We start from the raw sequence: 69,241 nt of genomic DNA on the forward strand, positions 1-69,241 counted from the left end.
TCTGCCACCCTCTGCTGCCTGGGCTGACGGGGAGCAATTTGCTCCTGATCAGCTGTCTACACATGCACTACTGTGTAGTAGCAACAGTGCAGTAGATCTACTACCTGTATTTACAGGCAGTAGCCAATTGCTCAGTAGACTAATTTACTGTGCAGTAAGTGCTGTGCCTGTGTAGATGGTGACACTTTACTGTGCAGTCAATGAGTCTACTGTGCAGTAAAGCACCTTGTGTAAATGCCTCCATTATAACTTAGACTAACTCTTGAGGGAACAAACTCTGGCTGGAAGGCAGGAACCGAGGGCCCCATGGGGGAGCTCAGTGTGGAAGGGCTGACCTACAAAATGAGTCTTGATGAAAGATTTGAAGGAGAGTGGAGATGAAGAAGCATAAAATGCCCCCTTTGGAAGGCATTAAGAAGGTTAATTAATGCCGATAAAGCGCTCTTAGAGTCCCATGTGGAAAGACTTTATAAAAGTCTTATTAGAGTTTTCCCTTGGAAGCCCTGGTGTGTAGCTACAGATATAGCAATATCAAGCCTGCCTGAGGGCTGTTGTGTTTTGTCCCTATCATTCCCAAATCGTATAACTTATCAGCCCAGTGATCAACTGCTGAGGTTTTTATGCCATGTTCTCTCCTTCTTCAGAATCCCGACATTTTCCCACTCTCCCCATCAACATGGAGGAAAACTCCCTTCAGGCAAGACCCTAGCCAGCTGTCGATAGTGGAGAAGCGGGGTTTGGTTATCCCCAAGCAGCACTCTTCATACCTGATAAAGGCTGATCAGATGAAGTTAATGATGCAGAGCAAGAAGTAAGGAAAATGACGGCAGGTTTTTGTGCCCTAGGAGGGCTCGGTTTGTGTCTGCTTTTGGCCCTTTGCTCTAGCCCAGTGGTACGCAACCTTTTTTGTACCAGGACTCGTTTGTAAACACCGATGGCCCCTCACCCCCGACCCACTGCCCCTTGCCCCCAGCCTCCCCAATGTGTGGGGCAAGGGGTGGGTGTGTGGGGCGGGGGAGCCCCAAGCAGCCCGTTGCAGGCTGAAACTCTGCCAGCCTGCAATGGAAAAGCCACGGTTTTCCACATTTTTCTCCTTTAAAGGAGAATCCATTTTTAAAGGTTGTTCATGACCCTGTCAGATATTTTTGTGACCCACTTTTGGGTCATGACCTATGGGTTGAGACCCCTTTTAGTCTGGGTGCAGTGTGCTCCCCTTGCAGCCAGACTGCATAAGTGCATAATTTGCTTGGCTGCCTAATACTTCTGCACTTCCAGTGTGAACCAGCCTGAGACCACAAGGTCTCAGAAGCTGAGGAGGGTCCAGCTGGGTTCAGACTTAGAGGACAGACATCAGGAACTGGTAGGAACCACAGGAGAGGGTGTAAATCACTCACTCTTAATGACATTGCTGAGGAGCATTCTTCCTTCAGCAACGCTGAGCCCAAGCTCCAGCTTGCTGTTGGAGGAACTGAAGTGCTGACCACAGCTTCTGAATCTGATGCTGCAGTCCTTAAAGTCCCATGGGATTTCCTGCAGTGGAGGGGGAGTTAAACCCCTGGTTTCAAATGGACCCCAAATGTATTTTTGTAAGATCAGTTGAAATGCTTCTATGACTGGAATAAAACCAAAGAAGAGAGGGAAAGTCTTTCTGTAAACAAAGCAACAGCCCCTTGCAGCATATACAGCCCAAGTGTCAAGGCACTGGGCAAGCGCATGAGGCACAGAGATGGCTGGGAATGGCAGATTAATGGTTAAAGCACTAGACTAAGGTTCAAGAGATCAGGGGTTATAGTTTAGCTCTGCCACATGTTACCTGTGTGACCTTGGGCAAGTCACTTAACCATTCTCTGCCTTAGTTCCTTACTGGTGAAATGGTGATAATAAGCTTTAATTTTTTGGCTTGCCTATTTAGGCTGTACTCTCTTTGAGGCATGTCTCTACAGTGCACATGGGTACAGTACCTGGCACAGCAGGGCCATATATCAATTCGGGCCTCCAGTCACTGGTGTAATACAAGTGGTTAATCATAATAACCACCTGCCATGCTCAGGTGTGTGTCAAATGAGAGAGAGCTCAGCACTGAAGAGCAGTCTGTATTTCAGGGACATGGATTCTCCAGCTCCCACGGCTCCGGCACCCAGCTATGAAATGCAGGGTCTGCTAGGTGCGTTGTATACTTAGCCCAGAACGTAACCTGTGATTTCTGCTCTTACCTAGGGCTAGCTCACGCATGCTTATCTCAAACTTCCTGAAAGCCTCTCGCTGTCTGTACCCACTAAAGATAAAATATGTGGACAACGATCCTGAGATCAACATGTGGAAGAGGAAAAGGCTGCAGGTCAGAAGCCAAAACTTACTGGGTATAACAAAGGGTGCCAGCCAAAAACAAATCCAGGTCTCCATCTTATAGTCCTGGTTCACCAGACCATCCTTACTCCACTCAGTCAGTTGCCACCAGTGCAACGTGGTGCTAGTGACCATGTTGCCCATGGGGTACATCCACAATTAGACTCTTCTCAAAGAAAGGGGAGAATATTTGCATGCGGGTTGTGACTGTCTCTTGCTTCATGCATTGGGGCTTATTTTCCTTATGTACCTGCAGGATCTCATCAGGAGCTTGGCTTCTTCTGTGGAGCAAGAGCAAGTCTATGCTGCTCAGGTGCAGTCAGGAATTCTGTTCTTCCTTGGCAGGGGTGTCACTAATCCCAGGCACGCTCCATGAAGAACTCCAGCTGAGTGCCCCAGGAGCTCTGGCTGGGGCATATGCCAACTGCCCTGTCTCTCCAGTGGGGTAGCCCGCCAGGGATGGGCACTGGGACCTTTATGGCTCTCTCAGTGACTGCATTGCCTGTGATCTCTGAGCTGAGTGTCACTGGGGACTGGGTCAGAGGCCTCTACTGATTGTCGTAACCTGGCACATATCGTTTTAGGCCCTAGGCTGCCTGGGAGAAACGAATGAGCTGGTCCTCTCTGCACTGCAGAATGCTGTAGGTATAATCCAAATATATGGTTGTTCCTCTATAATGGCTTTTGCATTTGGATTTTGGCTTTTATTACATGTCCCATTTAGGGACATGGGAGGCTAATTTAGAAGGGGAGGTGAAAAAGCCTCTCTGGGGAGCAGGGGACTGGGAGTGTCAGCGAAAGGGAGAAACAGTAGTAGGGCTGGGAGATTGGGCTTGTTAGAAAGGGGAGAGATCTGCAGATGGACACCAAGGGAGAATTTCAGATAATGCTATACTCTGTGTTCTTCCTCTGGCCTGAGGAGGATCTGCTTTTCCTAGCTACAGGTATGCAGGAGTCTGCCCGTGCGGTATGAAGTAACCAGGAGCCTTGTTTTACTGGGTGAGTGATTCCTTCTTCCTAGTAACTTTTCAGTGTCAGGGCAGTGGCTCACAGCGCTCTGACTCCCGGAACAAGCCAGGAGAGAAGGCACTGAGGGCCAGATCCTACTCCACCTATTAGGTGCCTAAGTGGATTTAGGTACCTAGACATGATCCTGTTCCACCTTGTTGGTGCCCCCGACAGTCTATAAATGTTCCTGTTTTCATAACATGCTGTCATCTTTGCCATGAAACTAAGTCACGAAACAGGAGTGAAAAGGAGGAGGACCCACTTGCTTTTTGTATTAGCACATTTTCAAGGACTGGAGCAGGGCGGATTAGGATCACATGGGGCGTGTCCACACATGGAAGCATGTGTGCTTACAGAAGCTCAAATAGAAGCGGTGCAAATTTGAGCCAGGGCTTTTTGCCTCCGCACATGTGCCCGGACATGCACTTTGGTGTGGGGAAAATTGTGCCACTTGGGGCAAAATAACCCTGCCTGGCTCCTCCTGGATCTGCAGTCAGGGGGAATTAGAGCCTGAGGCCAGCACCTGTGCTGTCCCCAGCAGTATAAAAACTGCCCTGGCAAGTAGCTCAGGGCTACTCACTCTCAGGAGCTCCTGGGGCCAGGCCAATTGGTACCTGGAGACACTACCCCTTGTGCCAGCTACACTGCTGAAGCAGCCCTGCACCCTTTACCCACTGCAGCAGGCTGGCAGTGGGGGCTGCTGCCTGGCTGTGACCTGCTGCGCACCTGCCAGACCCGGATGGGGACTGCACATCCAGTAGAGGCATCTGCCCCTCTGGGCCAGCTGCCAGTGGGCTGTGGCTGCAGAGTTGGCCTTTGTGCAGCACTACTGGCGTGTGTGCCCCCTGCCTGGCCATAGGGGCAGCTATCGCCCAGATGTTCCAGGTGTGGTGGCCTGCTTTGAACTGTCAAAGCACGTCCTCCTGGCTCCAAACGGCCAGGAAGTCAGCCACCTCCAGCTGGGTCCAAGGTGCCAGCTCTGAGCAGGCAGGGTCCTGCCACTGGGCTCCCTAGCAGCAATTCTGCTGTTCCCTATTGGGAAACTGAATAATCCCTGAGCAAAAAATCCCAGAGTCACTCTGTAAAATACCCCAAAATCCATGTTCCTCCACAATTAAAACAAAAGATCACTATATAGAGAAAGGGAGAGACAGAGAGGGAGAGACAGAGAGACAGCGATCAGTTGGGCAATGATATATTTATATATCTACAGTGTTAAAGCAATTTGGAAAACTACCAGTGTCTCTGTCATCATAATAAATAGCTATATGTTTTGCTGCCCTCTACAGAGGCTACAGCCCCCCCACAGGGGCCAAATGACCACCCCCCCTGCAGGGCCCACATGCTCCACCCCTGCTTGCTCCCCAGTCCCTGAATAGCTGCCCTACCTGGCCCCATGCCCCACTGGCTCCTGCAGCCCCCCTGATGGCTGCCCCTCTGCTCCCCCAGACCTCCCAATGGCTGCTCTGCCCAGGTCCATCCCCCACCTGCACCCTCAGCCCCCCAGTGGCTGCCCCCCAATACTAGCCTCCAGCAATTAAAAAAAAAAAAGCCTCTACTCACGGCAGGAGCAGGGGCTGGGGGGGGGGGGGGTCTGGGGCCTCCTGGCAGAGCCCCCCTGGGCAGCACAGGGCAGCGGGGCCTGGGCTGGGGCTGCTGGGGCTGTCACCCAGCCCCACTGTGCGGGGGGGGCCCAGTGACCCTGACAGCAGCTGCTGCTGCCATTGAGTGCAGGGTTTGTTTTTTTGGGGAGGGGGGGTTACTTTCTGGGATGCTGTGGGGGCAGGGCTTAGAGGCGCGTTACTTGCTGGGATGCTGGGGGGGCTCAAGTGGGCTCCGGGGCCAGGTGGGGGGTGGGGCTGGGCAGGGCAGGAATTAGGGGGCTTCAGCACCAGGGTAAGGGCCAGCCATACAGATACTCTGGCTGCTACTAGAGCATCTCTGTGGAGGACCCGGCCTCAGTTGCCTCAGGTGCCCTGCCCTGTTTTTTTTCTCTGTGGTGTTTTTTTTGACCCCTGGCTATTCAGGGGTCTAATTTTGTCCCCGTGCTGCAAATTTGCAGTGCGGGGAATATTTTCTTGTTTCTGCATGTGCCTCTTGCAGTGTGTCAAAGGGCTTTGAGATGCTGCAAGACGCACGTGTGCGCTCGTCTGGACGCTCCCATGAAGGCAACTAATAGTGCGCAGTCAGATCTGGCCTTGCGGCATTGTGGCTTTTGGCACCTGCTGGGAGCCAACCTCTCTGCAGTGAGAGGAAGGTCTGTCGGCACTTTCAGATCCTCTGACAGCACCAGACTTAACCGTCAGGATTCCCAGTGCAGTACTCAACGGCTGAAATGTCTGAATAGATCCATTTAACCGTATGAAAGAATGCAGGCCTGTTCCCTTGTACTGCATGGGACTGAAGTGATGATGTGTGTGACCTCTGTTAGAATCTCAAAACTAGCAATTTTGAAATATAAATATAGTAGCGCAGTTTAGCTTCAGTTCAAAAAAAGGCTTGATTCAACATATACCGCACAATATCCCTATAGTAACTATAGTTACCTGGCACCAGGCTACAGAACAATCCCCTTCCAGGTCTATTGAATGCACACACGTATCTTCTAAATGCAGAATGCTAATATTATAATTCTTGGATTATGTTGACATTAGATAAAGAGCAAGCTTGTACTTAATGTAGCTGTGTGACTAATTTATCACCCTAACACTGTGCTAGGAATATAGGGGCAGATCCTCTGTGGGTTTAAACTATCTTAGCTCCACAGGACACAATTCAATACTTGTATTATCCAGTCTTTCCTTTATCACAGTGCTGTTTAAGACAATTTTTTGCCCAGCCCTATTGTACGAGTGGAAAACAAGAGCCTGAATTGGTGTAGGAGCAGGATGTAAGTGTGTAAACCTTTCCATTATGAAGCTAAGGGCTAAAAAAATGAAATGATTTTTCAATGGTACAAAGAGAGCAGCTTTCAACTGGTTGTGACGTGAACAGCACCCGACAAAGCATTATTCAGGGAAAACGTTTTTCTCCCTCTTGTCACTCCTCACCTACATTTTTCAGCCAAGTGCTTTCCCCCTTTTCCTTTTGAGGTGTGCATGTGAATACTGGGCTTACGGGTGAACCTTGATTGCATCCTAAGTGTAGAGATTATTACAGTCTCTTTATAATGCATTAGGCAGAATAGTATTATTGTCCAGATACAAGATTAGAAGCCAGGGACTCCAGGAAATTCCTTCATTAACTCCTTGTATGATTCTGTGCAAACCTACTCCTAGACTTATTTTTCTCACCTCCCAGGGATGGTGTGACTGTTAACTACTACAGGGCAGGGAAGAGATATACCTTATCAACTAACTAAAGCAGATTCACCAGATGAAGTGAGCCCAGGCTCAGGAAAGCTTATGCAGCTCTTTAGTTAGTCTATAAGGTGCATGTCTACCCTGCCTTCTGTCTGACTTGAGACTAACATGGCTAACTACCTCTCTCTGACTGCATCTACATGAGACTCTGTGCAGCAGGTCATTATTACTGCGCAGTAGCTCGTTACTACTGTGCTGTAGTGTCGCGGGACACAAACTATGATGCGATGCTACTGCGCGGTAGTAATGAGCTACTGCGCAGTCGATGTCACTATGAAAGGTCTCTTCCAGCCCCTAACAACGCTGAAACTATGAAGCCGTGGGGGACTCTACTGCGCAGTATTGCTGGTTACTGCGCCATCGTTTAGTACTTGGGTAGGCAAATACTAAATGACTGCACAGGAACAACTGCACAGTCAGCGTTTCATGTAGACGTGACCTCTGTTAACTACTAATAATTGAAACAATACCAAGGGCTGTGCAAGTAGTATCATATATGCAGATAGCCTGGTATGTAGTATGTACAATTATCACTTACTACGGTACGTACATAAAACTGTGAGATAAGAATGTGGTGTGGTGCACTCTCTCTTTTTCTGAGTCAGGCATTCACCACATAGGATTTAAGAGTCAAAGAGAAGCCACACGTGGGCTGCGACTAGTCATCTCCAAAGGATATAATATCTGTATTATATTCTCTCACTGCATATTCTCTGTCCTAGGGCAGACAGAGAAGAGGAGGGTCAGGCCCATCCTGAATGATTATTCTGCCCAGAATATAAGGCATTACGGTACATGGATGTAAAACCCTTGGGATAGACAGTGTCGACCTTGCAGCTGTTTGTCTTGGAGAGCTGTATTAACGGATATCGTGTTTTCGTGGCTTGGTGCCAGGATTGAGAGATCCGGGAGATTTGTGATATGGCAGGTCATGGGGTAGATAACCCAGACTCAGGTAGCAGTCAGGGGAAGCCGGGAGCGAGGGCCGAGTCGTGTGCGAGGGAAAGGCCTGTAAGGAGATTGCCTCTCTGAGCGGGCTGGAGCGGATGCTGCACATGTGCGCACTCGCTCAGGAATGTGCCCCAGAACATTTTGTCCTGTCTGCATCTGCTGCGGCCCCTGGCGCTGCGGCACAGGGTGCGGTTCTCACACCCACGCCCTCCCAGCACTGAGACGTTGTCAGCAGGAAGGGGCTGGAAATGCTGATTCTCCCACAACTGTCAGAGGGAGAGACGATCCTGGCTGCCGAGAGGAACAGCAGCGCGGGGCCGGGCCAGGGCAACGCTATCAGCGCTCACCACAGGGTGGCTCTGTGGCATCAGATGTGGCTCTGACATGTGGCAAAACGGGGTCGCTCCCTTCCTGATGCCCAGCCAGGGGAGCTGGGCAATAGGAACCGACTGCTTGCCACGAGCAAAAGGGAAATGGGCCTGTGCAGAGCTGGGGTGACTAATACTGGCCAGCTGCTGCCAGGCCAAAGGAGATGCCTTTGCCTTTGCACTTGGCCACTGGCCCCTGGGTCTGTGCTGTGCTTGGAGCAGGGTGCCTGGAAGCTGCTGTTGTGCGGGAGCTGATCGGACAGCTGAAGCGGGGAAGCCCGATGCGGAGAATGGACATGCTGGCTGCTCTGAGGGTGGCTCTGCATACATGGGCTGCAGCCCCCGAGTTCCAGGTAATGCCCAAACCGGACTGAGCGGCTCTGCGGATGCTGCTTCCACCTGCCCCAGGGTGATGGGACATGCCGCCCACACCGCTGCTCTTCCCTCCCGTTCCCAGAGGATGCTGGTGGCTGCCCGGTCCAGACTCATCCAGATCCTCGAGCAACTGGCATCCTCACAGGGTCCCACAGATGATTCCAGCTTCTCTGCAGCCGCCTGCTTGGCGTACCTGGACTCTTCCAACCCCACTGCCCGCGAGACCCTGCAGAGGTGCCTGGTGCTGGAGGACAGGAAGATGAAGATGCAGGTGGGGATCCTGTCTGACCACGCTGGGACTACTCATCTGTCTGTTTGTCTGTTGAGTCTCACTCAGAGCCAGACAGGAGCCTTCCCCTGACACTCTGCTCACTGACTTCCACTACCAGGGGGGATGGACACACAGATAGGATTGTCCCAGACCCATCCCTCCAGCCTTGACGTAGCTCAGGCTGGCCTGGTTGCCACTGAAGGTTCATAGTGTTTGGAAAGGGCCATCTATTCAGCAGTATCCCCCCTCAAGTGACCTCTCTGGCTTTGCATAGGGGAATCTGGTAGAGCGGATGTATTACTGATACACGTTTGGATTTGGGACTCACGTTCTTCCTCAGTCTGTAATTGTTTTATCCTTCTCTCCCTCTTTCAGGCTTTGATTCTGCTGGTCAGGTACATGAAGATAGCCAGTGCCACTATCATCCAGGCCCTTCTAGATCAGCTTTGCCATTCTCCAGTTTACAAGGTAAGGAGACAGAGGCAGGGTCATTGCTGTCCTGTGGGAATCAGGACAGGTAAGCTGTCCTGCTGCTAATGTCCCTTCCTCTCCTGCTCTGCCTAGTTTCCATGGGCCCACACTCAGAAGCCAGTCCCCAGATGTACACATGTAGGGGACTGGTCATTTGGCTAGGGCCCAGGTAGTGGACCTAGGTAGTTGCAGGTAGGTCTGAATCTTTTATCCACATTCCTGAAGCCTTCTGCCTCGAGGTCCAGTTGCAGATGTCTCTAGCCACATCTTGACCACTCATCTAGCATGGTTTGAGAGCCTCTTGGAGTCTTGCTGAAAGAGTTACTTGGAGTGGGTCTACACTCTTCCCAGGAGGATGGATGTCAGTTTTTTCTGGACTAGAGAGAAAGTAGTAGCCTGTCCAGCTGGTAATATCACCAGCAGGAAGACCGGGCCTCAGAAAGACGGGTCTTGGCACCACTGGCTACACCAAAGCCACGTTGGCTTCTCCCCTCCACCACACAGCTGTGGAGGCACTGGTTGCAGGTGCAGCCCAGAGGACCTAGAAGCCATCTACCAGCTCAGCGTTCTCTCTTCATGCCTCCTCCCCACAGTATCGTGCCGATTCTGCCAGTTTGCTGAGCTGCATTGGGTTATGGCGGATCCAGCAGGAAGATCTGGAAGATGAGGTGTTTATGGTACTGCTAGAAAAGCTGCACTGCGAGCCATTTCTGGTGAGTGTTGGGCCATGGAGAATGCAATCACAATGACATTCAAGAGCTGACTTCCCTTCCACAGGGCCATTCAGGTCAGGAATCCACCCCTTTCTCGCCCACTCTAAGTAGACACCATGCAATGAGGTCTTCCCCCTCCTTTTCTGAGCCATCAATACTGATGATTTGCAGGTGAGTTCGCTTACATTTAAATAGGGGCCCAAGCCACAAAGTCAGGAGCCCAAATCCAGTGCTCTGTGATTTAGCTGATTACAGCCAGAGAGACTGGCCTTGAAGTATGGATCCGGGTCCCTAGACTTGAGCTCGCACACACCATCCTCACTCTCCTGCCTGCTGTGACATGTACCTGCTACAGCACTTGCTGCACTTCTTCCTCTGCCTGGCACAGCATCTCCTTCCTGACCCACCCCCCTCTCTCCTGTTCACAGGTAGTCAGGCAGACGGTGGCAATGACTGTGGAAGTTTTGCACATGAAGGAACAGGTGTGGGATATTGTGGAGAAGTAAGTTACAAACTAAAGAGTAAGAGATCCAGGTGCTGACTACAACCTGCCTCCATCCTACCCCATGACAAAGCCCCTGCTGTGGTCTAGGCTTGTTTCCATCACACTTTCCTGATCTTTAGGAACCTTCCTGCTGGCCTGATTGTCACCAGATCACTGTCTGCACTCCTGGCCAGAAGGGATTTGGTGCAGACTGGATTTCAAAGCAGAGGGACACAGACGGTGGGTGGGACAGTGTGGCTATCCTGAAAGGTTCTTCTTATCTCCTAATAGGCATGGGATGCTATTTAAGAGCAGGCAAAGTTATACATTGAGCCATCATGTTATGGGGCTGGGGTATCATCGTCAGCAATCCCTTGCTTCAAGCGTGATTTCTACTGAGGCTCATTGATGGGTCCTGAGGTGACTTCAGAGTCCAGTCCTTGAGCCACAGCTCTGTTTGCAGAAGTTGGAGAGTAGACTGTAGGTTGGGATCCCTCTCCTCTCCTCTCCTCTCCTCTCCATCAGAGAGAGGAGACTGAATTAAAAGTAGTTTTAAAACACAAGAGTTTACACAGTTTTAGTGGGAGTGAACTGAAACCAGATTGGAAGGTGGGGGAGACTCAAGGAGGCACCAATGATGGCAGCAAGAAGTGAACATAGTGAGACTGCTCCCCTTCCCTTCATACCCTGGAAAGGCAAGGCAGAACAAACCTAATTTCCCTTCCACTTGCATTGCTCTCTTGCTTCCTGCAGCCGGCTGAAAGAGAAGTGCAAGGTGACCAGAAGACAGGCCGTTGCTTCATTGGTAAGGCACACTATTCAGCCGCATTAGGCCCTTCAGACCTGTTGGTAGTGTGTGGGTGATGGCGTGTAGAGCTGTCCTAGCTCTCTCTGGCTGCAGCTCCACTTGCCTTTTCCTTGCTCTTTCTTTTTCCCACACAGCCCATTCCTAACCTCCCTCCATTTGCTGTGCTCTGTCTGTCCTCTCCAGTCCTTCAGCCATGCTTTTGGGTTTCCCAAATGTGGCCTCCATCCTCCTCCTGTGCATCCCATTAAAAAGGGAGCCCTATTTTAACCCCTAGTGATACAATCTCTTCCTTCTGTTGGCCTGATGCATGTCCTGCTTTCTGATCTGCTTGGGCAGTGGGACTGAGTGGCTCAGGAAACCGATATGGGAGTCTTCTCATTTCTAGACAAGGGGTATAAACGCAGCCCGGGTTACTGGGGTGTGAAAACTATTATCCTGTGTCGGTCAAGCTGTCTGGTCATTTCAGGGTGGGTTGCGTCCTCATCTCAAATGTCTCCAGAACTGGCCTCTATATTAGTAAATCTCAAACAGAGATAGAGGTGGAAAGACCTCTTCTCCTTAGAGGTGATCCCTGAAGGTCAGGGCTGAGATAGATTGATGGGGCAGCATGAGGGACCTTATTGTACCTGCAGTATCTCTCATTACTAGGGTGCCCTTGGTCTTCCCAATAAGCAGGTGTTCTTTACCCTGCTGGAGATGCTGGAGACAGACAGCAGTGAGGCGGTCCGCATACAAGTGAGTGATGTGTTTCAGTTATGTTCACGGTTTTTAGCGTTCAGCTGGTCAAGACGGGCAGGGACCCTATCGGTGTGTGTTTACAATTTTGCCTTGCAGGTTATCAAGACATTTTCCATTCTGGGGATGAACAAAAGACATGTGTTGAAGAGCTTGCTGATGAAAGTAGACCCAAAAGGGCCTCTAGGCAGGTATGGTGCAGAGCTGGGGATCAGAGAGTGACCAGGCTGGGGTGAGATGTCAGGGTGCTCTGGAGATGATATGCTGGGGTTTCTGAGATGTCTCCATCTCACCTCAGCCTGTCTTCAAGGGGCTAAGGCAGTGGTTTACAACCTTTATAGACTCGACACACATCTCTGTAACTTTTGTGAATTAAGCAGCACCCAATTTCCAAAACTAATTTATTTATTACTTGCAGAGAGGGGCTGGGCTCACAGTGGCCAGGCAGGGTTAAGCCTGAGCCTGCACTTATATCTCCTCATACCTGCTTATTGCCTCACACCTTAGGGCACCCTTCAAAAGATCTTGTGGCCCCCCAGGGTGCCCTGGCACCCTGGTTGAGGATCACTGGGTTAAGTTCTCTGATGCATCAAGATAAATGTGAAGGCATTCAGCTGGGTTGTAGCTTGGAAATAAATGATAACAGCCTCTGGGAGGTCTCATGTGAACATCAGTATCCTAAGCCTGTAGAGTAACAAATGAATCAGGTGAATATTGGCTTCCAAAGGCACAGCTCTCATCTCTGCTGTGGTAGCAAAGGGCTAATAATATTGCAGTGATAAAATAATTTCCTCCCGTCCTGCTCTCTGATCATTCTTCATCCTCTCTCCACTTTTAGAGAATGTGTGAAAGCCTTGAGAGGCCTCCAGAAATCTCCCAGCACCCAAAGAGACCCAACGCTCAGAGACTATGAGATCTCCCAAGAGGTGGTGACTGGAGTGTCGCCTCTAGCATCCTGTGTGCTCAGAGCCGGCAGATGATGTGGAGACAACGCACAGGGATTAAAACAGCCTTTGCCATTTGGGGATTTTCACACATGTGCTTGCTTTTTTGTCTCCAGAGCGCTGTGGATCTGGGGCCCAGCACACAGGAATGGGGTGCACGTGTGTGTCTAGAAGGTGCCTGGCTCCCCTGCTGTGCAAGATTCAGCTGTTGTGAGCTTGCACGGGGATAGGAGATGCAGGCAGGGGAGATGGGGAGAGCTCAGAGGTGCCTCTCTCTCTCCGACAGGATGTAAGCACATGCACGCTGTGCCAAGCACTGCTGCCCAGCCCCTCATTTGGCCCTCCAAACAGCTCTACAGCTTCAGTGACTCATCCTACCCCTGCAAGGACAAAGGCATCCTTGCAGCAGTCCACACCCGGGCAGTGCCCAGGTCACACACTCATCCCGTTCTGCCTGGGCAGGCCCAGGTCCCAGTGAACCAAATGGTACTGGTCCTGCTGAGTAGGTCTTGCTCCTGCCGGTGGCACTGGCTTTGCTGGGCAGGCCCTAGTCCTGGCATTGCCTGTAGGGCTTTGTATGTGGCAGCACCTCTCCTTGGGAGCCCTATGGCACAGGAGCAGGGTATGTTAGCATCTCCCTGCTGGGCTAAAGAACTGAGGGCAGCTGATGTGCTTAAAGCCCTCTGGTTCCCCTTGTGCAGACCACAGTTTCTGGGCCACAGTTGAAAAATGGGATTTGCTTCAGAAAACCAAGCCCCTGGGGGCGTTAAAATGGACTTGTGGCATCAAAGTATGGCCCAAATGAGTGGCCTGGGGAGATACTGTCAGCAGGGCATGGTCCTCAAGGTGCAGAGGATGCTCTAGGAGAGAATTCCCATTAAGATACAATAGCCAGGGCCAGGCGCTCTCTGGGGTTGTAAGGGGATGATAGCATCCCCCACTGGAAGGGAGTGCTCCACCTGAACACTATGAGCTTAAACTTACCAGGAGTCATATGAGCCCAGTATTCATTCCTGCCCAGGGCAGGGGGTCGGACTTGCTCAGGTCCCTTCCAACCCTACATCTGTGAGCTATGAACCTTCATAGGCCCAGCTCAGTGAAAGCAGGTCGCTTCCTGATAGCTTCAGTTAAGGCCTGATTCTGCAGACTACTAAGTGCCAGGGGCTCTCACAGCTCTAAAACTGAAGGATATGCAACAGGTAACTGCAGAGACCCTGTGCGCTGCATGGCTGGTCCCTAAAGCAGTGTGAAAGGTCCTGGATCTCCTGGGTACCTAGTGTGATCCATAGTGATGGGCCAGGTAGGGACTTGAGCAGGCTCTGGGCTCTGCAGGGCTGCTCTGCTTATCAGATCAGTTAGTCACATGAATTAGCTGTGAGGCAGCCTCCGGGCAATTCCCATGCTGACACTTCCACATTTCTCAGGCATGTTTAGCAAGATAACTCTGGACCGCAACCTCAGTGCAAGCCAGGTGGGTAATGAATGCAGTTTTGCAAATGCTGGAGATTTCCATGTGAATAAATGGACTTGGCTGTGGTAGTGGGAAGATCCAGACCCTTTGGGAAGCTCAGGCCTGCCAGGGGAAAGGCCCTGGACCGGTGCCTGACTCTTTTGTGTGTGGGGAAGGGAATCCAGAGCTGTGGCCGGAAGCAGGCGGAGTGGGGACCCAGAGATTCACAGTAGGGGAGGAGTAAAGAGCAGCCCATCCTATTTCCATAGGAGGGGAGCAGGGAGTCAAGCCATACTCCAGCCCCCATTGTGTGCCCTATGGGTCAGTCTGATCCTCTCCACACCTCCTCCCTGCACCACCACACCTGGGGACAGTGCAGGTGGAAGGGCAGGAGGAGATGCACCCCTGGCTGCTCCCCCTGACCTGGAGGAAGGAGAAAGAGGGACTCCACACCTTGCCCCCACACCTGCAAGAGGGGGAGTGAAGAGCCCCAGACCCACAGGAACACAGGTGAGGCTGGGGTGGGGCAGGGCTGCAGGAATAACTGGCAGGGGAGCAGGCAGGTGCTGGGGGTCCATTAGCTGGGACACAGGTGCAGTGAATTATTCTTCAGGGGGCTGGGAAGAAGCTGGAAGCTCCTTCCCATCCCCTAGCCAGTGCCAGGGCCAAGAAACACTAAGTGCAGAAGTGGCAATGCTGATTTTCTTACACACACACACACACACACACCCCTCTTATATACACCGCTTCCACACAGATTTTTCTCTTACACACACGTGGACACTTTTTTCTTATATACATCTTGTCCACACACAGATTTTTCTCTTACACACACATGTGCATGCGTGCACACTTTTTTCCTTATATATACCCTGTCCACACAGATTTTTCTCTTACACACATGCACACATACACACATATGTGCATGTGTGCATGTGTGCACACTTTTTTCCTTATACACACCCTGTCCACACACAGATTTTTCTCTTATACATGCACTGATTTTTTCTCTTCTATACATCCCCACACACTGATTTTTTTCTTATATGCACCCTGTCCACATGCCAGTTTTTATTTTACACACGCACACATACACACCCTGATTTTTCTCTTATATACACCCACACATATGGAGTTGGGGGAGATGAGGTTGTTCAAAAACCCAAAGCTAGACCAGAACCCCAATGCACATTTCTTTTAAAAATAATGTGACTTTTGAGTCACTTTCATGATATTTTATGGATGTGACTGGTGATAGTTATAATTTTGGGGGCTGGCAACATGTGCTGTTCTCAGTGACAACAGCTGAGAACCTAGCTGAATCCCAAGCTAATCGTGCGTTATCAGTGACATCTCTGGAGTCCCTGGTCCTAGTGACTGAGCTTCTCGGAGGTGCAACCAGTCCTGAGAAAAATGTTGGTTTCTTGCAGGAAAATTTGCAACCAAAAATGTTCATGTGAAATATTGTTGTTTCATTTTGTTCAGTTCATTTGCAATCAGCATTTGAAAAGAAATGGAAAACTATAGCGTGACACCTACTGGAAATTTTGTTTCACTGGATTTTTCAAAACTGTAAATGAAACAAGCTGTTAGGTCCAAACAAACCCTTAGGTCAAAATGGAAACATTTCACTTTGCTGGGGCAGAATTATTAAAAATAACGGGTTGAAAATTTTCAAATACTTTTTCATTTGAAAAGTCACATGGGGAAAAACATCTCCTTATCCAACACCATCTCTTCCCCCTAGACTATTAGCACCCCAGGGCACAGCCTTTGGGGCACTAGGGAGGTGTTACTGTGCAATAAAGGTATCCAGGTGGTAGCCGTATTGGTCTAGAGGCAACAGCAATCAGGACAGGTGGTAGAGGTGATATCTTTTATAAGATCAACTAGATTTTTGCAAAAAAAATTCTTTAATTGCAAGCTTTTGAGCACAAACACTCTTCTTCAGGCATAGGAGAAAAGATTGTAAAAGTTCTCCTGGGTAGAAATAAAAGTGGGTGATATTTCATAGGAGAGTTGAAGGTGTGGTAAGTTCATATTGAGTTGAAGGCATGATAAGTTCATATTTCATAGGAAAGTTGAAGGTGTGGTAAGTTCATATTGAGTTGAAGGTGTGATAAGTTCATATTTCATAGGAAAGTTGAAGGTGTGGTAAGATTACCATTGGTAAGATTATCATACCTTCAACAATCTTTTCTCCTATGGCTGAAGAAGGGTGTTTGAGCCTGAAAGCTTGCAATTTAAGAATTTTTTCTGCAAAAATCTAGTTGGTCTAATAAAAGATCACCTCTACCATGAGCACTGTGCCGTGAAGCTGGGAGCAGGATACATCCCATCCTTTAAAACCTTCAAGCAGGGTTTTAAGTGATTCAAATGAAAAGCTAGGGTATTTCTTTCTGCCTTCATCCTGTGTATACACTATGGCACAGTCAACAGCGTACTCTAAGGCTTTCGCTTTCATCTCTGGCAATACACACATGCAACGCTTACTCCGGTTTCATCACGCTTGTACCATAAGACAACACAGTAACCTCATATGCATCGATATTACTGCAGTCTAGAGACTAGCCCATCTGATTGACCAGCCTGTGTTTTAGGGAAGGTATTTTTTTCAACCAGACGTCTAATGTGTACAATATTTGTCTTGTGCTGAGCTGGTGCAGCTAGCTTGCCTCTGATTTGAAGCCTGTGGGATTCAAACACAGGCACCATATTTCTCTCTGGTTCTTCTGAATAGCGGCTATGTAGTCTTCTTGCCTGTGATCCCAATAGTTGGCTGTTTAAAATCCCTTCTGGATAAACAATAGCAGCTATTTCATTCCCAACCTGTTGCTGGTCCTGCTTACAAACCAAGAGATTTCAGTCTGAGGGTGTCCGTAGGGTCTCTGCCCATGGTGGCGGCTGGAGTTGGTTTGCTTGACATCTGCAAGGTGGGGATGGAGCAGTGTGAATAATATGGCAAATCTGCATGTGCAGGTTTACTGTTTAGGCTCCTTCACAACACTGGAGACTACCTGCTGTGATTTGTTTGGGGCCTTATATTGGACAGCAGCTTCTCCTTAGGGAAATCTCTTCTTTCTTTTTATACTTGGAGATAAAAATATGACTGATCAGAAAAGATGCCAGAAGCAAACCCTATGTATCTGCAGCTGAGCAGCTTTTGGTTCACAAACCATAGAGCATCCCTTCTGTCAAGTCACTGGCACAGTCCTGTGAATAATAGCTGGAGCAGCAAGCCCTTGATGTTTGTGCTCCAGTTTATGATTCAGGGGGCTGGGACGTCTCTCCTTTGTCCAGAGTTTAGCTGCTCCAGCCCTAAGTGGGTGATCCTGAACTAGCTGCAGTCTTGAGCTCTTTGCTTCATTTTCTCCCTACCTAACTTTGGGGCAGGACCTTCTTGCAGCGGTTTTCTGGGTTCCCCGAGTTAGGAGGGATGTTGACATCACTGTAAAATCCTGTTGGGCCAGTGTGTCTATAACTGCATACTCTGTGCTGGTGTATAGGGGGTTTTCCCCAGCTGCTTAGCACTAGGGTGAGAAGACACTAGCACCAGTAAAGCACAGAGCCCATCCCAGTCATACTGAAAGGAGTGATATTGGGACGGAAACAAGTGACTGTCCTTTTGAAACCCAACTACCCGAGGAGGCTGGTTCAAAGCTGCTGATGACTCAGAGCGAGAGATTTTGAGGCGAGACATATGCTTATATCTAAATCGACTAAGGATGCTTGCTGATACATGATGAAAAACCAGCAAGGTAGCAGCAGGTCCAGTGACTAAAGAGACTCATTGCAAACATGTACTTAGGTCTCTATTCAATGAGCTCAAACAAATATGGATCATCATGCAGGAATTGGGTATTTCTATCTATTTGCCTGTTACCACCTCCTAATTGGACTGTTGAGTCTCCTTAACCATGTTGCAGCCATTCACTGGCTCTGCTCTTGTGCTTGCAGCCTTGGGATCCTTGGTTTTGGAAAACCCAGCTCATTATATGAATATGAATATGTAGTTTAAAATATCAGTGAGCGGGGAATGGATACTCAAGGACCAGAACAGCATGGCATCTCTTAACACCCTGAGGATGACCTTCTCATGAGATGGATAAGTTAACTTTGGTGCAGTTTTGTTCTCTGAGTGCAAAGGTGTCCTATTTCAGGCAGGATCTGGCTTATTGACCTAACTGGAGTCATTCTGGATTTATACTGGGGTGAGTGAAGAATTGAACCCAGATGTGTTTGTGATCTGTTGTAGCAGAAAGGCACGTAGAACCAAGCCCTGGCTGCTGTGTCACATCCACCACACCTTTGTGAGCGTGACAATGCTTTCTTTACCAGTAGCTATGAAAGGTCAAGTTAGATTCTTGTGTGAAATCACAGCCCATTCAATTTATACAGACTTATCTTCTTGGAAATGAGACAGCAAGTCATTCTGATGCAATTCAGTGAAGTCTGAGTCAATCTGTTGAAACTGTTTTCTCCTACATGTCTATTTTCAGGCATTCATCACATGCCATGGTGATAGCGGGTGCCATATTCACACCCTTGAGGCCATGTTCTGTTTATTGACGTGGCTGATACCCTTGGTTACTGAAGAGCTGACACAGACATCCTAGTCCAGTGGTTTGGTGGTGATCCGGTTCCATATATTGCTAAAGATTCAGTTGAGTGTCCTCATGACTTAAAGGAGCTACCATAGCTTCAAGATTACAGGGGCACATCCAGATGAGTGCATGCATGTGTTTCCCTGGGGACAAATAGCAGCAGCACATAGTTGTGTGTGGCAAGTTGCCCTGAGTGGGGTATGGGAATATGGGGCCAACACCTGGGCTGGCCCCAGCAGCCTTATTGGGGTTCTGGGGGCTCCTGGAGCTCCAGCGGCAGTGATCTGGGCTTGCAGAGCCTGGCTGGCAGCTGGAGCACGGCTGGATTACGCTGCCGCCACATGTGCCATCCTGCTTTTTTCTGCCGCAGGTGTTTTTTGGCACCTGGATCTTCTGGTGTCAAAAAAACCCTCCACACTGCAAATTGGCAGCACGGCAAATCCCTGCACGTGCGGCGTGTGCAGTTACAGCACCGCAGACAGGACGGCAGAGCCACAAACTGCATGTGCACGCTCATCTGGATGCACCCCAAGAGACAAATGAAGCTGCAACTCGAACTATTTGAATGATTCCAACTGAGTCACTCATGTGGTTGCTTTTGCCCATTTTCCATGAATAGCGCTGGTTTTTACATCAGAAAATATGTGATGAACCATTTCTGTGAGTCAGCATTGCCCTATAGCAAATGCATGAGTAGTTTGGTGCAGGTACTGACATTTTAAGTTGTTTTGATTGGACTGCCAGGTCACGTGGGCCATTTGCACTCCTTCATTGGGGGAGCAGAACCTTTGCAACTGGTTGAATATTGAGCAAATCCAAAACGTTGCTTCCTGTGAATATCCTGCAATGTTCACTGCTTCAAACCTCCTTGCTGCCTAGACAAGGCTATTGTAGATGCCACGTGCACAGATGCAAGCCTGCAAGAGCAGACCCTTAGAAGTGATGCAATGTGGAGAAACCTCAAAGGCGGGAGGGGCAGAATGAGGAAGGATGAAGATTATGGTGCCTTGGTCATATGATTACATGGCTGGGGCTACAGTTTTAGCTACCGGATGGGTGGTGTGGTAATAACAGACCAGATTGAGCTAAGCCTGTGCCTAACTTTACACAGATAAGCAGTTCCACTGTGTTTCTCAGAAGGAAAATGAGTCACCGCTGTGAGCCAGGAAGAAATTTGCTTGCAGGCTAATGGAGTGACGGCTCTGCGGGTTTTGGCCTAGGCAGCAACACATCCCCGAGTTAGCTCATGGGGCTTATAGGATTTTCAGTGGTAGAGTCTGAGAGCTAGCTGGCTTCGGTGGTGAGGTCTCACAGATGAGAGCTGCAGAGAGGCACAAGCAAATGTGATTTTTCCACCTTGGACGTGATGGATGAGGGAGCACTGACCTCTGAAGATAGGGGAAGGATGGAGAGAAACTGCACTCATTCTCTCACTTACGTGGAGCTCACCTTGCTGGGCTCTTGGGTTGGTTCGAAGATGAGCGTAACTGCTTTGATGGTATCCTTGTCCCTCCTGCTCTCTGGCTCACTCTCCGTTTTTCTTTTGGGTGCTTTGTGACTGTCCTGAGTGAGAGAGACCGGAGGGGACGTTTTTGTAGACCCTTTTGAACAAATCCACTGGCACTGTACCCTCAGTCTAGGGACAGACATTACACATAAAACAGTTTAAGTAATCAGAAACTGGTTTAAACCTGTAACAAAACAGATGTTCAGTGCACATAAACCAGTTTCAAAATGCCTGAAACCGGTTTGAGAGAAACCTGGTTGAACGTAGTTAGTATCGGACTTAACTGATTTGAGTCAAACTGGTTTTTGTCAGGTCTGTCCCAGACCCCTCTGTGTGGAGCACTTCAAAGACACTTAGGGCATTTTGAACAGCATGTCTGTCCATAGCCCCAGTTGGTTTTGATACACAGTAAGGATCTGATAGAAAAATTGGTTGTAAAAAAATAAACTTTGGACCGAGCGATTACACATTGAATCAATTTACGCTTCAGAGAATGAAAAAACACCTGGAACTAAAGTGGGTTTTTTTTATTTCAGAAGAACAAACCATAACAAGCTAAGGAAGTTACTTGTGAAGTCAGTTGGATCGGACAGTTGTGAGACTTGAATGTGGAGGAGACTTGGAATCCCCTTGTTAGAGAGGGGACAGCTTACCTAAGCTAAAGCACAATGTTGGCAGTTAATGAGTATAGTAGGCAATTAATACATTCAGACAGCAAATTCAAATCCATCCGAGTAGTGAAATTGTACAACTCCACTCCAGAAAGGGTTTTGGAGCCAAGGAATCTCCCTTGCTTTATAAGGGAACTTATCATCTTATGGAAAGGTATTCCATGCTGTATTGTCTGAAAAAGCAAAGGACAGTAGTCAGCAACCCAGGCACCTCCTTCTAATTTCCTTTTCCAAACTAAAAGCATCTGGACAATTTATATTCCCTCAGCCTTGTTCTCAGCAGCTGTTGAACTGTTTTGACCAAAACATTCAGAAGTAATTCAGTCTAAGGTAGATGCTAGACATGGAAAACTTAAGCTTGAGTGGTTAAACTTTGGCAGCCGTAAGCAATTGAAAACATGGTCCTAGGACAGGAAGCTTTAACAGGCATGTTAATGCCCGGCCTGCCAACCAAACAGGCATGCAGCCCACCCCAAGGTCTCATGGCTTCCCGGCACCTCTCCTTCTCTCTGCAGGTGCCAGTGAAACACCATGCATTCAACCAGGGTAAATTAAGCTCTGTGGGTTTTGAGGTTTTCTTATGAGCTCGGACTTGATTTGATTCTAGATCCTGGTAGTTTTAATTACCTCGAACCCTGTGAGAAAGTAAGCAGCCTTCCCCTTCCCTGTCCCTGGTGCCTTATCTGTTTCCCATTCCCTTTATTGTGGGAGTAGCGATGGGCACAACTGCGCTCTTTCTCCTGCAGTTTTCGTCCATCACCCACATAGCATCTACCATCAAGCCACTAAAGATCTAGATGTGCTGCTCTTTGGCCGCATTCACAACAATCTGTATTGAGTGGCTTAGTGCCTGAGGAGAGAACAGTGTTAGGGGTCTTTCCCTGTCTGCAAACCTCCGAGGACCAGAAGAAACATTGTTTGGACTCCAAAATTACATTTACTCAGAAATTTTACTTACTCTGGGTTGAGTACATTACTCAGCCCAGAGTAATCTCCTGTCTACAATGTCCAGTGTCCATGTTTCATGAGCTGAGCAAACCTGTTTTTTCCAATACGATGCTAAATGCAAACACTCAGTGCCTTCTTGTGCAAGTTCCCTTCTTGCACAAGGTGCGTGCAGTTCAACAGAGGCACAAACTTTCTTCGTTGTTCTCCTGAATGACACTTGTGTGGTTTCAGTGTCTGTAATCTCAGTAGCTGCCTGCCAGAAATCTCTTCTTGGCGCATGATTACAGCTGCTTTGTTCCAGCCTGCTGCCTGTCCAGATTATAAACCAAGCGATTACACGTTGAGATTCAAGAGCCACTGTGAGCAAGTCTGTCTGTTCTGCACCCACAGCAGTTGTTGGAGTTTGTCTAGGTCAGAATTGCTTCTACAATCTGTTCCTGTGAAGTTTTCCAGGTAGAAACAGAGGAGCCGAGTGCAAAACTGTCCTTTTCCTGTCCGCACTTATGTCTTGCTTTTCACCGTCGTGTACAGGGTTTCCTCTGGGAGACTGGCTGAGCCCGTCGCCTTGGAGAGCTGCTCTACATTGCTGTAGATGGCATGCTGGTTTGGGGTGGATATTGTCACGGTGGCATAAGCAATCTCGTCTTTCTTTTCTGAATCCTAGGGGGAAAAGCATCATAGGTCAGGGAGGATAAGCAAGGAGAGCATCCTAAGTATCTGCCAGTAAGTAGTTTGGGCTTTATAAACTGCAGATGTTCCTTTAGTGAAAGGACTGTCCCATGAGGATTTACCTCTTAGATGCCTAAGGTACCTTGTAAATTGGCCTTCCTTATGCTGCTGTGCCCTGCAGCCCTTGCCCGTTGCACTGAAGTGTATGGGACTGTGTGTGTAGGCAAGGACTGAAGAGTTCTGGGTTAAATAAATCAAAAGGTTGATCTCGCATCGTGGGGCAGGTGGGGTGGGGTAAGTGTGATTCCCAGGCCTGACTGGATGATTTGGAGCTCTTCACTGTGTTTCTCTCCTACCTGATGGTGGGGCTTATAGCTGCTTTTTGAGTTCACTGAATTGTAAGGCAGCTGTACTTTACTGTAGATCCCTTCCTGGTCAGTGGTGGCAGGATTATTAACAAGAGCATACTCTGGACTGGCATCTGCTGTGCCTCCTTCTGCCTGAGACAAGAATGAGTGGAGTTCAACACCGTGAGATGCACTAGAAATCTTGACTTCATCAGTCAGAAAGCAGTGATGTAGGGAGGATGCCAGTCTGGAAATAAAGGATTCTTTTTACAAGACCCAGTCGCCACCACGCTTGCACTTAATTTCTGCTTGCAGCTTCCTGCTTGGCCACATAAATCATCTGACTGACCATGGCCTGTGCATTTGCTTGCTTGTGCATAGTTTCATAGTTTCTAGGGTCAGAAGGGACCTGAATAGATCATCAAGTCTGACCCCCTGCCCCAGGCAGGAACGAGTGCTGGTATCATAATATCCCAGCCAGATAGCTATGCATGTAGTTGTATGTATCTATGATATCTATCTATGCATGATATCTATGTATACATCTATGCATGTAGTTGCTCTATGGACTCATGCAAACTAAACATGAAGATGCACATAGTATTGGATTCCTGGGTATGGAAAATTCAGCACACTACAGTCAATCTATGGAGATATATTAATGGTGGATGGTAAATATAGCAGAGAGGGAAGTTGCAGAGAGGGTAAAACTAACATGAGACACTTGAGATCTCTCTATCATGGGGTGACCTTTGGTCAGACACATTGACTCTGGGGTAGGTTTGTGCTGTTATCTTTGTGCTGGGACTGTCGCCTGCCAATGCCAGGAAGAATTTGGCATGCTTGTTTGAGTGCAGTCCCTCTGGATTGACACTGGTGTCCCTGGAGTATTGAGCTCTGATGTTGCACCCTCTTTCCTATTACCTGTTATTCTAGAAAGATAAATTGTCCCAACTTTGCATTCCAATACAGATTTCCCTTGCTTTATGCTGTCCGTGCGTTTCAGAAAATGGCACATAAAGGGACTCCACTTTACAATGTAACAAATAGGGATACGTTCCAAGACATCCACTGTACTGACCCCCCCAGACCTATTTCTACCACTTTTACAAGACAATTTGATTACTCACCAACAGCAAAGAGGGGTAGGAGATAAGCTAGCGGGATGCATAGAAGCCATAATGGGGATGGCAACTAAAGAAACACGTGTCACAGACAACGAACAAGGAGCACAGATCCACATGGGAGACTATATTTTGGTGTGCATCGCTCCCACAGTGCACTGCACAAAGCAGCTGACTGCAGGCTTCCACCACACTGATCACATAAGAGTGCATTTACCTTGCACATATGGAACCCACATAAAGTGAGGGAGACCTGGAATAGTAAGTCCCAGGGAGGAACAAATCATCAAGTTTGTGGTAGGCAGCTGAAAGCATTAGACCAGTTTTATATCGACTGCATGGAGCAGTAGCTGCATCATCATTTTTTTGGTATGACTCACTGCATTATTTTACTATTAGGGTAAGTCTACAACACACCCCAGTACTAACAGAACTAGCTTGGGTACCAGAAGCATTAGATGTTAACTAGACACCATCCAGTTCCCTAGCTATTATTCAGAACTAACTTGGGGGTCACTGTGTTTCATGACAGTGGGCCAGGAGAACCACCACCATATCTGAATAGCTAGTTCTTTTTCTGTATGACCTTCCTCATTTCTGCAACTTCTTTTCTTGGCAATGAGACGGCAAGTCACTCTGGTGCAATTAGTAGACTCTGAATGTGAGCAACTCTATTGAGAATGTTCCCTTCTGAGGGGAGCTTCAGTGTCTTGCACTGGATATGAGATCCCAGGAGCTGCTCCTTGGGGATCCTTCAGCATGCTTTGCTTACAAAAACACCTTGGCCACTGGAGTGCCGACATAGGCACCACAAGAGTGAGACCGGGCTCTGTACTGCCATGTCCTGGTGAATGTAAAGTAGAATCTGTATGTGCTCATAGCCAGAAGTCACGGGGACCTGAGCCATCTGCAATCTGCACAGAGCAGAGGCATTTCCTGGCTCACTTTCACATCCCTACCCCTCTATCACCCACTGTCACACTTTAGGTGACAATTATGGCTGCAGGTCTCTGGGATGGAAATGAACCAGTTACTAGAGCTGGGTGAGCAATTCTGAGTCATTGATTACTTAGCTTCTTTTCCTTGCACGGGTCTGTTCTTATTTAAAAAAAATCATTAGCATTTATTTGCTGAAGAATTTCAGTGATTAACTCTTGGCCTCTAGTTTATTCAGGAACTATTTGTTGCAAATACTCAACATTTTGGTTGCTGGATTGGCCATGCTGGTGCTGTGATACATCTGAATGATCACAGCTCTTGGCAGGAGTGCCTCAGAGAACTCCAACCTTGCTTCCTGTGAATACTGTGCAGCATTCACCTAACATCCATGGTTTATAGGACTGTGCGAAACGGCAGCGTTGCATTTCGACTTGAGTTTCGAGGGTTCCATGGAACAACATTTCATTTCGATTCGAAACAACTGTTCCATTTTGCTTCATTGAAACAGTGATACCCAGCTGGGTTGACTTCCCATCCCCAGCCTGATCATAGGGCTGGAAGGGGAACTGAGCGATTGGGTTCAGTTCCTTTCCCTGGCCCGATCGCAGTGCTTGGGAGGGGAACTGAGCAATTGGACTCAGTTCCTTTCCCCGGCCTGATCGCAGTGCTTGGGAGGGGAACTGAGCCCAGGCTCAATTCCCTTCCCTTGTGCTGTGATCGACTTCCTCCAGCCTGGCAGCAGGAGATGGGGGAAGCCAGGGGTGCGCTGCTGGCTGCTGCTGGGAGGGCAACCCTGGATCTCCCCCGTCTCCCACCACCTGCTGCTGGCTGCTTCAAAACTTGAAACTTTTTGACTACTCTCATTCTGTTTCAAGACTGTTTCGAAGCCCTTCATTTCGATTTGATTTCACTGTTTCAAGCTCGAAATGAGTCAAAACAGTGTTGAATCGAATCAGGCGGCAAAATTTGGCACAGCCCTAATGGTTTATTCCAGTATCGTGCCAGCAGCCTTTCTCCTTAGAATATCGGCAGAAAGCAAACCCCGATGGGACACTAGCATATTTGAAGCAACACTAGTGACATGATTTGCGCAGTGGCACCTGTGACATTGCACCCTTTCCCGACCGTTGAAGATGAAATGATACCAAGGCACATTCTGATCTCCCTTACCAAATCTGAGTGGTTGGTTTTCCTGGCCATCTGCACAGATGATCCTGCAAAGGAAGGAGACAGAAAACAGATCCAGTTAACGAAAAGTTACAGCAACAGGTGAAGAGGGAAGTGCTGCTTCAGCAGCTAGGTAGAAGCAATCTTCACATGCCCAGCTCATGGAAATGCCAACCCAGATCCAGGCTCTTCATTAAAACCAAGGTCTCGCTGCCTATCCCTAATGTAAAATGAGCTGCATCAGTCCAGATCCAACCACACCAGGCACAGCCTACTGAATCCATTTGTTTTCTCGTGTTTGGGACACAGCACTTTGACTTAACCTCGTTAGAATTAGGACAGTTCTGGCCTCCTGAAATGAGCCACACTTGGGTGTAGTTGCCAAGTTAACATGAATCCAACTGGATGATATAAGCAAACTAAAACCTCCTTCGTCCTTCACCTGAGCAAAATCTCTCATATAAGGTTTTACTGACCCATAGTGTTGGCACAGATCACGCCACCACATCTCACAGCAGTCACACTGGTGCATAGAACAATTACTGCAGGCTACGTTAATGGGCTTAGCAGTGGCTGGTCTTGTGGAAATGAGTGACACCAAAAATACCACTAGCTGCCCAAACCTGGCCAGATCCTAGACTGACCAAAGCTGTATGGGCTCAACAGAGCTCTCAAGCCAGACGCCTGTTCACTACAATGGTGGGTGAGAAGGAAGGAAGGACCAGACTCTGGTGTCCTAACTGGCTATGGGTGGCAGCAGACTTCACAAGGAGCCACATTTGATTCCAGTGATAGGCTACTAGTAGAGTAGGATGTAGGGGCATGTGAAGAAGATTATCTGAATGTCACAGCTCGCAGACCTGCTTTTTCAGCCTAGTTCGGAGACATTACTGGAAAGCTGGGCAGTAAGGCTGGAGAGGAATGGGGACACAGAGGGAAAGAGATGCAGCAGGGTCTTTTCTGACTACACAGTATTCTCTCACCTTTTCTTTTCCTTCTGGAGATAAAGATCAACACTGCAATTGCGACTAAAAGCAAGATGAGAACCAGCAGGGTGCACAGTACCAGGATGTAGATTGGGATATCTGCAGACCTGTGGGAAGAAATGAGAATGTCTTTCTGTTTGCATATTTTCTTCCTTAGAAGCAAATTCAGAAGGAGCAACTATTGTACACAGGGGACAGCAGCTGAATGCACCAGCTTAATCTGCTGGAGATCAATGAACTTGGCATTCGTGTCAAATGCAAATCTGAGTGGCCAGCCCCAGCAGGAAATCTGTTGTGAAAGCATTTTATGTAGGAGTCAAGGTCCTGGGTATCAAGTGTACATGCACAGTGCATGTGGCATCGCAGGGGAGATCCTGGTGCGGTTGAGGAGAGAAGCATCGCTTGGAAATGAATGTCCATGTTTAGTTTTACTTGCTCAGTCTCAGCCAGTGCCTTCACCCCCTGATAAACTGATCTTCCGTTTCTGTGATAGTCACACCACCCACCTCCCTTCATGCCAGGAGCCTCTGCAGTCAAGTGGAGCAGGGCTGGGGCAACAGTTAAAGGTCTCTGTCATGGGGAACTGATGCTTCACAGTTCAGTCAGATTCAATTTGTTTCACTTTTCATTTGCAAGCTTTTAGCTGGAAACTAAATCACACGGAGGTACGGGAGCTGGACAAAGCCTGCTGTTTAACTAACTCTTCTATCCCTTTGTTTTACCTTGTCTTTGAGATCAGCAGAGATGTGCAGCAGCCTGAATGGCTAGGCTGCTTAGAGCCAGGCCCTATATTTACTAGCACCAGTTCAACTTAATCATTTGCTATGTCAGGTCCTGGTCCTGCAAATGTGAGCATGTCCTTTCCTCTGTGGGCATGAATCCTCCCATCAAAGTCAACTGGACTGTTCACAAAGCTAAAAAGTGTTTGTGCAGCTTGAGCCTGGCAGTACATAGTGCCTGGGGGAAATTACCCGGCTGCAAATGCCAGACTGGCTGGTCTGCCTTCATTCAGGAAGCTGAGCCAAGCTCTCAGACACACCCTGCAATTTAAGGCAATGGATACTTAAGTCATGCACGTATCAAGCTCAATGCACCTGACTTAGGCCTCCAAGTTGTCCCACCAACTTCAGAAAAGGGTGAGGGCTCCCTGTTACAGCCAGAAACAGCTTTGCTTCTTCCTGGCAGTGCCAGATCCCAGAGGCAGCTTGTGGTTTAGGGTACATGGTGGAAATAATGGAGACTTGACATAAGGAATAGTAGGCTTCAGTGGTTCAGATCAGAGACCACAGGTGGAGAGACAGAAAGAGATCAATCTCCATCTGAGACATTATACACTCTAAGATACAAGACTGTTGTCTGAAGGAGGAAGAAGCTGGAGAAAGAAACCCCGGCACTGTGTGAATTCCCACGAGACAGAAGACCATAGTGGCCAGGAGTGTGACAGCTCTCACTCACCCTGTCGGAGTGGTGTGGTGGCTAGCGAAGTCATGTTCTTTCTCAGCAGTTGTCCATGGTGAGGCCGGCGTTGTGGAGGAAGAAGGAGATGAGCACTCTGGGGGCATCTGTGTCCATTCTGCTGAATGAGAGGGTGGAAGCTATCAAGGGGTGAAAAAATCAAATCTTATGGACCCCCACAGCAGCGCTGTAGCTGGGAATGGAAACATGGGTGGGACCTAACTTACAATGGACTTCATCCCAAATCGTATTGCAAACGTTTAAAACAATTAACACCCTCCCACCCCCGAGCCTCAAATAGCTTCTCTGTTAAGCTGCAGGCTTAAAATATTCGAAGTTCAGCTCCGGGGGTAGGAGGTGCAGGGGGTGCAGCTCTCCCCTCTGCTGCTACCCCTGCCCCACCTGCAGGTAGGGGCCATGACATCCCTGCAATCACCGGGGGAAATCGCCCCAGCAAGGACACGGCATAGGGCTACTGTGTCTCGTCTTAGGTTTCCCTCCAGCTTTATCAGCCCATCATGGGGGCACATCAGGGAGAGCTGGGGGTAGGGAGGAGAGAGTCTGCATCTGTATTAGTTCTGGGGAAGCTCCGGTCTGCAGCAGCACACAGGAAACCTGGGAGGAAGTGAGTCTGAGGTAGATCAGAGAAGCCTAATTCTAATCCATCTGCCCTTCCTCCTCGGCCCATGCCTTCCTGAGACGGGGCACGCAGCCCTTCCCTCGGTGGCTGGGCTCAGCTCCATCCCTCTACAGCATGTTACCCTTGCAGGGTACCCTGTGATCGCATCCACCCCCATGACCAGATGATGGAGGGGAAGCAGGGACGGGGCTGCAGCTAAAGGAATTGCAGATCGCTCAAAGGTTTTGCAAGCCATGACAGCCTTTCCCTTGATCTGTTTTAAGGGCAATGGGGACTCTGTCCAATCTAACCGGCACCAACGTGGCAGTACCCAGGTCAGTCAGTGGTGCTGGGTCCACAGTGGGAGTGAGACCCAGCTCCACCCCTGACAACTCCCCTTCTCTCTCAGGTCAGGGCAGGGTCTGATTCCCTTGGAGAGAATCCCAGGAAGCATTAGCAGCTCCTGCCTCGGCTCTGGGTTGTGTCCATAACCCTGAGCGAGGGACCAGGAGCTAGTGCGCGAAGACACGGTCCAGATGTGGAAGATCATGGTGGAGGGATGGATCTTGCCTGGGGCTGAGTGTGAAAGCACCCCCCACTCCCCCCCAACTGTGAAACACCCGCAGCCCCTGGGAGATCAGCTGGACATGAGGGATTCCTCTGCAGTGTATTCAGCTACAGCGCTCCACAACCGCTGATTGCTGTGACGGGAGTTTCCTGTCTGCCTTGCTGAGGCCGTGGTGTTTGCTGGGCAAATGCCTTGTCATGGCACTACCATCACCTGTCAGCAGCCATGCCCCTACACCCCTTGCCAGCTGTCTATTCATGCTGCAGGATTGGTACAATAGGATTTGAATTTAGCAAGCGCCGGGCACTGACCCACCTGGGTGGTGCATCGCACTGCAAAGCCCCTGGGGTTCCTACGGACGGAAGCAGGGCAGGGACTTACCTGGAGACACAAGCAGGTACACAGGGTGTGTGGGATCAACTCTCAGTGCCCTTGCCACCCCGCACAGGTAGGTGCCGGTGTCCGCCATGACCAGGTTCTCCACGGTCACCGTGATGGTGCGCTGGGTGTGGTTGTCCTGGATGGAGAATCGGTCGTGCCACACCTCAGCCTCCGACCCTGTGGTATCTATGATGTGGCTGCCCAAGCACGATAGCAGGTTGTCTCTGCACCAGAATTTTGGATACTTTTCATAGCCTTTCTTATAGTGGCACATCACAGACACCGAACGTCCTTCAGGTCCCGTCACTGTCTCCGGGCCCGTCACTGCGTCGGGATCTGTCAGTGACAGAAGGTCTATTCCTGCGCAGCAGCCTGTGGAGGCAGAGACATGGAGAGTCATTTCCATGCCCCAGCAGTGAGTAGTGTAGAGATTTGCTTTGGCAATCCCTCTTCACGTTTGAAGGCAGGGACAGAGCTGGGAAATGTTGAGATATTTGTCATCCTTATCCATTCACCATGGGGGTAGCAAATAGATAAGACCCCCCACCCCCCCATCTAATCAGGGGAAAATTCCCCTGAACAGTCTCTTGCTCAGAACACAGGCTAACTGGGCTCCTTGCCTTCCTCCCTCCGGCTGCTGGATGATGGGGAGACTTGCCTAACGCAAGGCTGGAGACCCCAGCTAGTGGATTTTTTTTTTAATTTTCTAATTAACAAACCTGATAGAAGTGGACACTACATCCCCTTCTCCCGGTAGGGAGGAAGAGATGAGGTGGGGATGGGCTGTCAGGCAGTGTACTGGCTAATGGGCATTACCACCAGGACAAAATGCCCGTGAACTCGGCTGACCCTGGAGAATAAACCATGAGATTGCGAGTGGACTGCATTGCCAAAACGAGAGAGATCCTGCCTGTGACTTCCCCTTCTGCTCCATTGGAATTGGGAAGTTTTTGGGGACTTGCAAGTATAAAGCCTCAGTTTGCCATAGCTTTCTCATCTGCGTCTTTTTGGAAGAAACCTGAACAAACAGCTCTGCTCCCCGCATAAACAGTGCAAATATGCTCTACCCTGACAAAGAGCTCAAGGGGAGATTTACCCCGAGGAAGAGGCACAGCACACCCTACTCCAGGAGCAGTGCCCTGGGGGATCCTACTAACTTACTAGAAGCCTGCAAGACACGTCCTGCAGTCGCTGCTGCAGTGCCAGCCACCGCTTTGCAACACTACATGCAGACCGGGTATGAGCGGGCTGAAGAAGGCGGGCACTGGCTGTGTTTCTGCTGGGCCCTACAGGGATCATTGCATCTTACCTAGAAGGAGCATCCAGCCAAACATGGGGAAGATCCTCATTGTCCTGCCGACCTGCAACGTCTGATGAATCCTTGATCCTCTAGCCAGGAAAAGTCCCTTTTTTACGCTTTTCGGAGGTGCCGGGTACCTGAGTCTTTTCTAGGACTTTGCAGTGAAACTGCGGTTCTGTAGCTGGTTTCTTTATGGTCAGGATTTGACTTCTGGTAGCGTCTTATCTGCCTCACTTCCCTCAAGGAAGGCAGGAAGGGAAGTGACTGTCACTGAGAACTTGTAGTTGTGTTTCTGTGGTCACCTATTTTTCCCCTTTTAGCTATGTTTTTTTCTGTGACATACTGGGCAGGGTTTGGTGGGAAATGGCTGCTGCAATAGCAGGGAGTGCTGAAGGTTTCTGCTGAATGGCTCACAGCCCTCATTTAAAACACAGAAATATTTGTTGTCTTTTTCTTTTGGCCGATCTGTGTAAATAAGTGCCCTCTTATCCTGAAAACCAGCCCAACCATACAGAAAGTGGGCTCTGCACAACCCGAGCAGCAGCAAAAATGGACTGTCCCTTCGTCCCCTGAAGGAGATTTTAACTTTCTCCTTAGAGCTGCTCAAAATATTGTGTGTGGATTTTTTTTCTGGTGCAAAACCTTAACAGAAACCTCACATGGTTTTCTATCTATCGGTTATAACCAGAAATCAGCACATCCGAGTGTCACACCGTCCCTGCTGGTGAAAAGATATTTTGCTTTCTTACTTTTGAATCATTCTGAATTTCAGCGAATGTTTCCAAGCATGGCAGTTGCTAGTTCTGGTGTATAAATGACGGGTGCCAGCACAGTATAACTTCCTCTAAGCTGCTCTTTGGGGTATTTACAGATTCCTTGTGAGAGCAGGAAGAGGCTTAAACTAATTTGTGTACGGAGCATAAATATACATGAAAATGTCCTGCAGGGTGAGGGACAGGTGGCAGTTGCAGGGCCCTGCTTCCATAATACACTGCACCTAGGACATTTCTTTAGAAGACCATTATAAAGTTAAACTGGCAAAGGTTTGGAAAGGCCAGAGTGAAAGTGGCTTGTGCAGCTCCGAGAAGTGTCTCCTGAAAGTGCTGAAGCACAATTTTTTTTGTAGGTTTATACCCTGTATGACTGTGGTCAGACTTTCCCAGGAGCAGCAAAAAGCAAATCCTTGGTTTGAAGGCCACAGTCTGCCAAATGTCAAGTCTTTTTTGTAAAGATCTGTAACCGTCAGTTTGAAGGGCACTTACCGCCTGAGTGTGCTACGTGGAGCTCTGCCTGAACGGTTGAAGAAGGTTGTCCCAGCAGGGACACCCTACTAGGAAATACCAGCAATTTTGTATGGTGTCCTGATGTTTTGTCCATCAGGACACCATACTTGTAGTCCAGGATTATCCCCAGTAGGGCATTCAAGATTCAAAACTCAGTTTGGGGTAGGGTTGCCAACTCTGGTTGAACCTATTTCAGGAGTTTCAGCATATAATGTAATGACATTAATGACTAATCTACTCAGGGCCAGCCCGTCCTATCCTGTGAAACCAGTGGCTGCAAGGGGCTCTGCAGCTAAGGGGCCCCCTACATCCAGCTGCTCACCACCCCCCCCCCCGCCCCTCCACCGCTGGGTTCTTCAGGGCAGGAGGCCCAAAACTATTTCTTGCAGGGCGCCCCTAAAAATTGTGGGCCAGCCCTAGATCCACTACGCTGTACTCCGGAAAGCAAGTGCACATTACTATTACATTTAAAAAACCCACTGGACTACTGTATAAATTGGATTCAACATTTAATATTTATTTTAATGAATGCACTATCATTTATCTCCTGGTTGACTCTTAGCCATCTCCTAGAAATTATAGGTAATTCCTGGAGATGCCAGGGCAATCCTGGAGGGATGACAACCCTAGTTTGGGAACCTGGGAAAGTCCAGCCCAGGGAGTGGCTGGGCAGCTCCCCTCAAACCCAGGTATCTTTCTGCCCTGGAGGTGGTGGAAAGAGGTGGCGCTGAATGAAGAGGGCTGGGAAGAGCCTGTAGTGTTGTCCTATTCCACAGGTGCCTCCTGAAGCACATGTCCATGTGGTCTAATGGATAAAGCATCTGACTTTGGATCCACAAACTAAGGGCTCGAGTCTCTTCACGGTTGCTTTTGTTCCCTTACAGGTTGGCAGAGCTTTAAACTAGCTTTATTGGGGGACAAGGATGTTGAAGATAGGGTGAAACCAGGAAGGACAAGCCATGAACTGAATGCTGGAATAGACCAGGTAAGTACTAAGAGGCCCACTAAGCATCATGATAGGGGAGTACTAGGGGCACCTATTGGATGACTTAAGTGTCTTTATACCAATGCTAGGAATATGGGGAATAAGCAGGAGGAACTTGCAATCCTGCTTGCAGACAATAATTTTGACCTGGTTGGGCTAACAGAAACCTGGTGGGACCCTACCCATGATTGGGCAGTGGGCATTGAGGGCTACAGGCTATACAGGCAGGACAGATTGGGGAAAAAAGGGAGCGGGGAAGGTTGCTCTATATGTTAAGGAGCATTATACATCTTTCATAATAAAGATGGAGACAGAAGAAGGGCAGACTGAAGTCCTGTGGGTCAGATTACAAGGGGGTAGGGGTGCTAGGGACTTGGTAGTGGGGGTCTACTACAGACCCCCACACCAGGGGGAAGAGTTAGACCTTGAATTCTCGAGACAGCTCTCCAGGGCAGTACGCTCAAAGGACCTGGTTGTCATGGGTGACTTAAATTACCTGGACATCTGCTGGGAGGAGCAGTCAGCCAGGTTTGCCCATTCACGCAGGTTCCTAAGCAGCATACAGGACCTGCACCTAACACAGGAGGTATGCAGTCTCACTAGAGGAAATGCCTTACTTGACTTGGTGCTGGCCACAGGGGAGGAGTTGGTGGGGGATCTGTAGGTACAGGGCAACCTAGGAGATAGTGACCACCTGGTGATAGGATTCACTATCCGACGTAAGGTGGGAAAGATAACTAGTAGGGCAGAAGTGCTAGACTTCTGGAAGGCCAACCTCAACGAGCTCAGGAGAGTAGTTAGAGTGGGACTGAGGGGTAATAGCATCGGTGAGTTGGGAGTCCAGGAAGGGTGGGAGTTCCTCAAGGGACTGATCCTGCAGGCACAAAGGGGTACCATCCCAGCACACATAAAGGGAGGCAAAAGAGCCAAGAAACCCTCTTGGCCGAGCAGGGAAATCCAGGAGAGCCAGAGGGGAAAAGAGAGGCTTACAGGTGGTGGAAGCAGGGGGCAGCCACCAAGGAGGAGTATACCTGCTTGGCTCACACTTGCAGGGAAGCAGTGAGGACGGCCAAAGCAGAAACAGAAATCAGGCTGGCAACAAAGATTAAGGGTAACAAAAAGTCCTTCTTTAAGTACATAGGGAGCAAGAAGAAGGTGCAGGGTAGCATAGGGCTGCTACCTGATGGACTAGGGCAGGGGTGTCCAACCTTTTTGAACGTGGCGCTGGATCATGAACTTTTTATCACCCAGTGTGCCGGCGAGCCATATTCAAAGAGCTCAAAGGAAGCGGTTTGACATCAGCCCCCCGAAACGAAAGTACAGTGTTTACTTTCGTGTCCCATCGCAGCACCTTGGGCCTCAGAAAACAGCTTGGAGGTTTGCATGGCGGCCCACGGGCCGTACGTTGGACAAGCCTGGACTAGGGCAACTCGTAACAGATAGGATGGACAAAGCTGAGCATTTAAACGTTTTCTTTGCATCTCTGTTCCTGGACATGGATAAAAACACACCTCCCAATGAGACTTTAGTCTGGCGTGAGAGAGATACCAATCCACCAACGGTTACCGCTGACCTAGTGAAGGGGCACTTGGAGGGGTTGGACGTATTTAAGTCAGCAGGCCCCGATGATCTTCACCCAAGGATAATAAAGGAATTAGCCGGAGTCATAATGAAACCACTGGTGCAACTGTTTGAGAGCTCGTGGCGCTCAGGGCAGGTCCCAGATGACGGGAAAAGGGCCAATGTGGTCCCTATTTTCAGGAAGGGGAGGAAGGAGGACCTGGGTAATTATAGGTTGGTTAGCCTCACCTCTATTCTTGGCAAGACTTTAGAAAAAATCATAAAGGATGACATTTGTGGGGGGCCAATGGGCGATACAATGTTAAGGGGCAACCAGCATGGGTTTATAGCAGGTGGATCCTGCCTGACTAACCTGGTCTCTTTTTATGACAAAGTCACAAAGTGCTTAGATGCAGGAGTAGAGGTAGATGTTATTTACTTGGATTTTAAAAAGGCTTTTAACAAAGTGTCACACCCAATTCTCACAAGCAAACTGAGTAGCTGTGACATGGACTTTTTCACAGTCAGGTGGGTGGAAAACTGGCTTATGGGATGCACTCAGAGTGGTGGTGGATGGGTTCATTTCTACCTGGAGAGATGTGGGCAGTGGTGTTCCCCCAGGCTTGGTCCTTGGACCAGTACTGTTCAACATCTTCATCAGCGATCTGGATGAGGGTGTAGAAAGCACTCTGTCCAAATTCGCAGATGGCACCAAACTATGTGATATAGTAAACACACTAGAGGATAGGGGGCGAATTCAGGTGGATTTGGATAGACTGGGGAAGTGGGCAGGTCAGAACAGGATGCAATTTAACAAAGATAAGTGCCAAACTCTGCACTTGGGGAGAAATATCACCAATACACCTATAGACCCGGACGTACCATTCCATGTAGCACAGCAGTGGAAAGGGATCTCGGAGTCATAGTCGATGCAAAAATGAACGTGAGTCGCCAATGTGACAAGGTAATAAGTAGGCCGGTGGGAATAGGGAACTATTTGATTCAGGTTCGGATTCGGCCAATTTGGATGCCAGCAATTTGATTCGGAGCTCCGAATCGGTTTCCCACTTTGATTCGGCCGAATCGGCTTTGAAGGTTTGGAGCCGATTCAGTGATTCAGCCATAGGGTATAATGGTGAATCAATGAAATATCAATAACTTTGTTATTTTTTTGTCTGATTTGGATGAAACTTGCAGGATTGGTAGCCTCTGCTGAGAGCATGATGTCTGCCAAAATTCAAGGAGATAGGTACAGGGGCTTGGGGGAAACTGCACACCTAAATTTTTAAAGCAAAACTCATGTCACGTGTATGTGTTAAGCCACAGCGGGGTCAAAACTTCAGGGGTGGTGGCCCCTGGTGAGGCCACAAAGCCTGCCAAGTTTCAAGGAGATAGATTTGGGGGGTTGGGGGAAACTGCACCTCAAGCTGCTGACAAGCAAAACTTATGACCTAGATGACTCTTTGTGTGTTAAGGTGCAGAGGGGTGAAAACTGCAGGGATGCTAGCCCCTGTGGAGGCCACAAAGCCTGCCAGCTGTCAAGGAGATAGGTGCAGGGATTTGGGGGAAACTGTACCTCAATCTGCAGACAAGCAAAACTCGTGACATGGGTGATACTGTGGGCGTTAAAGTGCAGCAGGGTGACAGCTGCAGGCCTGGCTGCTAGCCCTTGATGTGGCCACAAAGCCTGCTAGCTCTCAAGGAGATCAGTGCAGGGGGGTTCTGGAGCCCTGCACCTCTAGCTGCTGACAGAGAAAACTCATGACATCGGTGCTTGTGCAAGTGACTGTCTCTGTCTTGGGGCAGTTGATTGTCTGTATTCATTATTTCCTCTCCTTGGTCTGTGGTTTTGTAAGTGTTAATCTTTGCTCATTAACTCATTACATTAGCTAGCTACTGTGTATGGAGCTGGTCCATGAGTGAATCATGATTGATTGGTAACACAGTAGCCTAGCAGCCAGGCCTGCAGTAGTTTCCCCTCCACCCCATGCCCCAAGACACAGTTGCACAAGCACCCATGACTCAAGTTTTGCCTGTCAGCAGCTAGAGGTGCAAGGCCCCAGGACCCAGAAGCCCCTGCACCCATCTCCCTGACAGCTGGCGGGCTTGGAAGAACTGGAGAACCTTGATGATTGGAGTCATGGAAATGGGATCAAAGGTAACAGTAGAAGGTAGGGACAGGTTGACTTCATTTAATGGGGCAAGGTGTAAGTGACCCAGGATGAGAAAAACCTGGGTGTATTTTTTTGATTATGAGATAATGACTAATGAGTTGTAACTTTGAAAAGGCAAATGTGATCCTAGTAGAGTTCTGGTGAATCATTTCCCATGGACATATGGACGTATTAATGTCATTGTACCTGGCATCGGAGAGACCTTATCTACAGATACTATGTCCAGCTCTGGTCCTCTATGTTCAGGAAAAATGAATTCAGCCTGGATGGATCTAGTGAAGGGCTGCTTGAATGATCAGGGGAATGGAGAGTGTATCTTATTTAAGAATGAAGGGGGACACCACTGCCAAATATATCAGGAGGGGAAAAACCAGGGAGGGAGAAGAGCTGTTTAAATGAAAGGCCAATGTCTGTCACAAGAACAAATATGTCTCAACTGGGCAGGAATCCATTTTGGTTGGAAATTAGAAAAAGTTTCTAATCTCCAGAGTAATTAGGTTCGGAAACTGCCTTTAAAGCAGGTAGTGAGGGCAAGAAAGCGGACTGGTTTTTATGATGGAGATTTGTAAGTTATTGAAAAGGGTTGAGTGGCATACCGTATGGCAGTCCACAGGAATAGGGATTGGACTCAGTGATCAAGAAGACTTCTCCCAGCTTTTTGTTTTCTCTATTCTGAACAAAAAATACTCAGATTTTTAAGCACGGAAGAAGAGGATATGTCCCTTCTGCTTCACTTTGATAGCAGCTGGACTGTTTTGTAAGAAATCTTCAAAAATAAATCAGTCTGAATTAGAGAGCCAGAAGGAAGATTTCAGACCAAATGGATAAAGCTTGGCAAAGTTATACACGGACAAAAACAGTGTTTAAAATAGGAAATCTTATTAATTCTTGCCTTACTGACAAACACAAATACACCATAAAGTCCCATTTCCCCAAGCACTTTTTTTTCTCTCTCCTTGGAAGATGAGCACTTGTGTCCAACTAGTTACAGGTTTAGTTCCATGGAAACTATGATGTAAATGACTTGATTTGATTCCAGATCATGGAGGATTTAATCACAAGGGTAATCGGGGAATACGAGCTGTCTTTCTTTTCCACATCCCTGATACCTGCATCCATTTCTTCTGTCCTTTATCTCAGAGGTGGGGACGAGCATACTGTTCCTGGAGGTGGAAGACACTCCACCCTCAGTTCCTTTCATTCATCACCCAAAACATTTATTATCAGACCTCTCAAATCCCTAGATGTACTGGCACGATAGTTGTCGCCTCAGAACTCTGCAGGATGTAGTTTTGCTTGTGGGATTAGGGCTGGGAAGATGTCACTCTGTCTATCAGGAGAAAGCAGTGACTGTGACGGCCACCTCTTGGGTCTTTTCCGGTCTGCAACAGCAAACTTCCCTTTCCTTGGACCAGAAAAAAATACAGCTAGAAATTTGGTAAAAAACATAAGCCATGATGTCCTAGCTGCAGGTCCCATTGTCCATATTCTATGAAATGATCGAACCTGGAGTTTCCAGTGGACTGCCAAATGCAAATACCATTTCAGTGTCCCCTTGCTCTTAGCTCCCATTTTGTATACTGGCACAAGCTCCTTGTCCTCCTGAATATCCTCTTGTGTAATTTTGTTGTCTGTAATCTTGGTAGTTGCCAGTTTGAAACCCCTTAACACATAATTTCAGCTGTTTTGCTCCAGCCAGCTGCTTGTCCAGCTTACAAACCCATGGAGACTCAACTGCCAGAGTCCATAGGCAGTCTTCCTACAGTGGTTGCTGATATTGGTCCAGGTCAGAATTGCTTCTCGAATTTGTTCCTGTGAAGTTTCCCAGGTAGAAACAAAGCAGGGGACTCTGCAAACCCACTGTCTCCCGGCCCAAGCTTATTTTTTCTTCTTATTCACAACAGCATACAGGAGTTCCCCAGGGGGACTGTCTGGGTGGGTTGCTTTGGGGAATGGCTCCATGTTGCAGTAGATGGCCTGCTGCTCTGGACTGGATGCTTGCATGGTGGCATAAAAAATCTCTTCTCTATTTTCTGAATCCTGCAAAAGTCAATAAAGAATATATCATTGGTCAAGGAGGATAAGCAAGTGGATTCCTGGGGTCTGCCATTGAGCAGCTTCGGCCCTGCAAGATGCAGGGCCTTTAACTGGGTGACTGTGCGGGGGGATCTGTTGAGAAGGTACGGATCCCTGAAACATCTAAAAAATTGGCAGCCATTGCCCCCCCAGCTTTACCTGTGGCAGGTTAGGGCATTCTGCTTTATGGTTGTGTCTGTAGTTGACTGTGTGGTGTTGCCAATAGGTTAGACAATGGATTTGGATAGGGATGCTCTTGCCTGTCTTGGGGGGATTGGATGAGATGACCCTTGAAATCCCTTCTAGCCCTACTTTCCATGCTGCTATGGTGCTTTATATTGCTGGGCACTGCTGCATTAGTCTGAGTAGCTGAGCAGAGTGGCGGGTTTATGCTTTCTGGATCTTTAAACTGAAAGCAGAGGGGCAAGGGTGAATCCTGTAAGAAACACTCATTTATGCATCTAGCCTACCCCATAACCAGTACAAGACTGCGTCCTGCACCATGGTCTTGCCTGCAGTCATTACCCTGCAGACAGCTCCACTTGATTGCAAGGGACTGCACAGAAGCAAAGGTTGGAGGAATGATTTTATATTTGAGTTCAGGTTTAAATGAGGCAAGTGCTTTATTTTAAGTCAAGAGGACAGGGCAGGAGGGAAGTGAGTTCTCCACTTTTTTCAGAGTTTAGCTCTAAGTGCACATCCACAAAACAGCTGCAACCCTGAGCATTTTGCTGTGCTTTTTTCCTACCTGATGATGGGATGGGATTTCCTGGTAGCTGGTGTCAGGGTTCAGTGAGGTAAGAGGGGTCCCGACATTGCTGTAGAGTCCTGTCTGGTTAGTGGTGATGTGAGGATGCACAGATTCATACTCTGTGCTGAGATCTGCTGGGCTGTTCTCGGCTGCCTGAAACAAGGATGAGATGAGCTCAGCACCAGGTAGACAATGGGATCCATCTCACTCAGGCTGAAAGGGATGCTCTTGGGATGGTTGTGGAGCTGGAAATAAGGGGCTTTTCTCATGAGACAGTCCCCCTAATGAGTGTGATTCACAACTGAAGATGACCCAGAGAAAGACAGGAGTGTTTATATTATAGTGTACTATGGGCTGTTCTTTGGAGCGACACCCTGTGAACGACTGGAGACATGGGTACAAGAAACCTTCAGGTAGGGTCAAGTGTAAGGAGGACTTCGGAGAAATGCATGCAGTTGTATCCACCTAGCTGAAACAAATGTGGTCTTCCTATAGGGAATGGGTATTTCTGGCTGTCTGCTGATCACTGTGTTTTGATTGGCTTGCCGGGCAGTCTTGATTTTCAGTAGTTAGTTCCCTCGGAAAATATTAGTTCCCTCGGAAAAAAAAAATCCCTCCACTTGTAGGAACTGATAAATGGTAGCACATGAGATTCTGGCCTGAATTTCTGCTTGCAGTACCATGCTTGCTCACACATATCATGGGACAGACGTTTGCATGTGCGCGTGCCTGTTTGCACACACAATTGCTATAAATGCTCATGCAAATGAGACAGAAAGTTACACCCATTCTGCAGTTTGGAAAATTCAGTGGCGTGAAGAACGGAGCTCAAGCTGTTTGCATTTTCCAAGTACCCTATTTCTTGTTAACTACAGCAGAAAGACGCACAGATAAGCCCCAACCACACTGCAGCAGTGATAAAACAGGATAAAGGGTTACAGCTCTCATCTGGGTCTAATCTATCTGGCCTTCAGGAAAACTCTTGATGTGTCACATAGGAAATTATTAAACTGGAAGTAGTTAGGATCCATATCTGCTAACTAAGCAGATGTTGGATTCTAACTAATGTTTAGGATCCATATCTGCTAACAGGATCCATAACTGCTAACTAACCAGGTAGCAGCCTGCAGGCACACGACCAGTCGCACAATCACTGTGTGTGCCGGTCGCTACTTCACAATAACGTAACATGCTTTTTGTCTGCGTTTTGCAGTTCCTGTCACCAATGGCTCTCTGCAAAGCCCATTTGTTTCCTGAGTGGATGTAGAGCTTCCCCATTTCTGCTTCCTGGAGGTGAGACTGCTCTAATGCAGCTGAATAAAGTTTGAATCTTAAGTCAGTCGACCTGAAGATATTCCCTCTTGAACACCAATCCTTGTGACATCTCTCACAAAAAGAGCCCCTGTTGGTGCCTGTAAACGGACCCCCTGGAACAAGTTCTTTAGGAAGGTGTCTGACACACCACTTTCCTAAAGCAAAGACACTACAATGGTGACTGTAGATCACTTTAGTGTGGATCTTGCTCACAAACATCAGGGAAGTGAATCCGAGGAATTCTACCTTGGTCAGCACAACAGCAGATGCCTTCCCTATCTCACCAGAGTATCTCACTGCAATATTTCACGTCCACTGTTGTTGCAGGATCATGGCAGGGGGCAAACAAACCTGTAACTAGAGTAGGGTGTAAAAACTCCACCTGAGCCACTTATCTGATTACCTTGACACCCCTTTTCTGAATAGATCAGTTTTGAAAAAAATAAAAATAAAACCATTAGTAAGTAGCTCATGAGGAGTTTTGGTACCTGACTCTTGCTTATCCATGAACAATTTGTTCCAAGTTCTGATCTGAGCTCTTTTGATTGACCAAGTGGATCATGTGATATGTTTCTACACCCTGATTGGATGAGCCCAACCCTAAGAAGTGTTTCTTGGGAAGAATACTCTACATTGAGAAGTCAACATTTGCTTTTTGTGAATATTCTGCAATATTCACTTAAAACTCCTGGTTCACTTGAACGTTCCTGCTAGTAAGCTTGTGCTGCGGCATATCTGCAAAAAGCAAACACTAAAGGGACAGGACCATGGTTGGAGCAAGTGCATGTAGGAATTTGAGACTGAAAGACCATTCACTGCGTTATTTGTCCAGTTCAATCTGTGACATTAGGTCCCCCCTATTACCAGTGGATGGTACAAGGATGGACTATACCGTGCCTCACCATATTTGCTAGGTTGATTTTCTTGTCCTGCTGCACAGAAGCTCCTGGAAGAGTTGAATGAAATGAAAAATAGGCACAATTAAAACAAAGTCATAGCTGCAAGCAGGAAGACAAATGTTGCGGTAGTAAGTACAGAGGTCCGAATCATAGGGCTGAGCTCTACCTGCCTTTCAGAAGAAACGCAAACCCAATTCATGGAAACCAAAATACTAGTACCAATCCGGATCTAGCCTTCTGCTGATTGTTAACTGCCCAGTCCTTCCCAGGCATTTCCCTTTGAATTCATCTCAATACCTTCATTAGTCAGTGAAGATGTAGCCAATGGAACTGAACCAAGCTTGGATGACTCTACAATGTCCGTATAAATCCAATCAACAGGAAATTTCATTTTAAATGACCTTTTTGTGCCAGCAAAATCCTTCCCCCATGAAAATGCACTGTTACATTACACAGGCTTATTCTATTCTACAAGGCTCTGAAGCCACACTCCGGTGCAGGGACTCTTTGAATAAAAAGAAAGGAATTGCTGGAAGGTAAAAAATTTAGGAGCAGACTCTAACCAGCCATAAGGAGCACCTGACTTCACAGGCAGTAGTATCATAGGAGTGGGCTCTAGATGGAGCAAGGCGTATGGAACATGAACACACTCCCCTAGAGACCAGCTCGCACAAGCAGCTGAAAACAAATGTGATTAAAGGAAATATGTGCACACCTTTGGACAGTGTTGCACATGTGTCTCCCGTATTGCATAAAAGCTCTTTCTACAGATGCTGTCAGCCAGGTGCAGAGATGTGACTTAGTGGAGATCTGGATTTTGGAGGTCAGGGAAGTGTGAAAGGCAGTTAGAGCTGCAGCAACAGACATGGATACAAGATCCAGAAGCCAGTATCTCCCCTGCAGACATGGTTTCACTCACTTTTCTTCTTTCTGGATGCTCTGACCAACATCAGAGTAGCGACTAAGAACAAAATGAGGACCAGCGCGATGCAGGGTGTCAGGACATAGAAGATTATTTTCTGATCGGAAGCAAAACTGGAAGAAAGGAGAGATTCTCTTTGAATACCCTTTCCTACAATCACCGATTCAACAAGCAGTGACTGTAGGGCAACAGGCACAGGGGGGACAGCAGGATGTACTAGTCCAAATTTAGTCTGGTTGAGGTCACCTGTAAAAATGAGTTTGGCACATGCATCACATTGCGAATCCAAGTAACCTGCTGCATGATCCAATCTGCAGAGCAAAGGTCTTGCAGGTATGGTCCATCACATGGTGCCACATAATCATAAACTGAGGTGCTACAGCCAGAGGAGGGCATGGGGGAGCAAGACCACAATTGATCTAGCATCGTGAAGTGAAGGAGAAAAGCAGATCGGTGGTTCTCATCCATTTTAGACTTGAAGCAACACTCAGAAAATAACAGCTTTTAGTTTTCACTCTTTTTTCTTGACTACAGAAAAATACAGTGGTTTGTCTGATGCAAAGAACTCAGAAAGACCACAAGTCAGAAGACTATGGATTCCTATCTGAAATCTCTTGGTGCGTCTTGTGAATCATGTTTGCACATCTAACAGCAATATGTGTCACAGGGTAACACCCGGTGACACCTTTGCTGAATATTGCTGTTTGATATCACTATTGAGATACTGATCTCCGCATTTACTGTAACCCATGCTCCCTGGACCTGCACTTTTATTATGAGGCAGTTCACATTTTCTTTCCTGTGTGGTCTTAGCAGGCTGTAGAGACCTTAAGGCGTTGTCTGGTTTGTCTTGGGTGGTTTGGCGACACTCAGCTGCCTCCCTCCATTCCAGCGGCCCAAAATTTCATAGCTGATCTGGAGGGAGGGAGGACAGTCAAGGAAATGCTAGGGCAGGATTTGCATCATGACCCACCTCCTTCTGATACAATCAGTTCATGTAACTTATATCATTTTTCATGTGCAGTATTATATTGGCTCATAACCACCCAGGAAATTTGCCTGGTTTGCTTTGGTCTTTTATGCTCTTTAGATCAGCAGCGATCAGCCGTCGCTATGCTGAGGCCAGTTGGAATGCACTGTTATCTACTTGTGGCTATTTTTTGCTAATGCTTTGGAAATGCAGGTTCTAGTCATGCAAACGTTTAGGCAGATGCCTACCTTTCTATATAAGACAACTGACCCTGGAGTTATAGCAGACTTGAATTATAGACAATAAAAACCTTCCTGGAGTTAAAGGAGCAGCAGTGGCCAAATCAGGTCCAAAATGTAGACACATAAAATTTCACAAGAATTTGAGACCAAGGGAGAAGTTTCTGTGAACTGATCTAAAGGCAGTCTAGACAAATAAGGATTCTGCTTGCAACCCTCTTGTTCAGGGTGCTGAAATTCTTTGGCCCCGACACACCTTCACTTAAAGGTGCGATGGGATCTGATCCCGAATCCCAACCACCATGCCTTCTGCCATGCCACACATGCATGTGCCACATATACATGGCAGGAGGCATGACTTTGAGATCCCGGATCAGACCCCAGATCAGGGGGAACCTCGTGTCAGTCCTGGGAGCCCACAGAGCCTGGGATCAGCTGATTGTTAGCTCCAGCCCTGGGATTGGGCCAAGGCTATTTGCAGACCCCAGCGTGGTAGGAACTGATAATCAGCTGATTGCTGGCACCAGCCCTGGACATGCCATATGTCCAGTTTAAGGTGCTGCCCAAACCAGCTGTAAAACTGTTCCGCATTATTTATGGAACATTTTTATGGCTGGTTGCCATTTAAGACACCTTAAATTGGGTGTACAAGTAACATCCTATCCATTGGTGCTGCAATTAGCACCTTAATTGTGGCATACATATAATGTGTGGAGGGGCCCTTAGTCACATGTGCGAACTACTGCATGGGCCACAGTCTAACTGACTGGAAGGAAAAATTAAACCAGCTGGTCTTCTTTCCTCTTTCAAGCCCCGCAAAGCTCAGACAGCACGTAAAACCATTGTAGAAAAGGTAACATGCTTTCTATATTACTTAAGTTTTACATATAGAGCGTCTAAATATTGCAGCCTGCCTCTACTCTCAGCTTATTCTGCACCAGTTAGTCTTCCCCTCCATGTTGGCAATGGTTAGCATAGATGAGATTATAGATGTCCATAAGAACAGTCATGTGGAGCAAGTCATTTGCATGAATGCATGCTGGTGTCTTTAGTTGTGGTGCAACAAGTAGAGAAAATGGACAGTAGGGCTGCGAAAGGAATGAGGAAGAATGAAACTTGTGGCTAGGTTCAGTCACTTGTTTTTTCTGCAGTCATGTGGGTTGCAGCAATACAAGTCCTAGCTGAACTAAACACACACCTTGGAGCATGTAAGCAATCCCACTGAGCTCCTGGGAAGGGACAGAGATCGCTGTTACAGTGAGAAATAACTTGTTCCAGGTGCAATGACTCTTCCCTGGGATTTAGCTCCTCCAGAACCACATCCTAGCTATAGCTTATTTTTCAAGGAATGCAGTGGAGGTAGCTGAGATCTGACAGAGAGCATAGCAGGTCGTCATGATGAGGTTTTACAGATCAGAGCTGTCATGTAGAGAGGCAGAATTGTGCTGTGATTATTTTCTCTGAGCATGGTGGGCAGCAGGATGCTGGCCTGTCAAGGCATTGCCTGGGGTACAGAAACCCAGGCTCAGCCATTGCTTCCAGGGAAAGAAGTGCCCATAGAGCCCTGAACTGGGGGTGCTGCTGGCACTTACCTCTGTGTGGCAGAGTTGGTGGTGGATTGGCCCTGCCAAGTACTTTCCCATGTAGGAGTAGATTCCTTGGAGGAAGTAGAAGCTGTGGACTTTATTGCTGATGATGAACTGGTTGTTGAGCTAGGGGTAGGAAGAACTGCAGATAAAAAGAGGGATTTAGAAAATCTTTCAACCTCTCCAGTGCAAAATGCTGCTGTGTGCTCAATGAGGTTTCAGCCTCAGCAAATGCAAAGGAAGGCGTCTCCCCACTGCAGGAACCCCCATATGCTGCTCCCACGGCACATATGAGCCAGAAGAACCTGTCAGAACGCCCCCAGTGTGGGCACGGCATAGGGCTCCCCTACACAGGCGGACACTGCCAAGCCCACACTGCAAAGCCTGGCATGGAGGTATGCCAAGGTGTGCCTGGGGGCAGGTGGGGGAGCCTCTGTACTTCATAAAGCGATGGGGATCCTCTGCTGGTCCCTGGTCCCGGTAAACCAGAGCAGTCTCTGCTTTAAGTGGCACTGACAATGCCCACATCTGTAAGACTAAAGCTGATTTAAAGCTACATTTCTTCCTCACCCCACCCCCAAGCAATGCATCCTAGAAGCAGAGTGGAAAATGTCAGCCAGCCATTGCAACTGCAGCAACATAATCAGTCTGTTTTTCTCCTGCTCTTCTCTTTTCCCCCTTGCCTCTTTGCTGCTGTGGGGGACTAGCCAGAGAAGGTGACAGGGGAAGAAGAGAGAGGCTTCTGCTGATAAAAATTGCCAGGATCTGCAAGGTTTTTAGAAGGTTTTTTCCTTCCTGCTGTGTAGTCTGTTACTGGTGCATTGGGGACTCTCTGAATCAGGATCTGAGTGAGGCAGAGCCATCCTGTCTGGAAAAGAAAGATGTTGCCCGTGGTACCTCCGTGCCCCTGTACTACTGTCCCTTGTGGGCAGCATCTGCAGTAGGCGGCCCTAATGCAACGGTTTGCAAGATGCCGGCTCTGTTGGTAGTGCCGCTTCCAGCAATGATGTTCTTTTAGGACAGTGTAATCGATCATTCATTTGGCAGCTAAAGGGCAAGGCCAATGTATGCACAGTTCACTGCAACCCACGTGGAAGGGCACAGAGGGGGGACCAGTCCCTACACAACACTAAGCCTCTCCTCGAAGCTACCAGGCCTCTCTCCTCCAAGCATCTCCAGTCCTGAAAGCAGGGTGCTTAGCCCTGAGACGCAAAACCAGCCCTGACAACTCCTTCACCTCTCCACTCAGCCCATCTTCCTCATTGGGAAACCCCAGGCAGCAATGACAGCTCCACCCTCATCACACTGAGTGAGACTGTGGGACCACAGCATGCAACGAGTCAGTGAGTCCCAGATGCTGGACGGCATGCTGGCGGGATGGGGCTGCCCGTGGCTGGGCTCGTCCCCTCCATGAAGCATCCACAGCACTCATGAGACTGCCTGGCCATTCCCCTGCAGTGCCCCACGGCCCATGAGAGGGGGATTCCCTGTGTGCATTATAGGGGGGCACAGGATCCCAAGCCGCCAGGTATCCACACCTTTGTCATCACTTGGGGAAGCAGGGTAGGAAGTTACCTGGGGACACGATCACCTTCACAGTGTGCCTGAGATCAAACCATCCAGTCCTCACCACCCCGCAGTGGTAGGCGCCAGCATCTGCCTTGGTCAGGTGCTCCATGGTAACTGTGAACGTGCGCAGGCTGTGGTTGTCCTGGAGGGAGAAGCGGCCCTCTCGCACCTTGGCCTCCGACCTGTTGGTCTCCAGGATGTGCTTCCCATTGAAACAGCGGGTAGAAGATCCTTCTCTACACCAGAACTTCCCATACTTCTCATAGCCCTTGTCGTACTCGCATGTCACGGACACTGACCCACCTTCAGGGCCCGTCACCGTCCGGGGGCCTGTCACTGCCACGCTGCCTGGAGGACACAGAGCTACAAGGAGTCATTTTCATGCAGAGCAAGTATACAATCCTGCAGCCCCCTGGTAACAGAAGCATCACCAGAGCCCTTGACGTGCGAGTCCAGAGGAGCAGGAAATGCGGAGAGGTCTGGGGTCTCCTGCCCAGCCTCCCTGAGCCACAGCATCCCCAAAAGGGCAATGCAAGCTCTGCAGGAGGGGGAAAAACCCCTCAAATAATCTCCTCCTCTCAGTGTGTGCAGGGAAAGAGGGTGCAATGGATCCTGGTTACTGCCCCCAGGCTGGCTGCAGCGATGGCAGCAACCCCAGGCACTGCCAGCTCCAGGGCAGAGACACCCTCCAGTGGACTTTTTCCTTCCCCTTCCCATTCCTGACCCAGGGACCAGACTCTTTTCTGTAGGGAGCAAATGTCCTTTCCCCTGGTTACGCCCAGCTGGTGCCTGGCTTTCAAGCAGCCCTGCTGAAGAAATGCGTTTGCAGAACACCAGGTGCTGGAGGCCCCTGTAACCCTGCTAGGCCATCGCCAAAAAAGCTGTGCAAGAAAACAGAGCAAGTGAGAGAGAGATCCTGGGACTCTCCCATCCTCCCCTCCTGGATCCAGCAGTGTGTGGGGACCTACCAGGGGAAAGCACCGACCTGCAGTAATGTCTGCCACCCACCCATGCTCTCTGCAAAAACTTTGTCGTGGATAAACCACTCGTCTCCCTCCATAGGAGGGAAGCAGGTGCCCAAAGCAAGCAGGCAAAATGCCACGAATCACCAGTTTGGAGCCTCCCTCCTGACCTGGGTGGGTCACCAAAATACAAGTTCGCCCAGGGCACCGTTTGGCCGGCTCTGCCCAGGGGAAAGGCAACACCAACTGGGTTTCTCTTGGTCCAAGCAGAGCACATTTTGGTCTTACCTGCAAAAGATATCCACGCCAGGATAAGGAAAATCCTCATTGCTCTGCTTCTCTTCGTAGGCCGGAGGGATACTGATTTCAGTGGATTTTCTCCCCAGGAAGATCTTTTATTCTGTCTGTCTTTGAGGAACTGAGCCGCTGCCTCTCCTTCAGGTCTTTGCTGTGCAATGCTGAGGCTCACTGACTAGTTTGTGCGATGTATGTGGTCCTGGTCTCTCTGTTGTGTCATTTCCTTGAGCACTGGGCAACGAGGGGAAGTGGCTTTTGCCTTAACCTTTGTGCATTTTTGCTTGGTTGGTGATTTTTTGCTTTGTGAAGCAAACATGACACAACCTAAGGTCCAGTGGAAAAATGGCACGCTGGAATAATAGGATTTCCCTGCTATTTCTGTTGATTTGCACAATGCTTCATCTAAACACACAAACGTCCCCAGTATTTTTTAAAGGTCCAGCCTTGGACACTTCTTGGGTCACTCCCTGCCGCCTTGTGAAGCAAACCTGCCTGGCAGAAAACAGAGTTCTTGGAAAAAGTAACAGTGGCAAAACGTGAACCGGCCAATACTGACCATAGCTCAAGTTTTAACTCTGCCTGTGATTACAGTTGAAAATCTTTAAAAGTTTTCTTTCTGGAGAATTGAGTTTTAGCAAAAAAGCAATTTATTCATGGGGAAACAAAAAAGGCTATGAGTTTTCTTTTAGGGAAATCAAAACAAAAAATAGTCAGCTTGAATGGACATTTCTAAGGAAAAGATTGCTAACTGGTACCTGGAAGTGGTGGCCTGGAAAGTGAAAGTGTTATGGAGCCCAGGCATGTGATGTAGAGAAGGGGAGGAATTGCTCAAATCCCAGTTCGTGTTTTAGTACTGTTACTATTTCTGCTTTTGTGCATAGTTTTCAGGTTTGTGGTGGAGACAGGATGTGTCCTCCTGCCACTTTGACTGTCATTAAATGTAGTTTTTACTCTGGGATTTCCTAATTTTTTACTGTATCCTATTGTCTTGATCAGCAGAGCCAGGGAGAAGGGGGAACAGCGCCAGCCTGAGAGTCGGGGAAGCACCGCGCTGCTGAAACTATTCCCGACTGGGGCTGTGGTGTGTCTGTGATTGTGTTTCATCTGATCCCTCTTTAAAACTCACTAACAGGCAGGGCTCTCTGTTGTGGTGTACTCGTGCCTTTGAAAAAAAAATGTCTGCATTTTGGTGATTCATACAGTATGTTCACATTATTCTAACTGTAGAAGATAAAATCAACCTCAGGGAGATCTCTGTAGTGTGGGCAGTACATTGTCACATAATCTCACTGTATAGACAAGTGAAAAACAGAATTCAAACCGCTGGGCCTTCAGCATCCTGCTGCAGAGCCTTGTTTCTTGAGCTGCAGGGGCGATCTGACACACATTTTCCAGTGAACTACATAATTACTAGTCATAATTACATAGTCATAACTACATAATTTACTAGCCACCACTACAATATTGGTGATTGATCGGGAATCCTGAATTCTCTCCCCAGCATGGGAAGTGAAATGGGTTAAAATGCTTAGAGTTAGAGGAACAAAGTCTGATTCAAGTCATGGCAAAGGCAGTGTCCAATATATCCAATACAACTACAACCTGGATACCTGACACATGGAAGATATTGCATTTTAGCCGATTTTTAAAACTGAAATCTTCATATTTCCCCAAGCAGGAAGCAACGGTGAGCACCTGAAACCTGAGATCCTGCGCCTGCCTTTGTTTCAAGGTAATTTGCATCATCACAGATCCTCCCAGGAGGTGAGAGGCTTCACACCAGCTGTGAGCTGTCTGCCCAGAGGAGTTTTCCATCTATGGACTCCTAGGAAATATGAACTTTCATTTCTACCCAGGAGAACTTTTACAATCTTTTTTCCAATGCCTGAAGAAAGGTATTTGTGCCTGAAAGCTTGCAATTAAAATTTTTTTTTTGCAAAAATCTTGGTCTAATCAAAGATATCATCTCTTCTATGAGACCTGATTGCCAGTGTCCAATGGAGAAATTTGGCCTGTAGGGTCTTGAGGAGTTGAGCTCTGCATCACCTCTGAAGCTACAGAAGTTTTTGATAGTGTAACAAGAGGAGCCCTTCCTGTGTAGTTGTGATGCTGGTCCGTCTGTGAAGGCATCTGTATAATCACAACCATTCCCCAAATGCTCTGTAGCCTCAGCTGGACTTCTGGAAATTGGGTGCAGCTAAGTGTGAGGATAGCAGCAGAGTGCATGTCTGCATTATACCAGCTGGCACTCTCCCATCATTTGACTCTCCCATAAGAAGCATATGGGCATGATCATGTGAAGCATCCCTGACAGCAAGGGATACCATTTAGATCAAAGCCAGGGACTAGAATGATGCCCAGGGTGTTTGTGTGTATCAGGGGTGCCTCTCTGCTCTGAGTCCATAGAGGATGGGACTCAGCTTCAGCGCTTGGCTGATGAAGGGCGTTTGAGACCAAAAGCTTGCAGAAAAAGATTTTTTTTTGTGATTTCCTAGTTGGTCTAATACAAGATATCATTTCTGAAACAAGAGGTCTAGATCTTTGCATTTCTTTTTGTTTCAGACCAACACGGCGACCAAGTACATCCCTGAAACATGGAAGATGCCACATTTTAACTGATTTTGGATTTTAAACTTCATTGCAGAACAACCCGAAAGATTTCTAACCTCCCTGCTTGCCATCGGACACCTCCAGGGAAGGAATCCTACCCGATCTACACAACAATGAACAACTCAGAACAACTCACACAAAGACACTCTCATGGACCCCAAGGGACAGATTTCCATCTCCAGCTTCTGTGCAAAAATGAAGTTTTCCTACCTATGGGGACTTTTTACCATCTTTAATTTTCCCAGAGCCTGATGAAGGATGTTTGAGCCCAAAAGCTTGCAGAAAAAGATTATTTTGGGGGGCAGTTTCCTAATTGGTCTAATAAAAGTTATCATTTCTGAACCAATCAAGAGTTCTAGATTTTTGTATGGCTCTTTAGTATACTCGCAAAGCTGTGAATTGTCAAACTAGTGCAATTTGCCCACAGGGATTTTTCTCCCTGGTATCAGTCAATGCAAAGGATTAGATACCTATCTGCAGACAAACAGACAAACACACATTGAGGCCTCCAGGAAATTCTGTCTCTGGAGGATGTGAGGAGAGAGCTTTATTGAAAAGACACATTTAGAAATTGGTAGTGAGCTGATCCCTCACCACTGGTGGTGGCTCCTTTGCACAGCCCTGTGTCTCTGGCATGCTTCATTCATTCTCAGGAGTTTAATTTAGGGGAGAAAGAGGTACAATACATATGGGAGGATGTGAAATCAAACTGCTGGAAAGGAATGAATCTCTTTCCCAGTAAATTCTGGGACCTTATGTTTCCTGCAGTTCCCAGGGTTCATCCTTTCCCCTTGCAGGTAAGGTTAGTCTTGTCCTTATGAAGTAGTGTTTGAATACATTGAAACCTTCAGCCGTGCTCAGTGGCCCCTGGAGGCACTGATGCAAGACCGTGAATGCACAGGCAGCTGCAGCCTCCTTTGCTGGTCCCAGTCCAGTCCTGAGCTGGGGTGGAGGCTGTGACGGCAAACAAAACAACTGCTTGTTACTGGATGGGAAGCTCTCGATGCTGAATAGCTTCTTGTCCATAGCCATCACGATGCATGCCAGCTCCTTTCTGTAGTTAGCCGAGTTTCTGATCGAGGCCATAGACCAGGATGTCCCCATTCACACAAACATCTGGCTCCACAGGGGGAAGGCTGAGCATAGTTAGATTGAATGTGTCACACCCTCGTGAGAAAGTTGGAGGCTCTCAACATGTCTGTCCTGTGCTGTCTCCCTAATTCTCCTTCTGTAGCGCTTGCTCACCCAGACCACTGTGCAGGCCATGCACAGGAAGATGGGGACTTTCAGGCCGACCAGGAGCAGGAAATGGATATTGGTGGGCTGGGATCTGCATCGGAAGAATCAAACACACTGTAAAACCCTGTTGAGAAGACCAGGTCTCTCCCCAAAACCATTCCCTATCTGCTGCATCAGAGGCAGAAAATGGGAACAACATGTCTCTTCGCAGGGGAGGGGGACACAGGCCCCAGCATCTTCCCACCCGGGGTGGGATTCCACCAACCGATCCCACAGATGCAGGGAATACAGACTTCTGGAAGCAGAGGTGGCTGGATTCCTATGGATCCCTGGATCCCTACAGATCCCTGCACAGGGCTCCCCTGCAACAAGAGTTCCCTTTCCCCTACAAATGAATCCAACCCCTCCAAGGCTCCATGTTTTTCTTAGGGAAAACAGTGCTGGCTTTGTCTGCAGGGACGGGCATGTACTTTGCTTCTCTGTAACCTGTGGGATCTCTTCTCTGAGCTCACCTCAAACTTCTTCACACCTCATCCAATGTGATGGTTATTTGCGGGGCTGGACACAGGTGGCCGCCCGAGGCCTGAACAGAAAAGGGGGCCCTAAAATGGTATTTTCCCCCCCATTGTCTGATCATTATTATCATTATCTCTGGTGAAGGGGGGCCCAATATTACAAGTTTGCTCGTTGCTGCCAGGAGTCTAGGTGCAGTGCTGGTCATTTGGATGTGTTGGGCTGTGACAAAACACAGACCAGGCTTCATTGAGGACCTGGATCTCAGGACCAGACAGATCACCTGGATTGTAACTGGTTGAAGTGGAATAGGAACCATCTGTAGTGTTCACTGCAAGGAGGGACAGAGATGCAGTAGAAACACCATAGGGGTGGCTGGAACGGCGGAGGCAGCTTAGACCTGGCCCATGACCGCAGTCAGAGCGAATCCCACTTGCAGACTTACAGTGTTTGAGGGTCTCCGCTGGGCACTGGATCGCAGCTTGTGGGGAAGACACTGCATTTGTAGGCTGTGACACCAGGCTGCACTGTACCTACTGACTTTCCGCATGGGGCTGAGGTAGGAACGACTGCAAACAAACACAGAGAGATCCAGTCTTACATAAAGAAACACCAGCCTGAGCTCTGTAACTGGTTTTCCAGGGAGTGTAGACCCTCTGGATGGACTGGGCTTGACTCTTACAGTGTATTTAGGGATTTCACTCTATAAACTAATTCTGCCTCCTTTTCTATGGCTTATGCCTTTATATACGTACATGCAGCAATGGCCAAAGGGAAGGGGCGGAGGGGGAGAGTTGCCAACTGGTAAAAGCCTCCAAACTATTAGGGCAGCGCTTTAGCTCATTCCATTCACTTCCACCGACTTCCTTCCTACGTGGGGAAGGGTGGCCTAATGGCTAAAGCACTGCACTGGGGCTCAGCATATCTGGCCTCAGGGTTTAAGCTGCAGAAGTACTGAGTCACCCAGCTCCCATTAAAACCAGTTAGACACCTAAATTGCTGTCAGGAGCAAGGTCTCACTGCCTAGCTTTAAGGCAGGGGTTGTCAACCGGGGGTACTTGTACTCCTGGGGGTACTTGGGAAAGCCCCAGGGGGTACATGAAGGTGGTGCAGAGAAGTGGGGGTACTTGGGAAGTGCACTGCTGCCGCCGCACTTTGCATCTGGCCAGCCGTCAGCACCTCCTCCCCACGCTCATCGGACTGGCCGCTGGAGGGATCCCCCCCCCCCCCCCCCGGCTTCTTGACCAGCCACTGGGGACCCCCACCCGCGAGTCCAGGGGGTACAGTCCAGGAGGGGTACCCACCAGAGGGTGTAAACTCCTTAAAAAAGGTTGAAAACCCCTGTTCTAAGGGGACTGCCAGACACAACCACAGGGAACAGAAAGGCTTTGTATTGGGATGGAGGCATTTTGAAGGAAGATACCCATGTAGACTTTGATGGAGCCTTCCTAGAACTTACTAATTGAAGGCAGGATGCTAATGAGTGTAACAAATGCATGGACTTGGCTGGAGCTGTACCCACATCTTTCATACAGGAGAGAGCTCAGTGCTGTCCTTTTAGGGGCCACGCAGGCAGTTTCAATATTGGTTTAAAACCACCCCCTTGGACAGCAGCCAGCATTTCTCTTTGCCTAGAAGAGCTCTCTCCTTCTTCATCAGCCTCAGGCAGCTGAAGGGCTGAGTGTGATGAAGCAAGGGATTGTCCTAGAGGGGCAAGATCCCTTCCGCCCTGCAGTTCTCTGAAACTACAGGGAAACAGAAAGAAGAAGAAACTGCGTTCCCATTTTCACATCAAGCTTGAACTTTCAAAGCCCCACCCAACTCAACTCCAGCCAACTTCCCTGCTCTCATCTCCAGTAACTCTGGGGTACTCTGTCCGCTCCAGGAGCACAAAAGCTCAGTTAACCTTGTTTGAATTGTAATGATAGTTTGGAAACTTTCGACAGATTTGCAAGGAACTGCTATGAAAACATCTGAAACTGCATTTACCTATGCTGTAACCAAACACACTTAACATAAAGATCAATGCTTTCTTTTTAGCAAGGCATCACCCTATAGATGAAGCTTGCCTTCTTTAAGAGCAGGTGTGCTGGGATATTGAGTTCTCTGAGGAATCTGGGAATTGTAGTCCAGTGAGAAGCCATGTGACCACCAGGCATGCTATATAAAGGGAGCCTGGTGGCTGTGAATGATGCAAAGGGTTATTGCCTGTGGGGTGGGTGGAAGAAGCTTTGGGTGGAAAGGGCTGGAGGAAGGGTTAGGAAGATAGTGAGGCTTATTGCAAGGTGAAGTGACTCCTGATGCTGTGGAAAGGGGGCTGGCATATTTAGCCCTTCATAGTTAGATTAGAGGAGCCCTTTATAATCTGGGCATCAAAATCTCCTCCTTTCCTCTGATATCCATTAGGGTGGCATCTAATGCAAGCTTCTGTGCTCACCTGTAGCTCGTTCTTGTAACGGCCACGCTTCCTTTTCCTCTGTAGCTCACTTAATGCAGGCTTACTTAGGTGCTAATCACCTGGGTTAATTCAAGCATTGATTGCTAGGGAATGCTTCCACTTTCCTCCTCTGCTCACTACTTCCCAAGCCCTGATTCTCCTCTTCCCATCAAAAAAAAAAAAAAGTCAAGGATTTACCTGGGGACACAATCAGTTCAACAGAGTGTCTGGGATCAGGAAGTAGCGTCCGCACTAGCCCACAGTGATAAAACCCTGCATCTCCCAGGGTGAGGTTCTCCAGGGTTACAGTGAAGGTGAGCAGGGAGTGACTGTCCTTGATGGAGACTCTGTCCTGCTTCACGTTGGCCTCAGACCCTGTAGTTTCGATGATGTGCCCATTGAAGCACTGCCGGAAGCCTGACCTGCACCAGAACTTGCGGTAGGTCTCGTAGCCGCGCTCATAGCTGCAGCACACAGACACTGATCCACCCAAGTGGCTGCTCACTTGCGTGGGGCCTGTCACTGCCCAGCAGTCTGCAAAGGAGAAGGGGACACATGCTTATTGTCCACAGGAAAATGCACCTCGCACCTTAGGGAAGCAGTGGAAACCCTCAAGCTTTCATGATTGTCTGGTCTGGGCTTTCATTACTGGTGCAAACCTGCAGGGAAGGAAGTGATTTCTTCACTTCTCACACAGCATTGCTGGCTGGAAATCGTTTCCCCATTAACTTTTCCCTAATTGGGCCTCTTCCCTGTAATGCCAGGCACTGATCAAGGGATTTTTCTGCAGGGGTCTGAGTCTGTGGTGTCTGGCTTTAGATATTCCTGAGAAATTGTTCCTGTGTCAGCTGGGACTGGGACATAAACCGGTTTGAGCCAAATCAGATGAATTTTATTAGTAGATGTTTAGGATTGTGAATCCAAAAAGATGACAAAGCCAGTAGGGAAATACAAATCACCTGAGCGTGCTACCTTCAACCAGGTTTCTCTCAAACTGGTTTCCGCCATTTTCAAATGGGTTTATGCGCACTGAATGTCTGTTCTGTTCCAGGTTTAAACCAGTTTCCGCTCACTTAAACTGGTTTATGTGTAATGTCTGTCTCTAGCGTGAGAGCAAGAGCAGCTCAGACACTCACCGCTAGGGCTGGGAGATATCAAGGGAAGAAAGCAGGGCTGCAGGGAGTTTGGGTGGCTTCCTCCTCAAGCCCATCTCATTGCAGTCTCCTTGCTGGTGGTGGCAGGTGCCTCGGAGAGGACCCTGTGCTCATGCTCTCCATAGATGGAAAGAAAGACAAACTAACTAGGTAGGGGTGGAGGTGGTTGTCAAACCTTGTGGAGAAGATGGACTCCCAGACTAAGGTGAAAGGCCCAGCGTTGGATGCTGAGGAGCTCTGATGATCAAACTGACCCCAGTATCTCAGCCAACAAGGGCTGACTGCCCCCAGCAGCCACATGGAGAGGGCCAGGCAGCACGGGGCTGCGGAGAGTACTCACTGGCTTTGGGGATCTCCTATGTTTTTGTCCCCAGTACCACTGACTGGTTCGTGCTAAAATGCGGTGGCTCAACATGCACCCAGCTGTGGTCTCACAGCTACCAGGGCACTTGGCTTGAGCACAGCTCTGCCCCCAGGCAATGCTCACCTCCAACATGCTGGGACAGCTACAAAAGCCAACAAAGCTTGCAGGGATGAGGTGTCCTGTGGGTCTTGCAGCAGCTGGTAGCAGCTGTCATAGCAAAGGGTCCCCCAGGGCTTGCATTAATGCATTCTCCATGCTCATGCTCAGTTTTCTCAATCCGTTCCCTTTTTCTGCGAAAACTCCAAGGCTCGTTCTCCACCTAGTGTTGAGTTTACTTTCAGACAGTTTGGCTTTGAGCCTTTTTTGACACTTATCCAGTGAATTTCCCTATTTTAGATGAATATCCAGATCAGTCAGGTGTAGTCAGGTACTCTGAGCAATGGAGCACTAGGCCCTTTTTATGTGCATGTACAACAAAATGAAGGGAGTTGTTTGAACCTGTCAAATCCTGCTTTTCCTTACCCACCATAAATACACCGCCTTCATCCATAAAACACAAGCTGCAGCACTGCAGATATTAGCTACGCTATTATACATGTAAAAACTTTTGTAAGAAAGCAAATGTGCTCTCTGGACAGCTGTCAATGGAGCAATAGCAATTCTTGTGCTCCTGTACTGCTGATTCACTCTGGAGGTTGAAGCATTTCATCACTTCGGGATTATTTTGGGGCTTTCTCCCGGCTCTACTTTGAGGGCATATAATCTCTGCCAGCCTCATAACTTTCCACTGATTGACAAAGAAACCGAGAGAATCTTACCTGGAAGAAGAATCCAAACCACAAGTGAGGAAATCCTCATTGTCCTGAGTCCTTTTGTGGGATGCAGATGTTTCCCTTCTGCACTTGCTTCAAGGCAGCTCCATAACTTTGGACGTTTTCTTTTTTGCCAGTTTTACACAAAATCTTGGGTTTGAGTTGCTGAATCTTTTGGCCACCTTGCTTCCTTTGGCAGAGTGTTTTCTCCTCTCGTGTTTTTGTGGAACTGAATTGACTTTGTTCTGTCACTTTTTCCGTTATTTTCTTCCCCTTATCTACAGGCCACTGGACAATGAGTCATCATGTAAATAGGTTCCTACACTGATTCCTCTGAAATTTATTCTAGGTTTTCAAAGAAAATAGGCTGGGGTGGGAGAGGTGTTTTGCTTGTACAAGTTCAGGCTTGGATCCTCTGTCTTACAGATTGGGTGATACGTTACTATGAATGAGAGAGGCATTTGAATGAAAATACATGTCCTCTTTGAAGCTGATATAATGCAACAGGTCTTCTCTTACAAGGGTTTGTCTGGTTATGGCACTGGTAGAGACAGTGCAATAGGGGAAGATCACGGGGGGCAGGTTTCCCTCTGGCAGGACTGCAAACATCTCCAGACTTTAGCACTGTGGAAGGGTGATCACAGGTTTCCAAACCGTGCGGTGGTATTACAGCTCATTTAATTCAAGATCATTTGGGGAGGGGGATTCAGAATCCAGCATGAGAGATTTGTCAGCTCTGTTACCAACAGGGCTGTCTTGTTGCTGATCAATACATTGGTACTAATAGATGTTTTCTAGGGAAAGCGTGGTTATTAGCCTGAATCCACTGTGGATTGCATTAAGATTGAAGGTTGCATTAAGATTGAAGAGAGATCTGATCCACTGAATCCACTGTGGATTGCATTAAGATTGAAGACAGATCTGAGTCCACTGTGGACTGCATTAAGATTGGAAGAGAGATCTGATCCAGACATGAAGCTACTGCCTGGCTGTGTGTGATCCAACATACCTAAACTTATTTTGAGGATGTGAGCAATTAAATCAGTGGTCCCCAACTCTGGCATTTGGGCAGCAGTACCATAAATCATACTGTGTTGACCATATCCAACTTAAACTTAGATGATCAGATTTAACCTTAGAAAGTTAAATCAGATTTAGAGAGAGAGTAAGGTTTGATATATAGGCTACGGAGTAATACATATGTGTGTGTGTCTAATTCCCTGTATAGGTATGTGTATGCATGTATATACATAAGGCAGGATTATTTGCAGGTGTGTAATTTGATGTGCCTGCTATTTTGTTTTCTACTGGAAGTTGCAATTCTGAAATTAAAAAAAAAGTTTCCATTGAAATCCAAACATGTGACCAACAAAAAACGGTCAGGGCTAAAGATAACCCTCGAGAAGACAAGACTCGGAGGGGACTTGGTGGCAGCCTATAAGTATATTAGGGGTGTACATCAGGGCCTGTGGGAGCATCTGTTCACCAATGCTCTAGGGGAAGACAAGAAACAGTGGACACAAACTGCTTGAAGATAGCTTCAAATTGGACACAAGGAAAAACTTCTTTATGATTCGAGTGCCGAGGGTCTGGAACAGACTTCCCCCCAGAGGTGGTACAATCACCCACCCTGGAGCTCTTTAAAAAAGGACCTGACTCCCACCTTGCTGGGGTCATCTGATCCCAGCAGTCTTTCCTGCGCATGTTCAGGGGGACTGGACCTGCTGATCTGTAAGGTCCCTTCCAGCCCCTAAAATCTATGAAACTTCTTTCCAAACATATGACCAAAAAAGGGTCACAGCTAAATATATTTATATTTCGCCCTGACCTTTTTTTTTTGGTCACTTCTGGATTTCAACTGAAACTTTTTTTTAAAAATTGCAAAATTGCATTGCAACATCCGGTAGAAAAAAACATAAAATAAAAGGCACATCTAAATAACATAGCTGGAAATAACCCTGCTTCCCCCACAATTCCCAAACAACAGTATTGCAAACAGATTCCCCGTTGTCTTCCAACAACAAATCAGAAAGTACCAATCTCAAAAGAGCACCGCAAGGATGTATGAAAGGCATTAGGTCAATTCTTGTTTCAAATCAGATCTCTACACATGTTGATCCCTCACAGGGCTGTATGACTGTACCTTGGGCACAGCATACAAGTGTTATCATAGGGGTTGATTCAAACGGAAACCACCTTCAGGAGCCACCAAATTGATGCAACGCTGTGAGAAAAGGCAAGCTAGGAGCCTTCAAGTGGCATTCATAAAAATGCTTGTGGGAATAGAACGGGCTTGCCTAATACAAGGGGCTCATTTTTCAGGTAGAGACAAATGATGTCTGATCTAGTATCGCTTCTGTATCTTATTCTACCCCTGATTACATAAACAGCACAAAATGAGATTTTGGGGTCTAGTCCAGAGACGATGTGTAAGAGCTGCGATGCTAGTTACTTGGCAGTGCTGGGAGGAGGTGGATGCTACACCAGCTTTCCTGATTTAGGACCGCTCAGGCTGATCTCAGGAACTGACTTGCTTGTACTCGCATTCAGCATAAAGAGGAATCATCGGTGCCCCGGGAGATGCTTGTTTCATGCAACTTGGGTCACCCTCACACCAATTAGCCACACTTCTGGCTTGCCTATGGGCAAGGTATTGTGAGTGCCTGCTGGGGCAGCTGTTCACCAAATGAAAGACTTATTCCAGCTGAGCCAGGTGCTTTGCCGTACAAATGAAAGGAGCAGTTTGAATGACCATCAAAGAGCCGAGCATGAAATGCAAAGGTACTAAACAGTCTCCAGCCCCATTTTCAGCAGCTCCTTTCTAATAATACAAAACATCCACCCATGTCGGGGAAGACCCTCATTGTTCTGCTTGTCTTCTTGGACTGGGGATATTAATTGTAGTGAATCCCTTTTTGTATCTTGCATATTCCCTTCCTTTCCTTTGGTTTCCAGGCAGGGCTGAGGATTGTTTCTACTGTAGGATTTACAGTGAACCCCCAAGATTGACTCACCCTACTGAATCTGGAAGGTCTCTGGTATGTTAGTTGTTTCACTTCCCTTGGAAAGGGCCCAGGGGAAGGTTTCTCTTCCTCAGAGCTTTTCAGCTGTATGGGTTTGGCTTGTGTGTAACTCTTTCCTGTATTTTGTAAGGAAAAAGAAAATAATATATTTGCAGTGTGGAGTGTAACATATGTGATAGAGACCAATGGAAAACGGAGCTTGAAACACTAGAGTTATCTGTTTCTGATATCCGCAGTGTAAAGTGTAACTTTTAATCACCCTCATGCCTATATGGCAGCATAAATCAAGACAGGGAAGCATCCTATCCCTGCACAAAACAGATTTCAGCAAATGAAAATAGCAGCAACTTTTCTACTAGAGCCCCATTCACCACTGGAAGGTGGTACAGGGTCCGGTCCGCACGTGGCCATAAGCTAATAGGTCCAGGGTGGTTCTTGTTTCCACAGCATCCAGCACAACGGAGCCCTGGTCATGGCCAATAGGAAGTGATGATGATGGTATATCTGACGTGGGAACACTTTAATGCTCATGTTCTCAACCACGCAGCATGAAATTTGAATATTCAGATGACTCGGAGGCATTTCATGAAACAGGGAGACAAGTTCTCTTCACCATTACATGGGCCAGAGCTGGTCTAACAGAGGACCTTGATGTGCTGGTCTCCTCTTGACTCCCGGTGTAGACATGTGCAGTTTCAGAGATGCCAGAGTTGCATTTTGCTCCACAAAAGCAAGGAGTATGGCTCTTTCTTCTCTGGCCTACCCTTTCCTATAACAACTTCTTCATTTCAGGACATACAGTCATATATTCCGCTAGCGTTAAGAGCAGGCAGGCACTCAGCTCCTGCCACGAGAATGTGGGAAGCAGTCGTCAGCACAAACGACCTTTTTATTCACGTTTACATTTTAAAAGTAACTGGGGAGACCACTTACTATAGACACAATCTAAACAGGCCTCTTCTGTACCATCTTTAACAGGAGGCATCCCCAAGGGCTCAGGTCAGAGGAAAGCCCTAGATAAACTATGGGGAAGCAGTGGGAGTGAGTGCAAGCTGAGTCAGAGGAGCCGTCATCAAACACCAGAAAGAATGAGTTCCTCCTTCCAGTCATTGGTCTGTAGGTGGAGGTTTCCTTGCTTCCTCCAGGTTCGTGATGGAGAAGGGGTGTTCACAAGGCTCATCGTAGGCAGAGGCTGAATGCCTCCTTGAGCACTCTTGGGAAGCCTTCAGCGATGGAGGATCTGGACGCAGAACGGCGAGGGCTCTGAGGCAGGGGTACATGCAGCAGCACTGTGGGCTGCATCCCTTTTCCAGCCTCTTCCTCCCCTGAGAACAAGGCAGTTCACAAGCTGCAGCAAAGACTGCTCGGGACTGAATGGAGAGCACCTGACACTTACTGCCATTTGCCTGTGACTCACTGCATGAATGCTCCTGAATACATTTATGTGGTTTCCAGATCAGGTATTTATTAGGTCTGAGGCCCCGTCCCACATGCGCACGCATTACCCATTCCTGCCACTTGAAGCTGGAATGCTCTCCTCTCGTGTCTCTGGGTGACCTGAGCTAACTCCTGTTGTTAAAGGAAGCCCTTCATTCTGGGAGAGAGCAAGGCTGCTGGGCAGCTTTCCACTGGGGTCGGACTCGGGCTCTGGAAATGGAGCTGAAAGAAGCATGGTTTGCATGGAAAACCTTTGGAGGAGTAGTGGAAGGCCAGGCTGTGGGAACAGAGATGGGGCTGTCAGGGGTTGGGGCCACTCCAATAGTTTGGGGCTTAAGACATGAAGAGGGAGTGGAATCCCTGATACAAAGGTGAAGGGTTAATATTGTCAGTCCACAGCATTGCTGGGACACTACAGACCTGACCTTCTACATATCCCTTATGGGTTCACACCACCTAGCAATTCCTGCATCGATCCCAATAGCTTCAGGATGCAACAGACTGTGTCTTTCTAAATAGACCAATACACACGTGGGAAGACGAGTAGTGCATGCCTGATAATAGCCAGGGGAATGGGAATGTGGGTGTGAAGCTCTCACCACATCTCTCTGGAGTTCCTCTGGTCCCATATGATCCCCCTGATTGCAGCACAGGCCAGGCACGGGAAGATGGGGGCTTTCAAGAGGACCAGGCGCAGGATATAAAAGTTGCCTGGATGGAAACTGTGGAGGAGAAACAAGAGAGCATATAGCTTAGACAGCTCCAGGTAGGAGGCCAGAACCAGCAACAAAACACACGTGGCCCTGGAAGTATGTGGAAAGCCTTGTTATAGAGGAGAGGGACAGCAAGGGCCCTGCACTCCTGCAGGGACCACCCGTTCTCTGACTGAAAGGCATGGGTACAACCAGCTGTCTCCCGGACCCCTCAGACAGGACCTCACAGCTGTGTCTGCATTTCATTTTTTGTCAACCGACCTGCACAGCTTTTAATCCTCTCAGAAACCTTTATTCTCACTGAAGGGGGAAGAGCAGATGTGTGTGGTGGTGGTGGTTAGTTTTAACGGTTTTGCAGCTTTAAAAGTTTATTTTCAATATTCATGGTGGTGAAACAGGAGAGGCCCCCGTGGTCTGTCCCCTCTAGAAAAGTCACATGCAGCTTCAGACTTTATTCATGCATGTGATTGTGGGGATCCAGGCTGTGACTTGACAGCAAGTCTGGTTCCATTAATGTAATCTGAGTCAAGGGTTTTAAAGCCTGTCAAGAGAGGCTGACATAGTCAGATTGTGATAGAAGCTCTTGGAGGCTATCAGTATTGGTTACTGGAGTACATTGATAATTTTATGGGGTGATTTTTTTTTTAGAAGCTTTTACCTGCTTTGCTCTGACTGGTTAGCCAAAAATGTAATGTCTTTTGAGTTGTTCCAGTTAGCAGGAGAAACTGGTCATAGACATGCATGAGCAGATCTAGATTTTTGGAAAGGCGGGTGCAGACGGTGAGGTGCATTATCACATCTCAAACAACACATTTTTTCTCCAGTGAAAGATAAACTAGAAGCTTTACTAATAGGCGAGGGGCCTAGGGCTGTATTATTTAGTTTAAGGTTGAAGCAAAAACAAATATAACTTCATGGGAATGAGTTGAAAACGATCTGCAGGGCTGTGAAATAGGAGCTTCATTTCCAGGAGCAGCTAGCTGGCTGCAGAATTGCCGAACGAAGGACAGCTTGATTGGTGGAACTTCAAGACCAATGAAAAGAAGACCAGGTTGTTAACACCAATGAAAAGAAGAGTTTGGAAGGGATCAGATTATCATGAGCCATGAAATCAAGTGACTCCCTCTGTGCTGCTTGAGTAGAAATGCTACTGCCACTGCCAGGCAGTTGGCTTAAAACTTTGGGTGGAGCAGGAATCAAAGGGGAGGGGGTTGGGGAGGGGGCGCAAGTGTACCAGTGTACCCCACCTTGAATGTTGATATGTGTACTTTTTATATAAACTGGTGTATTTGCAAAACATGTGCAGCATCAGCCTTTCCCCAAGACAGGGAGAATCTACCAGAGCCAGTTGCCTTGTTCACAGCTGCACATCTCTTTTATCCAGCCCCCCCAAATCTTAAATGTAAGATTTTGCTTGCAATTATGGCATGTAGGTGCTAGATAGTGTGGTGTGCTTGACATTATATTTGAGTAATTTCCACAAACTCAGTCCAGAAAAGAAGACTATATTTTTTATTAGCACTGAACATCAAAACATGAAAATACTGTCAGACAGAACTTGCACCAAGTCTGCAAAACCATACAAAATCCTTCTCACAATACCTCCAGCCAGGGAGCCTCTAGGAATTTGTTTTGTTACATGTTTGATTTGGAGAAAGAGAAATGGTTTAGTAAATAGTAATCATTTGTGGGAGCAGCTTTTTTGGGAATGGAATAATAATAGCATCTTAGTTCCAGGGCCTTTGCATAGAAGTATAAGGAAAAGAAGCCTTATAGTGCAGAATACCTGCAGGTAGATGGGAACAAACTGGTAAGAAATTCTAGATGTGGGATAAGGAATATTCCAAAGCTTCATCAAGTATTCTTTCTTCCTGGATGTCTTCCCTCGATAAGGAGAAGCCGGTGTATTGCCTGCATTTACCTTAATTCTGGTGTAGAGGAATAGCGATATGAAAAGCAGTCAGAATAAATTTCTGTTGGTTCTGCATCCTGTAACAAACACACTGTGAATTAGAAAAGAAGCCAGAATATCTTGGAGCAGCTTCAGGCAGCAGAGGGAAAAAAACCCTCCTTAACTAGTGACCTGGCTTGAATTATTGTCCACCCTGAGATAGAGTTCATTGACTGTTGCTACCAGGTAAAGCTAGTGACTGTTTTTAAGGTAGAGAAAGAGGCTCCATCCTAGATGGACAGGAGAGGAGAATTTATTTGCCCACACTTCCTTCTGGTCATCCATAAGCACTAGGAGAAAAAATAGCTTCTCTGGAAAATTAGGATAAAGACAATTTTGTGTGTGCATGTTTGAAGTTTTCCGAAGACACCTTTGACTTTTTGTTGAAAAAAAAAAAAGCCATCTTCAGCCTCTACTTCTTTATTCCCTCAAACTGAAAAAGTTCAGGCTTTGAATATTTTGATTTCTGATGAAAAAAATGCAACTTTTTTTGAGGAAACCATAGACGTTCTATCTTTCTAGGAAAGCTTTCATTTTGTCACAATAGCATCTTTTTTATTTTTTTGTTCTAGTTTTATTGAAAAAAAAATGTCAGTGGAGCCCTTCCAACCAGCCTTACGTCTGGTTCTGGCCTTTCAAAGGATTCGCATAGTAATGAATTACGCATTTCTGCAACAGTGAGCTATCATTGGTCGTTACTGGATTTTGGTCATACCTGAGTCATGTCTTGGTAATTATCATAGATATAGTAGTCATCTGCTTCTCTGCTTGTCTGGTGTCTGTTTAAGTGGACACCAAAATCTTCACGAATCTTAGCAGTGGATGATGGCCTGTCTCCATGGACCTGAAATGCATATGTGAGGTGTTCAAAACAAAAAACTCCTGAACATCTTATCTTCCCAGACCCACCATACTGGGAATCTACAGCAATGGAGATGGGAGGAAATAGTTTCTCCTCTCTAATTAAAGCATAGGGTCCCTACCCAATGGCCTGCCATATGTGTCTAAATAATGACTTCCAAATTGGAGTCTATAATGGAGCTGAAGCCATGCACCTACAGCAGTAGGGGAACAAAGCGGTGCTATCTTTGGCAGTAACTCTCCAAACCACTATTTGTAGTAGACTCTTAATCTCTGAGTAGACCAGTCACTAGAGTGTGATGAAGACCCAGGGTTGGACTAGACTGTTACAGTCACAGATAATTTGGTTTCAGGGAAGACAGACCACCCTGTGGTGCATCCTTCTCAGAAGCGATGTTTAAGCATTGATTGAATAATGCTGGGATGCAACCTTCTCAGGCAGTTAGCAGCATGCAAAATATGCTAAACTCAGGCTTCTTCCACTGTTATACTTTACCATCTCGTGGAGATTGGTGTTCTTATTGATCTTTTCTGCTGGTTTTCTGACTGAAAGAATCAGAAACAGGAAATGTGTGAAATTTTGAAGTTTAGCTATTTTTTGTATTTATGCCTAGGCATTTCTAAGTAGCTTCTAGTAAATCTTTGCAGGGCTCTTTGCGTGCAGTTGTGGAAGAGATGAGACTAGACCTGTTTTCCCCCATGAGAAAGACCATACAGAGCCTTCTAATGAACCACCTGGATGTACGAGACCATGGGATGATGATGATGACATCAGGTTCGGTGAGCTTGTCGTGAACTACAGATGACAAGTTTTTAAGTTGAATGAAGATATCTAGTTCACCTGGGTCTAGTGCAGCAGAGTGCATCTAGATAACCAGACAAGGTTCTTTGGGTGAATCTGATATCTTTTATTAGACCAACTTAAATAGTTGGAAAACAATTATTAAGCAAGCTTTCGGGTTCAAAAACCCTTCGTCAGGCTAAGGAAGTTTCAGCAGTTGGTGTGTGCTCTTCCTGGATGGGGTGAAAAGAAGTCGGTCTAATAAAAGATACCAGATTCACCCAAAGAACCTTGTCTGCCATTATTAGGCAGGGGCATGGGAAGCTCTTATGGTGTAACTTTCCCATGTAGGCAAGGGCTAAGTCTCTCTCTCACTGTGGGTGGCTAAAGGTGAGTGTGGAAGAAGGGAAAAGGCCATTACCATTTTTCTTCTAAGTAAAATAGAAATATCTGTTTTTATCCCCATGAAAGAGGCTAAACTGAAGTGCAGATGCAACTCCACGGGTCATCAGGACAGTGTTACCCAATGAAAGGAGGTCTCATAGAGGGATTTCCAGGACGGAAAGAATTGACTAGTTACTTTCTGACCACTGGTAGCCATTAGAACATGGCCAGGCCATCTGTGCCAAGGCACTGTGATGCTTAGTATACATAATCAAGCAACATGGAGATCCAGGGCTACGGGGAGGTTGAAGCCATAGTTGGGAGTCGGTAAGGGTGTCTCAGGATTTGGTGGCACCCCCAGGTATCTGAGAGACATCTGAGCTTATGCGACTCCATTGCTTTCTGTTATGATGCACATGGACACTTTCCAACCATCATTTCAGACCAAGGCTTGGGGGTCTTGGGCAGAGGTGTGAATGTTCCCTCTGCTGAGGGCTGGGTACCAAGCGGTGTCTTTGAACAGATAATTGTGCTGTATTTGGAGCGAGTGGCCTACAGGTATTTTGTTAGAGGGCAAAATTAGGGACCAGGGAAGGAAACAGGATAGACGGGCCACTGCCCTGACTGATGATTGGTGTGACTGTGGGCAAACAGGAGGTCGTTACCTTTCCTCCTCTTCCGTGAGGTCTGTATGAACACAAAAGCAGTGAGCGAAATCAAAACAAGTACCAGCAGGAGGCAAGGTGGCAGGATGTAGACAAGTGGGTCTGGTGTGCTAAAAGAAAGAGGAAAAATGGGCATCAGTTTTTATGATACCTGTACTTTGCTTCTATGGCTTTTGCCAGAGGCTCCAAGATGGATGTCAAAAAAGGCAGGAAGTCTTGGCCCCCAATTTACAGAGAGGGATACTGAAGCACAGAGGTGAGTGACTGTCTCCAAGTCTCACACTGGCTCTCCTGACTCCCCACCTCCTGATCTAATTACTGGTTTCTTTTATTCCAACTTCTGTTTGAGCTTATATTTCAACATAATCCCCAAAGAAGATCTGAGAGGAGGTATTTAATCACTGATGCTTCATTTTAGGGCAGTTGGGTTCCAGTGAAAATTAGGGAACCAGAGTGTAATCCCAGTTTAGCAAATCTATGAGCATCATTGCCTAGGCCCCAGCTCCTGGAGCAAAGTGGTTTTGAAAGTGGACCCTCAGTTTTGGCTTTAAAAATAAAGGTCTTTGATCGTCAAAGTTGCTCATGAACACTTGGCAGCATGACCTGAGTGGAATGGATGCAGAGATACCTGCCTTGAGTGACAGGTCTGGGAGGGGAGAGATGCCCCATGCCAACCCTGGCCCTGTCAAAGCACACAGTGACATGAATGTGTCCCTCTTCCCCCAATAACCAAATGTTCAGAGCTTGGGCTCTCACCCTGAGGCAGTATCACTACCATTGGACAAGGTGTTGTTTGCAGCCATGTCATGGACAGTCCATGTGAAACTTGAGTTAAAGGTAGCAGCAGGCGTCAATTCTTCTGTTGGCACAAGTGTGGTAGGAGCACCTGTAAGTAAAGAAATGTAGCCTCCTTATCAAGCTCCTGGAGGGACCTCCTGGGTCACTGGATCCAGGCCCCAGCTGTTTCAGAAAGCCATGTCATAACATTCCTTTAATAAATTTATCTAACCCTGTCTTCAAACTGGTGACATTGCTTGGCCATTCTACGCCTACTTCTAAGTGGCCCTTCCCTTCCTGCCATTCCAGATGATTTTGTGGTGTACCTTGATTTTAGCAAGGCTTTTGATATGGTCTCCCAC

At 47.8% G+C, this 69,241-nt stretch overlaps 4 protein-coding genes and 1 long non-coding RNA gene across 7 annotated transcripts; 2 read left to right on the forward strand and 3 right to left on the reverse strand.

The window, feature by feature from the left end:
• The first annotated feature begins 2,602 nt into the window (after positions 1 to 2,602).
• Positions 2,603 to 12,925, forward strand: LOC106737734 (uncharacterized). Its single transcript, XM_019494171.2, has 12 exons — positions 2,603 to 2,659; positions 2,931 to 2,987; positions 3,285 to 3,345; positions 8,258 to 8,388; positions 8,493 to 8,681; positions 9,057 to 9,149; positions 9,746 to 9,865; positions 10,294 to 10,367; positions 11,103 to 11,154; positions 11,806 to 11,892; positions 11,992 to 12,083; positions 12,731 to 12,925. Exons 4-12 carry the CDS (start codon positions 8,317 to 8,319, stop codon positions 12,870 to 12,872), a joined length of 921 nt encoding a protein of 306 aa, XP_019349716.2. The 5' UTR covers positions 2,603 to 2,659; positions 2,931 to 2,987; positions 3,285 to 3,345; positions 8,258 to 8,316; the 3' UTR covers positions 12,873 to 12,925.
• A 1,467-nt stretch (positions 12,926 to 14,392) lies between these two features.
• Positions 14,393 to 52,114, forward strand: LOC109284846 (uncharacterized). The gene is made up of 4 exons (XR_002092462.2): positions 14,393 to 14,796; positions 33,739 to 33,839; positions 50,837 to 50,890; positions 51,721 to 52,114. It is a non-coding gene; the product is annotated as an uncharacterized LOC109284846 (long non-coding RNA).
• On the reverse strand, positions 20,916 to 31,840 carry LOC102573938 (CMRF35-like molecule 7). Of its 2 annotated transcripts, none has more exons than XM_014601921.3 (6): positions 31,581 to 31,840; positions 30,272 to 30,643; positions 28,704 to 28,821; positions 27,246 to 27,355; positions 26,266 to 26,309; positions 20,916 to 22,676 (listed from the first exon to the last, which is right to left on the reverse strand). In XM_014601921.3, exons 1-6 carry the CDS (start codon positions 31,618 to 31,620, stop codon positions 22,518 to 22,520), a joined length of 843 nt encoding a protein of 280 aa, XP_014457407.1. In that variant the 5' UTR covers positions 31,621 to 31,840; the 3' UTR covers positions 20,916 to 22,517. The 2 variants fall into 2 exon arrangements, with proteins under 2 accessions (XP_014457407.1, XP_014457406.1); XM_014601920.3 differs by having other exon boundaries at positions 28,704 to 28,824.
• On the reverse strand, positions 38,433 to 49,388 carry LOC102577118 (CMRF35-like molecule 7). 2 transcript variants are annotated; one of them, XM_019494467.2, is made up of 7 exons: positions 49,150 to 49,388; positions 47,906 to 48,247; positions 46,337 to 46,472; positions 43,533 to 43,648; positions 42,617 to 42,660; positions 40,398 to 40,553; positions 38,433 to 39,613 (listed from the first exon to the last, which is right to left on the reverse strand). In XM_019494467.2, exons 1-7 carry the CDS (start codon positions 49,187 to 49,189, stop codon positions 39,452 to 39,454), a joined length of 996 nt encoding a protein of 331 aa, XP_019350012.1. In that variant the 5' UTR covers positions 49,190 to 49,388; the 3' UTR covers positions 38,433 to 39,451. The 2 variants fall into 2 exon arrangements, with proteins under 2 accessions (XP_019350012.1, XP_019350011.1); XM_019494466.2 differs by having other exon boundaries at positions 47,906 to 48,262.
• Positions 52,115 to 52,269: 155 nt separating the features above from the next.
• On the reverse strand, positions 52,270 to 58,559 carry LOC109284789 (protein CD300H). Its single transcript, XM_019494199.2, has 4 exons — positions 58,294 to 58,559; positions 56,156 to 56,491; positions 53,966 to 54,089; positions 52,270 to 53,098 (listed from the first exon to the last, which is right to left on the reverse strand). Exons 1-4 carry the CDS (start codon positions 58,331 to 58,333, stop codon positions 52,915 to 52,917), a joined length of 684 nt encoding a protein of 227 aa, XP_019349744.2. The 5' UTR covers positions 58,334 to 58,559; the 3' UTR covers positions 52,270 to 52,914.
• Between the last annotated feature and the right edge of the window lie 10,682 nt (positions 58,560 to 69,241).

Source organism: Alligator mississippiensis, chromosome 8 (genome assembly GCF_030867095.1).
Source record: "Alligator mississippiensis isolate rAllMis1 chromosome 8, rAllMis1, whole genome shotgun sequence".
Lineage (NCBI taxonomy): Eukaryota > Metazoa > Chordata > Crocodylia > Alligatoridae > Alligator > Alligator mississippiensis.

Excerpts from the sequence above, each read along its gene's own strand:
- LOC102573938 (XM_014601920.3), bottom strand. The coding sequence starts at position 31,620 with ATGAGGATCTTCCCCATGTTTGGCTGGATGCTCCTTCTAG. Across the intron at positions 30,644-31,580 it reads TGGCTGGATGCTCCTTCTAG|GCTGCTGCGCAGGAATAGAC; the intron begins GTAAGATGCAAT and ends CTGCCTCCACAG. Across the intron at positions 28,825-30,271 it reads GTACCTGCTTGTGTCTCCAG|CAGAATGGACACAGATGCCC; the intron begins GTAAGTCCCTGC and ends CCTCTCATTCAG.
- LOC102577118 (XM_019494466.2), bottom strand. The coding sequence starts at position 49,189 with ATGAGGATTTTCCTTATCCTGGCGTGGATATCTTTTGCAG. Across the intron at positions 42,661-43,532 it reads AGCATCCAGAAAGAAGAAAA|GAGCTTCTGTGCAGCAGGAC; the intron begins GTGAGTGAAACC and ends CAACTCTTCCAG. Across the intron at positions 40,554-42,616 it reads AAATCAACCTAGCAAATATG|GCAGCCGAGAACAGCCCAGC; the intron begins GTGAGGCACGGT and ends TCCTTGTTTCAG.
- LOC109284789 (XM_019494199.2), bottom strand. The coding sequence starts at position 58,333 with ATGAGGATTTCCTCACTTGTGGTTTGGATTCTTCTTCCAG. Across the intron at positions 54,090-56,155 it reads TGAACTGATTGTGTCCCCAG|TCGTTCCTACCTCAGCCCCA; the intron begins GTAAATCCTTGA and ends GTTTGTTTGCAG. Across the intron at positions 53,099-53,965 it reads AGCGGAGACCCTCAAACACT|ATCCCAGCCCACCAATATCC; the intron begins GTAAGTCTGCAA and ends CTTCCGATGCAG.
- LOC106737734 (XM_019494171.2), top strand. The coding sequence starts at position 8,317 with ATGCGGAGAATGGACATGCTGGCTGCTCTGAGGGTGGCTCTGCATACA. Across the intron at positions 8,682-9,056 it reads ACAGGAAGATGAAGATGCAG|GCTTTGATTCTGCTGGTCAG; the intron begins GTGGGGATCCTG and ends TCCCTCTTTCAG. Across the intron at positions 11,893-11,991 it reads GTGAGGCGGTCCGCATACAA|GTTATCAAGACATTTTCCAT; the intron begins GTGAGTGATGTG and ends TTTGCCTTGCAG.